This window comes from Arvicola amphibius, chromosome 2, assembly GCF_903992535.2.
Source record: "Arvicola amphibius chromosome 2, mArvAmp1.2, whole genome shotgun sequence".
Lineage (NCBI taxonomy): Eukaryota > Metazoa > Chordata > Mammalia > Rodentia > Cricetidae > Arvicola > Arvicola amphibius.
The window spans coordinates 18,929,043-19,001,131 of NC_052048.2; the positions used below are offsets into that span (position 1 = coordinate 18,929,043).

Genomic DNA, 72,089 nt, shown 5'->3' on the forward strand with positions numbered 1-72,089 from the left:
TTTCAGGTGGAAGAACAGCAACCTTTATTCTGCCTCAGCCAAAGGCTTTTGTACCTCTACTGCTTTTGTGGAAAAACACATGTCAGAAAGAACACAAACATCCTTGTCAATTACAGACCACAAGGAAGTTCCACTGTTGGTCAGGAGGAGTGAGGCAGCTGGATTACAACAACTCCACCTGTTTTGTTTTATAAAATAAACGGTGCCTGTCTTGTTATTTTGGGTGGAATACCTTTCTGGTCATGGGGAATAGCCCTCTAATATTCTCTGTCTTAGGTAGTATCCTGCTCCCAAAGTATTGCCCGTTGGTGGCTATGGAGACACATAGTCCTAAACTGAGTATCCCCAGGACTGACAGTGTCAATGAGCCAGACCAGTGCTGCAATCTTCTAGCATGCACTAACTGGGTGGTAAAATTAACAAAAGCAGTATTCCAAACCCCTCTCATATGATGGTTGAGTTACATAACAGTAGCAGAAGCATGCAATACAGTGCCATGAGTAATACATATAACATGATTAACTGTTGAAAAGTCCAAAGATTGTCCACTTGCTGTGAACCAGAGCCACTTTTTGGTTCAAGGTCAGGATGCCCAATTGAGTATGTCCATTAAGATCATTTTCAGTGTCCAAAGCATTGCTGACTCTGTCATCCAGGTGGTTGACAGTCTCAGCCGTCTGCACAGTCTGGGAGCCTCTGCCGATCTTCTATGGTCCAGCACTTTTGCTGATACTCCTGACACCACCGAGGTATCTCCCAGGCTGGGCACTGACTGGGCCAGGGTAACGTGCCTTTCACCACAACCGCCTAGCAAAGCTCTGCTCCAGCTGCCTTCTGGCCCCAGAAACACTCTCTCTGGGTCCAAACTGCTGGGAACCATTGAAGGGGCCCCACTCTAACAATCTTTTAATGAATTTGACCATTGTCAACCTGTCTTGCTATTTCCTGCTGAGCGGGGGTGGGGGGGCTGCATTTTTGGGGGTACTTTACATCAACATTCCAGGGGGTCTTGGTGAATCAAACCACATAAATTTGCAATGAATCCACAGGTTCTCATCCTTTGTGGAGACAAAAGCAAAACTTCTTTTCCAAAGCATCAAATCCTTAGGCCCATATTTTAAAATCAAAATACCTTTTTTAGCAGTTTCTAGAATCAAATGTCTTTCTCCAGTCCAGAACACAAAAGACAATATAATCAACACAATAACATGCATCTGTACACATTCTGTCTTTTTGAGGCCCTCAATTCACCCCTGCCTCCTCTTTATTACTTCCCTACTTGCCAGTCTTCCAGAGGGCATCCCTCAGAGCGTCTCTGGAGATGAGGAAACACATACTCCTTTTAATCTGACTTGGCTTTTTCTCAGTCTGGAACACTTAAACCTTCTCCTGTACAAAATCTTTGGCTGTCTTCCTTGTTACTTCAGTGCCTTGTTGCTTTAAGAGTTTCACTTACTTTTTGAGGCCTTTCAATTCACCCTCCTGCCTCTTTATACTTGATAATCTTTTGGAGGATATCCCTCAGAGTATCTCTGGGGATTTAAAAATAAAGACACATTACCTTTCCCAGTATGTTTCTTAGACTGGGTGACCCTGTTCACGAATCCCCACTTTCCAGATCTTGGTGGAACCTCCACTTGCTGCAGCTCAGCACAACCTGGATGCCGAGATTGGTGGGGGGTGCCAGGATTGAGACAGGGAGGCTTCTTTTCAGGTGGAAGAACAGTAACCTTTATTCTGCCCCAGCCAAAGCCTTTTATACCTCTACTGCTTTTATGGGAAAACACAGGTCAGAAAGAACACAAACATCCTTGTCAATTACTGACCACAAGGAAGTTCCACTGTTGGTCAGGGGGAGTGAGGCAGCTGGATCACAACAGTAAGAGAGACTTACAGTATCTTAGAGTCATTGTTGTTTGCATTTTTTCTAATGAATAAGGCTGTTGAACAATTTTTAAGTGTTTCTCAACCATTAGAGATTACTCTGTTGAGAATTTTCTGTTTAAATCTTGGTTGTATGAGGCTGCTTGTTCATTTCCTGGCTGCCCAGACTCCCAAAATAACCACAAAGAAAATATATTATTTAAATCACTGCTTGGCCAATGACTTAAGTGTATTGCTAGCTAGCTCTTACATCTAGAATTAACCCATTTTCAGTGTTTTATATTTTATCATGAGACTCATGGCCTACTGGCAATGTTCCAGCTGGCAGCTCCATCTTTCCCCTCTACATGGTATCTCTTGACTCTGCCTTCTTTCTTCTAGCATTCAATTTAGTTTTCCCCAACTAGTTCTGTTCTCTCATGTTATAGACCCAAAGCAGTTTTTTATTCATTAACCAATAAAAGAAACACATAGACAGAAGGTCCACAACAAATCTTTACCCTACTTTTAATTGTATTATTTTGTATTATGATGTCTAATTTCTTAACTTCTTTACATATTTTGGAGGTCATTCCCCCGTCACATGTGGTGTTGGTAAAGATCATTTCCCATCTGTAGGCTCCAATTTTGTCATATTTACAGTGTCCTTTGCCTGGGAATGCAAATTGAAATGACTCTGAAATACTATTTTACACTTATCAAAATGGCTATGATCAAAAACATTAATGGTAGCCTATGTTGGATAGGTTGAGGACTAAGGGAAACACTCCTCCACTGCTGGTGGGAGTACAAACTCTTACAGCCACTTTGAAAATTGGTATGGCAGTTTCTCAGAAAATTGGGACTCAATCTACCTCAAAACTCAGCCATAACAATTTTGAGCATATACCCAAAGGATGTTCAGTCATACCACAAAACACTTGCTCAACTATGTTTATATCATTATTTGTAATAGTCAGAACCTGGAAACAAACTAGATGTCCCTCAACCAAAGAATGGATAGAGAAAATGTCATAAATTAAAAAATGTAGTATATTACTCAGTGGTGAAAAAAAAATGACATGATGAAATTTGCAGGCAAATTGATGGAACTAGAAAAAATTATCCTGAGTGAAGTACCTCAGACCAAGAATGACAAAGATGGTATGTACTCACTCATATGTGGATATTACCCATAAATTAAAGAATTATCAGGCTACAATCCACAGTCCCAGACAAGCTATCTAACAAGGCAGGCCTAAAGAGAGAGGCATGGGTTTTATTGAGAAAGGAAAATAGATAATATCTTCTGGGTAAATTGGGGGAGGGGGGAGATGTGGGAATAGGAACATGAGGAATCGTGGTTGGCAGGTTGGGGGCAGGAAGAAGATAGAGAGTAATTAAAGAGATATCCTGATAGGGTTGGGTATTTGGGAAAACTGGTGCCAGGGAACTCCCAGGAATCCACAAGGATGACTCAAGATAAGACTCCTAGAAATATTGTAGAGGGTGCCTAAACTGGCCGTCTCCCTTAATTGGATTGGTGACTACACTAATTGCCATAAGAGAGCATTCATCTAGTAGCCTATGAAATCAGATGCAGAGATTTGCAGCCAAACCTTGGGATAAGCTCTGGGAATCCTGTTTGAGAGAGGGTGAGGGATGGTACTAGCGAGGAGGGTCAAGTGACTGAGGAACCCATAGAGACAGCTGATCTGAGGTCATGGGAGTTCACAAACTCTGGATCAACAGCTAGGAACCCTGTATGAGACTGACTTAGGCCCTCTGCATGTGGATGACAGTTGTGTAGCTTGGTTGGTGTGTGAGGCTCCTGAAAGTGGAATCAGGACCCATCTCTGGTACTTGAGCTGACTTTTGGGAAGCTCTTCCCCATGCTGGAATGCCTCATTCAGTCTTGATGCAAAGAAAGAAGTTTGTCCTACCTCAAACTTGATATGCCATGTTTTATGACACCCATGGGAGGCCTGCCCATTTCTGAAGATATTGTCCTAGCCCTTTCTGAGATAGAGAAAGAATGGAAAGGCTAAGCTGTTAGGCCATCCACCCGTTAGGAGTAGAGTTTGAATCAACATGGGTGCCAAATGTAAAATGGACTCTTAAAAAAATCGCACACTAGCTCAAAATTAAAACAAAAAAAGATGGTTATTTATTTGGGGCTAAACTCACAAATCAAAATTTTCTTCTTAGACAAAAAACAAAGATCAAATCCAACAATCCAAAAAAGCAGCCAAAAAAAGGGAGGGGCAGACACAGGTTCTACATCAACATATATAGTCTCAGATCCCACACCCCAGTAGGTGGGTAACCACAAGCTGTAAGACTTCTTACAGCAATAGATAGGAGAGTAAAAGGGAGATGGGAGGACAGAATGTGGGAGAGGATGGAGGAGAAACTGTGGTCAGTATGAAAAATAAGTAAAATAATTTAATAAAAATATTGAAAGATATCAATGACAAAAAGTATGGTTTTTGTGCCCAGTGAGATTCTGTCAGAGAAAAGTAATTTTTCTTTTACAAGTGGTTATCAATTGGAGAGAACTTCTATACTAGGGATATGAGTTGTGTTCACTTTCTCTCTTGGTACAGGGATCCCTGCATCTCAGACCTGTGTAGGTCCTGGGTCTGCTGTCATATTCTCAGTGAGTTCATCTATGCATCTGTTCCCCTGTGTGTGGAAGACCTGTTTCCTTTGTGTCTTCCATTATCTGTGGCTCTTATACTCTTTCTGCCTTTTCTTTCATAAGGTTCCCTGAGCCTTGAGGAGAGGGATTTTTTGAGACATCCGATATAGAATTGAGTGTCCCAAGATCTGTCACTCTCTACATATTGTCTGGATGTTCCATCTACTTCAGAATGAGATTTCTCTTAACAGATCTTGTGTCCTGACACTAAGCCAGGATAAGGAAGGAGTAGCCAAGGATACTCTTAGTGCACAGCTTTTGCTCAAATTACAAGCAAACTAAATACAACACTTCAAGGTCTCTCTTTCAATAAACCTGCCTGCACTCAATATCTCACTATCCAAGGGTTTGAGAAGGAATCTTAGAATAAAAGATCATGTAAGAGTCTATGGTACCATTTCAACATCATCATCTATCTTCCAAAAGGATAAGTTTCAGTCCTGGAAGATTTGATTATATCTACTCTATTATTGTCATTGTGAACTATTAATATTTTATACCACAGCAAAACTAGTGTCCTTCAACATTGTGCCTACAATAGACAAGGTAAATGGTGGAAATTCTTATTTTCTAGTATTCTGTTATTGAAGCAATGTTATGATTAAACATCTCTAAGTAAAATCTCACAGCTATAAGAAATTGATGTTTTAGAATGGCAAGAGACCCCTATACACCCATGCTTTATGCAGCATTGTTTATAATAGTAGATACATAGAAATAGCTGATGCATCCATTGTGAATAAATCAGTAGGAAAAAATGCAGTACATGCACACAAAGCAGTACTATTTGTCCTTAAAAGGAAGTAAATTGTCTTGGCATGATGGCTTATGACTATAACCTGAGCATTCCACAGAGTGAGTCAGAAAGCTCACCACCAGTTTGAGGTACTCTTAGGCAAAGTAGTGACTTCCATGACAGCCTTGGCTATAAAGTAGGCTTTAAGACAGCCTGGGCTACAGAATTAAACTGTGTCTCACACCTCAACACCCTAAAAGTGAGATGCTCAACTAACTGACAAACATGATTTAAGTCTAGGATGTTGTACAAAGTAAAACAAGAGCAGTTCAGGACTGAATTCTTTGACTTAGCTCACATGAGGGTTCTAACATAGCCCAGCTGTAAAAAGCAAAGGTTTGTGAGATACCAGAGTTGGTGTGCAGGGAACAAACACTTGCTGCACAAAGGCAGTTACAAGGATGATGAAATTCTCGACATGCAATAGTGCACTGTGTCCCCAGTTTTTCCACACATATTCTGCACTTAAGGTTGTGCTATAGTTTATGTTAGGTGCTCTTACTTTAAGAGAAATAAGAGACACAGGAGGGAACTTTGGAATGTGGTAGTCTATTCTCCTGTTTATGTTGATGCCTCCAGGAGTATGCCCACATATCCAAACATGTCAAGTTGAATATATTAAAATATGTATAGTTTGTGTAGCAATAATTGCTCAATATGATTATTTTGTTTAGTGAGGAGCTGAGGATGGCCATGCTCTATTAACAAACTTTATCTCAACCTTTGTTTTCTTGTGAAGCAGAATCATTGTGCATTTCAGGATGACCTGGAATTTGGTGAGCTGTCCAGGTCATCCTCAAATTTCTAATCCTCTGTCTCAGCCTCCTAAGGAGAGAGACTACAGAAATATTCTTCCATTTACAGATGTTAAATTATTTTAAAATAATGACACAAAACTTTTTCATTGGTCTGCAAGATTTCATAACATTTTTGGCTCTTTTTCTTTTTGTATTACAGATTTGTTAATGTAGAAATTTTAAAGATATTATTAATCCTTTCATAATAATGATTGTCAACCCATATCATGGCATGTAAGCAAGGGAGGTCAAGATCATAATGGAGAAATCTACAAAGACACCTAAAACACACCTTGTGGAAACTCCTGAACTCTAGACTGACAGCTGTGGAGCCTCCAAGGGACAGAACTAGGCCCTCCATATGTGTGAGATAGTGGCAAAGCTTAGACTATCTGAGGAGCCCCTGGCAGTAGGACCAGGTTTTATCCCTGGTTCATGAGCTAGCCTCTGAGAGCCCTTTCCCCATGCTGGAATGCCATACTCAGCCTTAATGCAGGAAGTGGGGGTTTAATCCTGCCCCAACTTAATATGCCAGACTTTGTTGACACCCATGGGAGCCCAAACCCTTTTAGAGGAGTGGATGAGAGTTAGCTGGAGGTAGAGGCAAGAGGGTATGGGAGGAGAGGTCAGAGGGGAAATTGTGGTTGGAATGTAAATTGAAATTTAAAACATAAATAGAAAAAATCAAAAAAGAAAAGAAAACTTATAACAAATCCCCCAGTTCTACATGAACAAAAGCGCATCCTTCAGAAAGCACTGAAGGCACAGACACAGTTCAAGTAGAAAAACACAAACTGCAGTGTGCAGTCTACCAAGGGACCATAACTTAGGACAAGGAGGGGGGATAGATGTTGTCAAGAACTGATAGGGAACTGTGGGTGTTCTAAAACTAACGTGTATGCATGTCCATCCTTTCTGGGTCCTATAAGTCTACTCTCAGAAAAGAATTTTGGTCATAAACTTTGTTTCTAATGACCCTACCCAAAGCATTGGCCAGAAGAATCAATTGTATTCTCATTTTTGTCTGTCTCACCCATGGGAAAGTCATGCTCCATTAATTATATCTGTAGAACTTTATACATTAATTATTCTAGTTTCCATTACAAATTCTTGCCTCTTATTATAATAATTGTGGTTATCCTGCTTCCCATAGATAAGCAAAACAACTTGACTGCTGTTATTTCAGAATCTTATGATACCCCACTCTTTACATCAGACTCAATGCTTCTACAATAGCTCTTATCAAAAAGATAAGCCTACCAGGTAAATGATTGTTGTATTTCCAATAGTGATGGTACTTGTCTCATCAACACTGCTTCTCACCTTTTTAAATAAACTTTGGTCTAGACCATAGATGCTGTTACATGTTTTGCTATATATAACATATCTAATATTGGGCGTGCCTTTCAATATATTCTGAGTTGGCCTACCAATGACTTCTCTAGCATGAGATGGATAATTTTGGTTGTCAGCTTGATTGAATCTGCTAGCAACTATCATACAAGCTATTGACCACATGTCTGAGGGGTATTCTTTATTGAAGGGAAAAGACCTACTCTTGGTTGGGGTCATTAGAAACAAAGCTTATGACCAAAATTCTTATCTAAGAACTTTATTGATGCATGAATCTCAAGTAAGAGCCAAAAGGCCTAGGCAGGGAAGTCACTAAAAAAACATACATAGTTTTAGTTGCAGAATATGTAGATTTTTGATATACAAAGAACATTTATGGAGTATGAGTTAATCAGATTCCTACAACAGTTCTCTTTGAAACATTGTACATATTTTCTAATATCAACTAACAGTAAACATATGCAGTCCTGAAAAAAATATTGATGTCTGTTTAAATGGTTCAACTTGGTACCATGATAATAACCATAGTGAGAGAATTTATATTACAAAAAAATCAGAAAACACTGCTCTGATAGTATGATAAAATATATCAACATTTATTTGTGAATATGTAGAAAATATTAGACACCATCTCTTGGTTCCTACCATAAAACTTTAAAATGCTTGTTGAAAAAACAAAAAAAGAGTCTACTCTCTCCCAGCCTCCCACTCTTGGGAATTTACCCAAGAGATGCCCAATCATATTACAAAAGCATTTGTTCAACTATGTTCATAGCAGCATTATTTGTAATAGCCAGAACCTGAAAACAAGCTAGATGCCCTTCAGTGGAAGAATGGATGAAGAAACTGTGGAATATATACATATTAGAGTACTACTCAGCGGTAAAAAACAATGACATCTCGAATTTTGCATGCAAATGGATGGAAATAGAAAACACCATTCTGAGTGAGGTAACCCAGACCCAAAAAGATGAACATGGGATGTACCCACTCATAATTGGTTTCTAGCCATAAATAAAGGACATTGAGCCTATAATTCGTGATCTTAGAGAAGCTAAATAAGAAGGTGAATCCAAAGAAAAACATATAGTTATCCTCCTGGATATTGGAAGTAGACAAGATTGCCAGGCAAAAAGATTGCCACCCACTAGGGGTGGGGTGGGATGGGGTGATGGGGAGAGAAAAGTGTGAAGTGGAGAATGGGGAGAGCTTGGGGGAATAGGATGGTTGGGATATAGGAAGGGTGGATATGGGAACAAGGAATTATATATCTTAATTAAGGGAGCCATTCTAGGGTTGGCAGAGACTTGACTCTCTCTTTTTTTTCAATAAGATCAAATTTTCTCTGTAAAGGGCATTACTGATCGGTGGTTAAAATTAACCAGACTAGCTTTAATAAAAAATATTCAGCTTTAATAAAGGGAAGAAGGGAACTTACAAAACCAGGGTTCCAGCAATTTAGGAGCACAGGAAAACAAAGAGAAGGAAACAAACGCACATGGGGAACATGCCCAAAACTGAATATGATTGGCTGAGGTTCCCCATCATCTCCCCCTTTTTACTAAATAAGACAGAACCAAACAAAATACAACTATATACAATAGGAACAAATAATAAATAAAAATTACAAACAATAAACAATATTAAACAAGAAACATATAACAAAAGTTTTACTAAGCATTCTATTTCAAGGAGTCTAAATAATGTAGAGGGTAACTACGATTATCTAATCTTCTACTCCATCAAAGATCTGAGAAGGGAAGTAATATTACTAGAGCAACCAGGAAGTACAAATGAGAAACTTCCAAAATGTGCAACAAATGACAGAGACAACTGACTACCTGGGAAATCACCCAAAGTCTCGTTTGCAATGTTGAGTCAACCAACTTTGGCTAAGGCCTAACATAACTGACATACCATTATCAAAGGCAAGGAACTTTTTTTAGAACTATCCTACCCTGTCTTGGCAAGATAAGACAATCCTGTTTTTATCCATTTATGGATACTCTGAAACTCTGTCAGTGGTCAAGGTATGAGCTTTTTCTTTGCACAAAGGCCAGTTCTGCCAAGGAGAAGACAAGCTCCCAGTGGAGTGTCTTTGGTGCTCAAAGTTTTCTCGGGAGTAGAGCTGTGTTGCAAGGAGTGATTGTGTCTCTTTAGTTCAAAACTCTAGGTTAGATTAAAGGCCATTTTCTTCAGCTCTTTGAAGAGGTTGAAGATTATACCATCTATACTAAGTATAATTTCTATGTATCTATGTAGAAGGAATGGCGGGCTATGTCCCACCACCTGGCTAGCTTTACCCAAAATAATTACACGGAAACTGTATTCATTTAAATACTGCCTGGCCCCTGGCCCATTATCTGTAGCTTCTTATTGATTGATTCTCATATCTTGCTTTAACCCATATTTAGTAGTTTATATAGCACCACGAGGGGTGGCTTACCAGGAGAGGTCTTAACCTGCATCCATCTCAGAGAGGAGAAGCATGGTGACTGCATATGGCGACTGCCTGAAGCGTCTCCCCAACTCTGCTTCCTTTGTCCCACAATTCTGTTCTGTCTACTCCGCCTACCTAATTTTCTGTCTCTTAAAGGGCCAAGGCAGTTTTTTATTCATAAAAGTAACACATAGACACTCCTCCATCATTCTAAAGAACCTAATTATCCTAAATATAAATATGACAAACATATATCGATACCTATCTAACTTGAAGACTAAGAGAATAAACAACTCTGCAACAAATGAGGACAATGACCTCCAAAAGTACACAATGTCATTACATAAATAATATCAGAGGTAGAAATGTACACTGAAATATGGTAAATATATCTATATATATAATGTTTTAAACGGAGGTAGAAGCATACTCACATACAATATATAGAGGTAGAAGCATACTCACATACAATATATAGAGGTAGAAGCATACATACAATATAGAATATATCAATATACAAGAATCAACACCAATTCATTTTTTTAAAAACAATAACTCACATATACCAATTATCCCATCAAACCATCTAATCCCCCCCTTTTTTCACACCTGAGCCCATAAAATACCTCCCCCATCCCCTCAACCCCATACCAACCCCTAAATGATGTTCCTAAACCTGAGGGCAACTCTGTTGGGAGAGGGGACATCATCCTCTAAGATTGCTTCCAGCTGACATTGGGACGACGTTCTTCTTAGGGGGTCCTGTGTTTTGACCCAGAAGCAATTTTGGTGGAGGGAGCTGATCTTCCACTTGGGGAACAAATTGAATTTCCCTGTATTGATACTCTCAGAACTCTAAGAGAAAAGACAGAACTGAATCATCTCTGACTGATACACCAGATAAGGATTTTCAGGCCCTCCTCTTGATGACAGAAACTGTAAAGAGGAAACTGATGCTGACAGAGAGGAAAGAATAAATGTATCATGACAGATGCTGCAAATCAAGTCCATTTCTAAGGCTTGTAACTTACCAGTCAAAAGAGTATTATTTTCTTCAGTAATTAGTTTAGGGCTTGCATATTATCAGTTGTAAACTTTTCTTTTTTTTTTTTTTGTTTTGTTTTGTTTTGTTTTTCGAGACAGGGTTTCCCTGTAGTTTCTAGAGCCTGTCCTGGAACTAGCTCTTGTAAACCAGGCTGGCCTCAAACTCAGAGATCCGCCTGCCTCTGCCTCCCGAGTGCTGGGATTAAAGGCGTGCGCCACCACCGCCCGGCAGTTGTAAACTTTTCTAAAGCTGTTTCTTATCAGCAAATTTCTCATATTTAGCACTGATATCAACCAACTTTTTTAGGGATAAAGTAACTACCAAACTGATAATGAATATAATTGACATTATGTAAATTCCAGCTAAGGTAATTATCCCCTCATTTAATTGTTTCATTTTTCAAGCCATCCATTGTCAAATCATATACAGACCTAACTCACTCCACTGTAATATTGTTTCCCATTTTTTGAAAAAAATATTTATTTTTATTTTATATGCATTGGTGTTTTGTCTGCACATTTGTTTGCAAGATTATGTCAGATCTTGCAGTTATAGGCAATTGTTAGCTGTTTTGTTTGTTTGTTTGTTTGTTTTTGACGCCTAAGACTTTGAAAATGATTGGACTTACCTGAAGTCACAGGATCTTGGTGTTTCCACTCATGTCTCTCTAGATTCCACACTCATGCTTTGAGGCAAGCTAAAACCCAGGCCCTTCTTCAATGAGTCCACATTAGATTCAAATTCTGTGTGTTGTTAGGCTTTGTTTATAGGTCCAGAGTTAGTCTTAAGGTGTCCCTAAGTAAATCAATTGTCTTCTTTACAGTGTTTCCTTTTGGAATGTTGAGACAACACACGCATCTTCCTGCATTGGGACACAGTGTCTGCCACTTTCTCCAGCACTGCTGCTCTTCCACCCCCACTCACTGTTTTCTTCAAGCACAACTTTACTAAGTCTCTCCTTTCATCCCTTGTATGTATGTGTGTGTGTATATGTGTGTATGTGCTAACACTAGAGATAGAGGTTCCCCATGATGAAGGGATACAGACAAAAGTGACTGGATGAAGGTATTCCAGAAGTATTTAAACTCTGCACCCAGTGAACTTAGTTTACACTGTTGAGATGAGTTAATGTTTGTGGGTGATGACTCAGAGATATCAGGGTTTAGGAACATAAAGGGTACATGAGGGATGATTCAGTGGGTAAAATCTCTCTGGGCAGGCAAAGCAAACCTGAACACATCCCTAAATTTGATCCACAGAACCCTCAGGAGAAGAAAAGAACCAACTCCCCAAAGTTGTCCTCTGACAATCTTGCACACTATATGGCTTGCATGCACTCGACCTCTCTCAAAAGCACACACACACAGACATACACACACACACACACGACACAATAATAATAAATATAAAAGTTGTTTTAAGTCTACAAAAGGAACAAGGTAAGGAGATAGAATCTAGTCATGTAAGATACAGGCAGCATAGCCAAGTGGTGAGGACATGCGTAGATTGGGAAGCAGGAGGAAACTTTGGAAGTGGGAGCAATTAAAGGCTAGGAGAGATGATTAAGGGCTGACTAGAAGTTAGTAAAGGAAGAGAAAAGCAGGAAGTTCACCTCTACCTCTGTCCAGTCTGATAAGAACCAGACTTGTCTGTCATTACATCATCAGTTCCTCTTCCTGTTTTCCAGCCCGTTCCTCACTACCCATCCCCCAGTGCCCATTAACCACTGTCACTTGATTTGAAGAACAATTTAAATTGCTTTCATTAAAAAAAAACAAGTTCTCAGGTTGGAAAATCTCCAATCAACTGAAAGAACAGTTTAGTGAGAAATTAGAACATATTCTGGCACAGATTAGCACATGTTGACAGACAAGAAATCAATGTCATTTACTTCCTCTCTTTGCTCTCTTATTATTGTTGCTGTGTTGTTACTATCAGCTGTGCAACTAAGGTTATTGTTTTTTATTATCATTAGAATAATAGTATAATTACATTTTTAAGTCTACAAAGGGAACAATTCCAGGAGATATTTGTGGTCAAGCCTGGACCTTTGCACATGCCCAGCAAGGACCCTCTCTGAATTGTACCTCTAATTCCAGTGAAATTTCTAAAATCTTTAGCATTCAGCATTAGAACATGAGGCCTCCCTGGGAATGTGAACAGCAAGAGTTTTGAATGAAGACCTATAGATGCAAAAACAGCTTTCATTTTAAAGAGAATAATGATAGCTTATTCTGGACTTATTTTAAGTGACCCTAACCCCATGTTCAGGTGGAAGCAGTTTCATAAAGTTTTGTAGTCTTACAGGTCTGAGAAAGTTATAAATCCGGCAAATTTAAGATATATATGTGGAGCCGGGCGGTGGTGGCGCACGCCTTTAATCCTAGCACTCGGGAGGCAGAGGCAGGCGGATCTCTGTGAGTTCGAGGCCAGCCTGGTCTACAAGAGCTAGTTCCAGGCCAGGCTCTAAAAAAGTTGCAGAGAAACCCTGTCTCGAAAAACCAAAAAAAAAAAAAAAAAAAAAAAGATATATATGTGGGTACATCAGAGAGGCAGTTACAGTCAGATGGAGATTTTGTATAGGTCCTCAAATGATGTTCTTAGCATTCAGGTCGGTGAAAGTCAGTGGCCTCTGAATAGGTTTCATGAAGATTTTATGTAGTGGTCATGGGACACCATTGGCAAGAAATGTCTGTTTAAGAGGCTAGAGCTATATTGTGGTAAGGTAATTAGGCCCTTGACCTACAACCTCTTCATCCCATTTTATCTTTTACTCAGCAAATCAGTCTTTGATGACAGTTTCTTTCCAAGAATTCTCATTTGCAAACCTATGGGCAAAACTCACAAGAAGAAAAATTCACCTTATCTCATCTTTAAAAAAAAGTCAATTGTGAATATTCTCACATGCAATGGTTACACTATAAATGAACTAAAGAACTAGTGATAATCTATATTAGAGCTCCTTAAATGTGTATCTACTTTAATTCCATGATTTTATATCTAAAACATCATTCGAAGTATATTGTAATGTATATCCCATGAATTTTAATCTATTAACACCAAAATGCTGTAAAACAACTTTTTTCAGCAGTAGAGAATTATTTGATTTATACTGTATACAAGTGATTAATAATTATATTTGGCTTAAAATATCTCATAGATCAACATTTATAAAACATAGAAATGCTTTTTATTTATTAGCAAATATCAAGAAATGTGTTGTAAATCAATGTGGTGGTATGTAGTTGTAATCCCAGCAGTGAAGAAATTGAGTCAAAAGGACTATGAGATTGAGACCAGCCTGGGCTACATAGTAATTGATGTAACAACTGTATCAAAACAAATGGACAAACAAACAAAAATAAAACAAACACACAAACAAAGTAAAAAAAAAAACAGAACAAAAAGAACCAAAGATTATATATGTAGCTCAAAGGTAGAATATTTGCTGAGCATGTTCAATGTCTTATAGTTGATAAATCACACCATGAAAATAGCAATCAGACTACTCTATATGGAAGGCCATCAATGTTCACAGTAAATCTATAAATTTATAAAATTTATAAAATTTATTATATAAATTTATAGTAAAAATCTATAAATGTTTGCAGCAAGTTTCACAGTGGAAATGTGAGTGCTGCAAAGGCTTCTGAAAACATATTTAGCTGCAATAAGCACGATTCAAAAACAAGAAGTAACTTTTTTCTTCAAATAGTAACATAAGGGAAAATGTCTATTATTACAAAATTAGGAATGGAGGAACATCAGTCATCTCTTTTGATTTGTGGCTTTGCTAAAACACTGATTTTACTTACCTGAAGGTATGCTCCTCTTGGTCTTCAAATATCGATTGTGAACATGATTTGCAGCAGCTGTCATAATATGTTGATTCTTCCTTTTCTGTCATTATCAGCTTCTTCATGCAATATCCTCTTTTCAGTTTCTGTCAGGAGGAGGGGCTGAAAATCATGAGCTGGAATATCACTCAGAGGCGATTCAGTTCTGCCTTTTCTCTTGGAGCTCTGAGAAGATTAGTACAGAGAAGTTCAAGTTGTTCCCCAGCTGGAAATCAATTTCCTCCACCAAAATAATTTCCGGGTTGAGACACAGGTAACAGTTTCTTTTACTATTTTTCTATCATGTAATTCAATGTTCTCTAGAGAATTTTAGATGGTCTGACTTGATAGTGGGGTAGATGGGGAAGCCCTGTTGCCTGTGTTGGATCTGGTAAACTGTGGCAGCTTCTGGAAACAAGGGAACAGCACTGATACTTTTCTTTCTGAGTGCTGTGACTCCTGCTGTGTGCTGAGAAAATAGGGTAGATGGATCTATAGAGTTCATTACTCTTTATTTGGGTCAAATATTTATATATTATCCATCTTGAAGAAGTCATAGTAGGAACCGTGTAAGATGGCTCATTGTGTAAAGATACTTACTACACAAGTCTGATTGACCACCAGAGTTTTATCCCTGAAACCTACTTAAAAGATGAATGAGAGGACTCACTCAGTTAAGTTATCCTCTGGACAACTGCTCCATGGCTCAGATAACTCCAACCCCCCAAATTTTCAATAATAATAAATATTTTTTAAAATATTCTTAAATAAGTTTCCCTTTTTTCAGTAAATAAGGGAAAACTTGAAAACTTTTAGAAAACTTCATAAATTAGAAAATTAGAGAAGAATCAACCCAGTTGGATACCATCTTATTTATGAATATAAGGGGCAAAGGGAGTTCGCAATATTTAGTATTTAATGATATATTGATATCTATGATCAGAAGGAATCCTTCATGGGTATTTGCTAATGATTGTTTTATATGGATGAAAGTCATTTTCAAATAGATTCCTCTGGCAATATAAACTAGAATATACTGTGTGAAATAATCATGAACTTGGAATGATTTGAGATTAAAACTTCACGTTGTTGTTCCTCTCTCTAGTGTTCCTACATCCCACCCATACAATACCCCTTTCTGCTTTCTTGGTTGATGCAGTTACTCCAGGTTATGTAGAATGTCTAAAAACTTGGAGTCAGGAGCTTCAAATGAAAGAGAAGATGCAGTGTTAGTCTTTCTGTGTCTAGGTTGCCCCACTCAGTAGGATTTTCCTAGAACCATGCATTTGCCAGGCCTCTCCTTGGAGAAGAATGTATAGGCTAAGGCTGAGTGGAGAGGGTGGACATCTCAGGTGTTTGGACTTTAACCAAAGAAATATTTATGTATCTTGGAGTCCAAACTGTTAACCACCTGGACTATTAAGCATCATATATTGTTTTGAAGATGGTGTCTGGGAAACATTGAGAGTCATATATAATTGAAAAGACTGCAAGAACAGTTTTTATATTTTTGTATTTATCAAAATATGTAAATAATTTTAAAACAAAATTTTATTCATATAGAAAACTTTGACTGTTATTTGAATTGTTAGTTTGAAAGTTTTAATGATTTGCAGTAGTTCCAACTTTGCCTAACAATTTATATATGCTATGCCAATATTACAATAGCTTATTAGTAAATTTTTCATTCTTTCTATATTTCCTAATAATAAGTGATGCAAATAATAGAGGTATAAATGACAGAAATCTTCTTACTTTCAGTGGAAATCAGGGACAGTTCATGTGATTTAGGGTGTCTTAAGATGCTATCCCTTCCCACTCCACTGCAGCATCAGATCCAGGTAGCTTTCTAAAGGTGCATATTTTAAGTTTTTCTTTAGAAATCACTCAAGGTCAGGTTTTAACACAGACAGCAGTCTACTTACTCTCAAGATGACTGATGAAGAGATCACTTATGCAACTGTGAGATTCCATAAGTCTTCTTCAGGGTTGCAGAAGGAAGGAAAGTCTGATGAGACTCAAGGGCCCAGAAAAGCTGGCCACAAAGGTAAGTGTTTTATGTTTCTAATTTTTTTCTGTTATTTAGGCATCTTAACTTTTGACATTTAAAAACAATATTCTATTGGATTCTATTGAAAACTATAGTTCTCCAATTTAGTTGGACGTGGTGATACACAGGAATAGGAGAAATATAAGTGAGTATAAGGGAGAGAGCAATCATGGAGGAAATTGTTTAAACATAAGATAAAAATAAAGTAGTCAATTTTTAAAAGTAAAAAGAAAAAGAAAAAAAATATTATATTTGACTGTTACTAGTAACATAGAAAGTCAGATTGGTAGAGGAGATTAATAAAAGTCTATAAGAAAAGAGTTCTTGAGAATTGACAAGTGAGAAGTAAATACATCCCATCACAAATGAGAAACTCTTAGGAGGTTTTTACTATTTAATCTAGTCACAGAGAATTCTGAAACCTTGAAAAGTGACAAAGTAGAGTCTGAAGTGGTGTAGGAGGTTCTTCTGTCCATGTGTTGCTTTCATTGGTTGAAAAAAGAAACTGCCTTGGCCTTTTTATAGGGCAGACTTAGGTAGGCAGAGTAGACAGAACTGAATGCTGGGAAGAAGGGAGACAGAGAGCCGCCATGGAGATGCCAGGGCAGAGACACTAAATCTTCCCCAGTAAGCCATGACCTTGTGGTAAATGCAGATTATTAAAAATGGGTTAAATCAAGATGTGAGAGTTAGACAATAAGAGGCTAGAGATAATGGGCCAGGCAGTGATTTAATTAATACAATGTCTGTGTGATTATTTCGGGTATAAGCTAGCAGGATGGCCAGGACCAAAAGCAAGCCTTCTCTCCTTATAATACCGAAGAAACACCAAAAGTGCTAGATGAATAAAATCTTATTGAAATTCAATGTATGCATTAAAAACAATACTTCTACTCTAGCAGAAGGTGTTTTAATTGTCTTAAGTACTTCCAACATCAAATGCAATGAAACTGCAGGAGCAGTCCAACTGATGAGAAAGTCTCTTCCCAGAAAGAAGGCTGCAGAGGAAGAGAGGGATGAGAGAGGGTAGTGGGGATGGGCATGACTAAACCACATTATGCATTTTATGAAATGTCAAAGATAATTAAATTTATTAATAAAAAAGAGGAAATCTCACTTTTCTATTCTTTATTTCTGCTTACTCTACATTAGCTATAACAGTTGAACTCCAAGCTGAGAACTTTTAACTTCTTTGACATAGTGATAATCAGAGGCTTGACTTTCAGACTTTAAAATACACAAAGATGTTTAGTATTTTTAGAGAAAAATAGAACTTATTGGAAAAGAAAGAGAGTTAACTTCTAGGCCCGAGAATGGATGGATTTGTATACAGGTCAGCTCCATAACAACCATGGTTTCCTACAGTTTTCAAGAATATCCATCCCTCTTTCCTTCCTCTTCATCCTCAGTTATGCCTACTTGGTTGACTGCATGCTCCAGTTTGGCATCTTCTGTGTCTGTGCCTCCAGTGCTTTCAGAAGGACACATTTTGATCGTGTAGAAATGGATAAGGGGTATGTGCCTCTCATCCAGCTACTTCTTGGCTGAAGTGGGAGGCTTGAGAATACAAGGTCAAAAGTGAAAAACAAATTGAAATCCTGTGAAACTTCCCACATGTAGGATTTCTAAAGTGGTAGATACCTAAAAATTTTAGGTAGATACCTACAAAAGTAGAAAACATATGTTCATTCATGTTGTATGATAGACTTTATAAAACTTTAAGAGACCCATATCTTCTTGTTTCCATGCTACAAAAATTATAATTAGAATTGGTACATGGTCTTTTTTATTGTAATTATTTTCTTGCTTTATTTGTTTGTTTGTTTAAGAGTGCTCAGTCCCATGGCACCTCATTGCAATACCTGTGGGAATTCTTTGTTCCATTCTTCTGGTGGCTCTTGCAGTGTTGGTGACATACAGTGAGTAACTTGTCTAAAACTTTTTTGCCTTTCTGACTAAGCAATAACTTTAGACACAAATTAGGCTGTTAACACACTCTATCCCTTGTGTTGCCTATAATCAGGGGATGTGCCAGTTAGCTCTGGAATTTGTTTTTGCTTTTTAGGTTTTTGTTTTGTTTTGTTTTGTTTTACTTGATACTCTACAGTGTTCTGTTCTCATACATACATATTTTATGTTGGGATTTGCCTAGTTCTGTCATACTTTTCATATTCTTCCTTTTATAGACTTGGTGGTAGCATGCTTTCTGAGCTTAGATGATTGTGAACCTTATGTAAACATTCTGTGAGAAACAGTTGTGCAAATGAGATGCTGTTCTTCTATTCATTTTCCTCTGTGTATATTGAGGACATGGTTAATTGAATAGACTTCATCTCTACAGAGACATTAAAGCTTAAGTTTTATTAGATTCCTTCACATTTTATTATCAGGCTGTGCTAACAAAAAACAAAATATCTTAATATTTTGCTGTCCCTCTGGTCCAATGAGAATTGTGCCATTTCTTAATTTGTCTTAGTTCACATTGTCATGCTGTGTTAAGTATTCAATAACTATTTTATTTAGGTATTTACTTGAAAGTTTTGTGCCATGAAAACTTAATTGGAAGTTGTGGTTCACCCACCAGAGTTTTATTCAGCTGTATTGTTTGCTTTACATTAAAGTTACCATGATAGAGCGAAGTTCCTGTTCCCATTCCTATAGGTAGTTAATTGAGGTGATACTTTCTAAATGTCAAAGCACCACTTAAAGTAATGATATGTGTTGGTTGTCAACATGGACTTTCTCTGGTATCATAAATTTCAATATTTACTTCTTATGAGCATTTTTGATGTTATATCTGCTATTAATTTTAGTTTTTCAGTATAAACAAGAAAAACATGAATTGCAGAAAACTCTAAATAATATTGATCAAGAGTACAGAACCATGAAATATAACTACTACTTATGGAAAGAAATGTTGAGAAATAAGTCTGTAGAGTATGATGCCCTCAAAGACCATCTGAACTCCCTCGAAAGAAAACAGAACATATGCTACGGGGAAGCTAAGCTTGTTTTAGATTGTGAACAGCGCACAGGTACAGAGGAGATTTTTAATATAAAGTTACATTAATTTGGTGCTGTTTCTTCTCCAGAAGATTTGAAGTCCAATTAGCAGCTTACAATACTGGTGATCTATGGGTTAATGACTTGGTGTTTCTTTATCCACGGATGGACCTGTAACCAACTTTGTTGTTGAGAGAATATAGAAATTTCCAGTAAGAGCATATTTAACAAATTCTTAATCTGAAATGTATTGAAGCATTTATATGGATACAGTCATAAAAATAATTGTGTGTGTATGTGTGTGTGCGTTTTCCTTCTGCTTTGGTATAAGAGAACTGGCCCATTTAAAGCCATGATGAAGTTCCCTTAAGCACATTTTGGAGCTTCAAAATGGTATCCACACTGTGTTACTCTGGCAGTGACACAGTGAATGAGGCCAGAGAGATGAAAATGGCAAGCATTACAATGATCCCTTCTTACCTTGCGTTGTGACTTGTTAACTTTATTTGACAAAGTTTTATCATTCATTATTAAACATTTTTTCAGAATTTAAAATTTACAAACAGCTTTTGCATAGGATCTTTATGCCATGATAGGAGTTGATAATTTTTATTATGCAAAGGCTAACAATATCTTTAAAACTATTACATTATAAAATATATGTTGGAAACAAAAAAGTGTCAAAATTTTAAATATTTCAGACCCATGAAACATGTTTTTTGCAATTATTTTAAAATAACCTTAGCATCAGTAAATGGTAGTATATTGCTATAGTCCCTTCTTTAGGAGGCTGAGACAGAAGGATTATAAATTTGAGGACATTCTGGACAGCTCAGAAAATTCCAGGCCAACCTGTGTTACACAATGATTAATCTTTACATAAAAACAAAGGTTGGAGATAATCTTTGTTAACAATATTGATGTGTTATTGCTACACAAACTGCACACATTTTAATGTTTTCAACTTAATATATTTGAGCATTTGAAATACCATGAAAAGCATCAACATAATCAAGAGAACAGACTATCACCTTCAAAACCCCCTCATGTGTCTCTTAAGGCAAGAACATCTAACACAGATCACAGCACAATCTTATGTGCACAGACAGTATGTATAGATGAACTAGGGACACAGTACATTACAAGTCTAGAATTCCATCACTTTGTAACTGCCTCTGTGCAGCAAGTGTTTGTTCCATGTACTCCAGCTCTGGTATCTCACAAGCCTTTGCTTCTTAGAGTTGAGCTGTATTAGAACCCTCAGCAGTTGAGTCATAAAATTTTGTCCTGGTTTATTTAACTTTTCACACCACCTTCAACTTCAACCATGTTTGTCACTTAGTTCAACATCTCTCTTTTGGGATGTTGAGGTGTGAGATATAGTTTAATTCTGTAGCCCAGGATGTCTTAAATGTCTTAGACTGGCAAGGAAGTCACTACTTAGCCTAGCCTGACCTCAGGCTGGTGGTGGTCCCCTTGTCTCACTCTGTGGAGTGCTGAGGCATAAGCCATGGTGCCCAGACAATTTACTTCCTTTTAAAGGGAAAAAGTATGCTTTTGTGTACATGTGCTGCACTTTTTTTCCTACTGATTTCTCCACAATGGACACATAAACTCTTTCCATAGCTCTGCTGTTATAAACAATGCTTCAAAGAGCATGGCATACAGGGATCTTAATTTCTGGGAGCTCTGAAATTTTGCTTAGTTATAGATGTTTAATTAAAACAGTACTCTAAAGCTGGGCAGTGATGACAAATGCCTTTAATTCCAGCACTCAGGTGGCAGAGGCAGGTGGATCTCTGTGAGTTTGAGGCCAGTCTGGTCTGCAGAGTATGCTCCAAAACAGGCTTCAAATTTACAGAGAAACCCTGTCTTGAAAAAACCAAAACCAAAGCCAAACCAAGCCAGTGCTCTGAGAACAAAATACTAAAATGTAAAAATTTTCACCATTCTCTTTTCTATTGTAGGCAAACCTTTTAAAGGACACTGGTTCTGCTGTGGCATAAAATGTTATTATTTCATCATGGACAAAAAAAAATGGAGAGGATGTAATCAGACCTGCCAGGATTGCAGATTATCCCTTTTGAAGATAGATGATGATGATGAACTGGTACCACAGACTTTTACATGCTTCTTTATTCTTAGACTCCTACTCTAATCCTTGGATAGTGAGATACTGAGCCCAGGCAGGCTTATTGAAAGAGAAACCTCAAAGTGTTGTATTTGGTTTCCCTGTAATGTGATCAAAAGCTGTGCAGCAAGAGTATCCCTACTGCTCCTAGCTTAACATGGAGGCTCAGGGTCTGTTATGAGAAGACTCATTAATAAAGTGATAATCGTGTCTTTCTCAGGATTCTGCAAGACAATGCCTCAGAGAAGAATGCTTTTCCTGAGTAAGTTTAACACTGTTTCTCCACATAGGTGTACTGTCAACTATACGTAAAGGTGCTGAAGTCTAATACTTGCTGTTTGGCACCCATAAATGGGACTGTCTAAGATGAATGATTGGTTGACAGTAGAGAAAGTAACTGATCTCTGAACCTATTTGCAAAATGGAGATAAGATGAGAACGATGGATTTAAATGGTTTTACCTCTTAGCTCCATGTGGATTTTCAAGGAAACTGTCCAAAATTTTTAGTTCATACTATTTTTATGTTTTTAAAAGTATATCTATTTTTAGGAATTAGTCATTAAAAGAAAACAAAGATGCCAAGATGCTGACATTTTTTGTTTGAATTATTACTAACAAAATCTCTTCTAATATGAAGACTATAATTTTCTAGAGAAATGCTTGAAATATCAGCTTGAAAGCTTGTCATTTATAACATGGTATAGAATTTATACACCAATTTAATACAGGTATAAAAATTGCAATATAAAATTACCTTAATGTCAAATAATAATATAAATTGTCATTTGCTACAGTAATCATAATTAATATGTGCCCATATTTTAGAATATATTCAGTAATTTAATTAGACATCATGCCACTTGGATGTCACATGTAAGTCACTAACAGTCCAAATATCTGTTCTTTTCCTCCTCAATTTCTGTCACTCTCAGGTCTGAACTTTAGAACGGCTTCCTCTCTGGAGCATGGGGCTTAATGCACAGCTTTTCACACAGGATTTTTCGTGTTAATGAATTTGCTTTAAAGACAGGACATTGCTTGCCACATGCCTCTGTAGTGTTTGGAAATGCACATTTGAATAATTTTACAGTGTCAGAAATTATTAAATGAATTATATATGCGGTGTGCTTGTTTTAAGGAGTCACAAACAGGAATATTGAAGTTCATGGTCCGCCTTGGTCACATATTATGACTTCCTTTGAGAAACACAGTCAACAAATCATTCCATGAATTCAGCATCTCTAGAGACCTAAAATTTTCATTTTAAATAAGTTACATAACTGAGATCAGTTTTGACATAAATGAGCTACTAGTGGGAAATGAACTTGGAGAGACTGAAGCACTGGCGGGCAGGACAGCAGAGAACTGACATAAGAATAGCTGGGACCTGTTATACTTGTTCTCTTCTCACCAAACAGAGGAAAGTTTTATCATCAAATATGTTTTTCCCTTTACAGAAATTTCTTCAGCTCCAAATTAATCAAAACAATTACTGGATTGGGTTATCATATAATGAAAAAGGAAAAAAATGGCAATGGATTGACAATGGCCCATCTAACCTGTGAGTTTCCTGAATCCTCACACTGTATCAAGACTTTTCTTTCATTTCACAAGACTTTTCTCACTTTCTATGGAGCTCACAGGTTAGGACAAGTTGCCTATGGCAGTGTTTGAGCAACTGTTAGACAGGGAAGCTGACTGCTAGTGATGTAATACTGAACGTAGTTCAAGATTTTATGTTCTAAGATGCAGAGGGCACAAGCAAATCAACAGTTTAAGATTATTTGAAGTAACTGGTCCATCCTGACAGATACTATCAGTGTGAATATCTGAAACATTCACTTCACTTTTTTCTCTAGCTAGTTTATATAACTTGGTACATATATATATATATATAGAGAGAGAGAGAGAGAGAGAACAAATTTACATATGCATACATATATATTTACCTTCAATTTTGAGATGTTATATTGTGTAAACTCCAAGTTTTATGTTAATTTGTAATCTGGTAGAAAACTATTTATTGCTTATCTTTATTAATAGTATTTATTTTTTGAATATATTGTATATACATAAAATACAATATGATTATACCCTTCCCTCTCACTGCAAGCTTTCTATGCTTCTGTCCTAACATGTTCCACTCTAACTCTTGTGTACTTAATTGATGTTGTCCCTAGGTACATGGTAGTATAACCACTGGAGCTAGGTTAGCCATCAGTGGCTACACTCCCCCAAAAGCATGAATCTCTGTTTTCCAGCAGCTGTCTCCTAACAATAGTGATTCCTTGAGTGGTAATGGACATCTATCCCATCTATGTGGGAGATTTGTCGTGTCTAGAAGGCTATTTTCTCAAGTTTTTTCCCGTCTGTGGTTCTTACATTCTTTCTCTTTCCTCTTCCCTCCTATTTCCTGAGTCTTGGAAGTGAAGTTGAGGAAATGGGTTTATGAAGATGTTCTCATTATGGTTGAGCATGTATTCGCTTCCCTAAGCATTTTGACCATTTCTGCTTGCCTGCACTGCCCACTGTAAAAAGAAGTTTTTCTGATGTTGGTTGAAAGCAGGCCAGGTCTAGGCCATAAATATAATTGGTAAGAGCACAATTTGACCACATGTCCATTTGGCAAAATGATAGTAGCAGGTTCCATACTCAGGTCGATGACCTCAACAATAATGGGTTTTTTATTTGGATTACAAGAGTAAACCTGGCATCCTTCAACTCCAATAAGAAAGCAGTTACTTATCCCATAGAAAGGGTTTCACTGGGCACATTTTGCCTAGCAGATCAGTATTTTGACACATAGGTTCCAGTGCTGGGCAAGACCATTCATAGGTTTGAATGTAATTGGCCTCCATAATCTCATAGGGAGTGGTACTTAGGAGGCATGGATTTATTGGAGTGGGTAGTCTTGGAAGAAATGTGTCACTGTGGGGGTGAGCTTTGAGTTTTCCTATGTTCCAGGTACCACTGAGTGTGTGTGTGTGTCAATCAACTTCCTGCTGCCTGCATATCAGGATACAGTCAGAATCAAGTCTGCATGTATGCTGTCATACTCCCCACCATTACGTTAATGCACTGAACCTCTGAAACTGTAAGAAAGGTGCACCAATTAAATGTTTTTTATAAGAGTTGCCAAGGTCATGTATCTCTTCACAGCAATGAAAATCCTAAGACACCCCTCTAACACACTGCAAATGACTTTTAGACCCATTTAAAGCTAGCCCAAGGGAAGATGTCTCCTGATTGGTTTAAGATTGATTTATCTATGTCCTGACACCAAATGTATGGTGTCTTCAGCAATAGGGTATTACTGTGTAGTTACTGTGGAAAACCAAGGTCATGACAACAGATTGTTATTTGAAGACCTCTGTGGTCTTCTGACCAGTAATTCCTTTGCATGTGTCCTTTGCCTTGCACTTTTATTTCCATTTAATAATTCACATCTTCTGTGGATATAACTCTTTTTAAAATTATAGCTTGATATTTTTAAATTAAAGTTTTACCATAGAATCTATTTTGATCAGGTTTTCTTCCCCGCTTAATACCCACTTCTTTCCCACCTCCCTCCCTTCTCACTCAATTTCATGTTATTTCTCTCTCCCCCCCCAAAAAAAACAAAAAAGGAATATAAAATCAAACTAAAACAACAAAAAAATAAAATAATAAAACTGTCCCAAACAAAGACACTCACAAAGGAAAAGTCTGTTTTGTGTTAGTCAACTATGAACTTATTAACTAGTGGGTGTCCACAAGGCCTTTTATAAATCCTTAGTTTTGGTTGATCCTTTACTCTTTCCTATTCATTCTTTTGCAGTATTCATACACATTTTATCCCTTCATTCTCAGAAGCCCTTGTGCCTTCATATCACATCTTTATCATTTTCTTGATAATTGATTTTTTTAGAAATGCAGACTTTTTTAAAAAAGATCTCCTAATAATTCTGTGCTTGTCTTCAATAATTTTGTTAGCTAGTTACATTTTAAGTTGCTTTTTATATCATTTAAAAATGTTTTAATTTTTACTGTTTTGTTGTTGTTCTTCTTTGGAGATAGGGATTTGTATCACCCAGTCTGGTCTTGAACTCCTGATCCTTTCATCTTCATCTCTCAAGTGTTGATACTACAGGCAGGTGTAACTGTTATTTATCCATTTAAAGATATTACCATAATTAATTTACATGTATTAGTTGATAGTATTATTGTCTGTACATTTGTGGATTTTCTGCTGGATTATGTTCATGATGATATATTTTTATGGTATTCAGTGAATTTCTTCTTCAGCAGCTGGAGAAACAGTCTCAGCTAACAACAGCAGTAACTTTCTCAGGAATATTTCATTCAGTACCCAAGATCATGGCAGGTCTGGCTCTCTTCTATTTAAACATGGTTCTGCCAATGTGGACACCTAGGCTCCAAATCTGCAGGAAAATAACTTCCGCTCTCTCCTCCAAGGACACTGGCAAGCAGGCTGTCACATAGGTGACAAGAAGACAGAAGGCCTTATAAGATGCATTATTATGTTAAAGTCATACAGATTAACACCATTGTTTTGTTATCAACTGATTAATTTTTTTCTATATGAGATATCATTTCATACAGGCTAGCTCTGTTTTTTGTTTGTTTGTTTGTTTGTTTGCATCTACCTCCCAAGCACTAGAATTTTTGGTTCTTGCCACTGTGAAGCCAGAGTTAATAAATTTTTTGTATCCTACAGCACCTGAAATGGACACGTGGTGACTTGTAAAATGAAGTGCCAAGGGCTAAGAGGATGCCTGTATCCAGGTTAAATGATCTTTATAGTCCTTGACTATGCTGCAGAAATGTTCCCTGATGATGGTGTTATAACTACGGCCAAATATGAGGCTTCAACAAGGAAGCCTAGTGGTCAAAATGTTTCTGTGGCTTCCATATTATTTTCACCAGTGGAAAGACACAGAAACTTGTACTCAGTGTCAGCTTCTAAATGAACCTCATGAGCAGCTGTGAGCTGTGCTTCTTGGGTAGAGGTCCATGCAGTATCACGATGGAGTAAAGCAAAGAGGTCATGGTACAGAATATGTGTTCCATGTGTATCTTGTGAATACTTAGTGTCTGCTGGGTCTTTTCTTCTTTGCTCGTGTTCAACACACATGCTTTATTGATTGGACCCATAATCACATCTCATGGCTAACTAATGTGTATAATCATTCCTGATGTATCATCTCTACCTATGTTCTGTCTATAATCCATGGGACACTTAATTTTATTTATCTCCTTTTCTGTTCCTATTGTAAAAAATCTAAACTTTCTGCTTCCACCTGTCTTAGATCCAATGTTAAATGAAGGCAATCTTTTGTTAAAGTTTTACCCTTTTGTCCTTTCAGCCCCATGGAATTTGGTAAATTTCTTTCTCTGTCTGGTGCTCTTTGACATAGATTATCTTTAGACTAGCCTCATTCAAATGCAGTGTATTTCTCAAACCAACTTTGAACTCCTGGTACTCCTGGATTAGTTATTTGGTATTTGATTGACCATTTTCCAAAGATTCACTATTTATTTTAGCCTACTATTAGTATCAAGATGGCTGCCATGCTTTGCTGATGCTTTGGGACTCTCAGCTTTACTGAAACCTCAATCTGTATAGAAATTTGCTTTCTGCCTGTTCATATAACTGAATTAAGTTAAATTATTAGTTAATATTTAATCAGTGTCTTGCTCCATAGGCCAGTCTGACTAGGTTTATAATCCTCCTATAACAGGCTTCCCAATGCTAGGTTAGAGTAATGTATCATCTTTCTTTGTGTTTTAGTTTTTATTTATTATTTTGAGTTATTTTTTTCATGATAAGGTAGCTGTGGATTTAGTATTAATCATCCATCAGAGTTGTGTTGCTCATAGGGAAGTCACTTGATTACCATATTTCAGTAAAGTCCCAATAGCTCTGAGAAGTGGAAGAAAAAAAGATAAACAAGCAAAACAGCAGTCACAAACCTTCTTCTGTGACTGTACTACAAATGTCTCTTTACTCCTTAGAGCAAAGTCATATAAGAGCTTTTTATTTGTGCCACATGCATTGATTTCTTCTTTTCTTCTTTTAAAACTGTCTTTATTGCCGGGCGGTGGTGGCGCACGCCTTTAATCCCAGCACTCGGGAGGCAGAGGCAGGCGGATCTCTGTGAGTTCGAGACCAGCCTGGTCTACAAGAGCTAGTTCCAGGACAGGCTCCAAAGCCACAGAGAAACCCTGTCTCGAAAAACCAAAAAAAAAAAGAAAAAACTGTCTTTATTGCAAAAAGTATCAGAGTTAAACAATTTCATTGTAAAATTGTTCCAAGGAAATATTGAAAATTTATTTAACTTGCTCACAAAAAAATTGACAGTAGGAATCAGACAAAAAGTTATTTGTGATCAAAGACCACTTTTATTTTTCATTTTATTCCATTTACTTATTCTTTTGTATATAGTCATATGTACTGAGATATACAGGCCACAGCACAGATGTAGTTAGAGGAGCATTGAAGGAGTCATTTCTCTCATGTTGTATGGGGTCTGAGATTTTAGCTATGGTTGACTGGTCTTGAAGCCAATGACCTCCACCCACTGAGCCATTTCACTGGCCCAAGTCCATTTTTTATGAATGTAGAGAAAATGGAAATCTTCTATTAATGTACTTAAGATTAATTCCATATTCTGTACATTTTGGTTGGCAAACTTTGTTTTAGAAACCTTGGCCTGAATTAATATAAGCTTTGAATCTAAATAACTGCCCATTATATTTTTCATTTTATGGTGATCTGACAGTAATGGAATCACTGCATAAGACAGGAGACCGCATTTTTCAGGTCAGCGGGTGTAGATAATGATGACTATGTTAGAACTCACTCCTGTATCTTGGAAAAGAAAGTGGATAAATTGTTTCAGTGTACAGTGGGAAGGAAAGGAAAGGTGAAAATGGAATGTGGTCTTATTTGTTGGTTTCCTGTGATGAATTGTGACTACTTAACAGCCAGGTGTTTGAAACACAGGTCTTAGTCTGCCATGAAAATAGAGAGACGAGCTGGAAAGGAAAGAAAAGAAATGTTCTTGTGAAATCTGACTTAACAGAGAGCAAAAGTCATTTTTCTCCCTTATACACACAGCAGCTGTGTCTGAGGAATGGATACCTTTGGTCCAAGGCCCTGAGGAATCAGTCTCTTGTTTTCCTGAATGACACATAGAAGTTAATACAGAACCCTAATAAAAGTCCATTTCTCCTGGCTGGCTAATGTATATTTCATTCATAATGTATCTAACCTGTCTGTCTGTGTCCTACAATCCACTGAGTTTCATTTATCTTTATTTCTCTTAAATTTCTATGGTAAATTTGAATATTCCATTTCTCCCCACCTAATTTCCAAGATTCAAAAAAGTAATTTATTTTGCTAAAAACTGATCCCTTTGAATTCTCAGTTCCATGTAGTATGTGTGGGTTTCATTCTCTCTCTCTGTTTTCTTTGTCAGAGTCTCATTAGCTAAGACTAGACTCAAACTCCCTACATCTTGAACTGTGATCCTCCCGTCTTCATTACTAAAATACTACTAGGACTTGAATTGTGCCCCATTATGCCTGGTTGGATTTATTATTGAGGATATGCATTTGAGTGCGTTTATAGTCAATTTCCTTTAACTATTAAGGCAAAAATTGACTAAAGTGCTTCCATGATCATTTATTTTTTTTCAAACTCCTGCTAACACCTCAGCCTGAGTAGGAATCTGATTTCTGCCAGTTTTTTACAGGATTATATTAATTATTAATTAATTACTTTTTGACTTCTGGTTTTGCTACATAACCCAGGTTGAACTGGAACTCACACTCTTTTTTTTTTTTTTTTTTTTTTTGGTTTTTCGAGACAGGGTTTCTCTGTAGCTTTGAAGCCTATCCTGGAACTAGCTCTTGTAGACCAGGCTGGTCTCGAACTCACAGAGATCCGCCTGCCTCTGCCTCCCGAGTGCTGGGATTAAAGGCGTGCGCCACCACTGCCTGGCTACACTCTTTCTGTTTTAGCACATTTACTAATTACTATGTCTTCTAATTTTTAATAATTTTTTTATTTTGCAGCATTTTTTTCTTTTTTACAAAAGGGGAGTTATGGCTTCTAATCTAGCATCCCTGCAGAAATCAGGGTTGCTATGCGTGGAAGGAATTCAGTAGATTACTATGCTTCATTGAAGATTCATTAACTGTGAAGTGGTGGGAGGTGGGGGAAAGCGAAAGAGAAAACAGCCCAAATCATTAGTTACAAGCCCTCATCTGTGATTGTACTACAAATCTTACCTTTCTCCTTAAGGCAAGAATCAAATGAGAATTTGTTGTATGTGCTACACACTTTTGTCTCTGCATAGCCCATGAACTTACAAAATGTAAGTGAGAAAGCAAGATTAGCATAAAATAATTCCTTGGAAATATTGAAAATCAGTTTTATGTCATGACCAAAAACTCTTGAGAGTGGAATATTATAGGGATTTCGGTATGACCAAGAAAGCATTTCTTATTAATGAGCTTAGAGCAAAAAAAAAAAAAAACATTTTAGTGATGAAATTGTTAGCAATAGTTCCCATATTCTTCATATAGAATAGTATAGCAATAGTTCCCATATAGAATAGTATAGCAATAGTTCCCATATAGAATAGTATAGTAATGTTGACCAAGGTTTCTGTCCCACCAGGTCCTACGATAGTTCAAAGAAATCACACAGAGGTCTACATTAATTATAATCTGATTGGCCTATTATCTCAGGCTTCTTATTAACTCTTATAACTTATATTAGCCCATAATTGTTGTCTATGTTAGCCACACGGCCTGGTACTTTTTTCAGCCAGGCTGTCACATCTTACTTCCTCTGTGTCTGGATGATGACTTCAGACTGACTCTATCTTCGTCCCAGAATTCTTGGTGCCCCACTTCTGCTTCCTGCCTCGTTGCCCAGCCTATACTTCCTGCCTGACTATTAGCCAAACAGCATTTATTTAAAATACAAGAGATAGGGTACAGACCATTGTCCCATATAGTAATAGTTCCCATATTTTTCATATGTACTTCATATAGAAGTTTCAAAACCATGATATTTCAGTGACTGCTCAAAATTAAACAATTGCCTATTGTTTTTGTTCTTTAGTGACTCAAAAATAGCAAATTTCAGTCGTAAAACCAGAAGATGTGCATTTTTATCTAGAACAAGACTAGAAAATACTAAGTGTGAAAGTTTTTATTCCTGTATCTGTGAGATGAGAATGGATAAAGATCCTGATTCACCCTCCAGCAAGAGTTAAAGGTAAAATGGGAAGTGTTGAACCTTATTTGCTTCCTGTAATAATCTGTGACTCCTTATGAAAAAGTGTTTTGATCCCAGGATTTTGTCCTCTGTGCAAATGGAGAGATGTGCTGGAAGAGGTTGAAAACATTCTCCCGAATATGACTTGACAGAGCAGAGGTCATCTTCCTTCCTGGAGGAGTACATCTTCTCAGATACATGGACACCCCATTACCCCAAGCTTTGAAGAATCTATACTTTCTATTTTCTTACATACCCATAGAACTAAATAAAGAACCCTAACAAACAGTCTGAGTTTTCATTATCAATAGGATAAATCATCTTAATTGAAAGTGCAATTAAGAACTACAATGTAGTTTTGGTCTTCAGTTTCATATTTGTTAGTTGATTTCTGTTCTATTTTATTTGTGTATTTGTTTCGTGTAAAAGATTTCTTCATTGTTATAAACATTTCTTATGGCCATCAAATATAAGTTCAAATTTGGTGAACAATTACAAGGATAGTTCAAGGAACTGCTTACTATAGTATATCTATGACATCAGTTGTCCTACCCACCCTTCTTTAATCCATCTATCACTAGTTGAGATTTTATAGAGATGATGGTAATAATTGAAGATGGCTAGATGTAGTGGCTTACACTTGTAATCTTAGCAATTAGGAGGTTAAGACAAGATTGCTGGGGGGCAAAATAAATACAGTGAAAGCCTATGTCATAGAACCAAACAAACAAAACAAAATTGAGTTCCAAATGTTCCTAAATATTTTCAAGGGACAATAATTTATCTTATAGAGCCATACCCAAATGATCAAACTCAGGACATCTAACATTGATACAGTAATTTATTCTAATCTAGGATCCGTATACTAATTCACTGATTGTATAATGTCACTCTGGGTATTTCCTCTATGTTCAGGTTCACAAACATTCAGTGCCAATGTCATTTTAGTATCCTTTAGTCCTGCATAGTTTTGTTTGTTTGTTTTATGTTTTCTGGTGGTTTGTTACTGCTGGTGGTTTTTGTTTGCTTGCTTGTTTTTTCATGAAAGTGTTTCTCTGTGTTTCTCTATCTGTCCTAGAAACTCTCCGTAGAACAGACTGATCTGGAACTCAGAAATTTGCTTGCCTCTGATTTCTGAGTGCTGAGATTAAAGACATGTGCATAAATATCTTGATCAACATGAATCTTGCTATATAGACAAGGTTGGCCTCAAACTCATAGAAATTCACTTGCCTTTGTCACTCAAGTGCTGGGATAAAAGACATGCAATGCCAAGTCCAGCTCAGAAATGTGGAACTTAATAAGTATACTTCTTATTCTCCATTAAATCCAAACAGAACATTTCCATCTCCTGTCTATTCCTTTCTTGTCCCAGCTGTACTTTCTTATACTGGAAATTAGTTCTATTCCCATTACACCTTTGTATCTGCCTTCTTTGTGCGCATCAAGTTTTTAACATTAGCCTATGATTTCTCCTTCATAAAAATAATATTTTTATTAATTCTTTGATAATTTAATACCATGTATTTTAATCATATTCACTTCCCCTCATTCAATTCCATCCAATTCACTCCCACCTCCCTACCCACTAAACCCTGCTTTTGTTCTCTTTTTCTTTTTCAAAGCACATTAAGTCCAGTTGTGTTGCCCAGCTACTTTTGGATATGGGGCCAGCCCTGGAGTTGGTTCATTAAAAATATTAACAAAATTGACAAACCTTTGGCTAAATTAACTTAAATATACAAATATACTAAAATATCAAATTAATAAAATAGATGAAAAGGGAGACATTACAACAAACACTGAGGAAATTTAGGAAATCATAAGGACATACTTTTTTCAAAAACTTGTATTTCATTCAAGTGAAAACTGGCTGCCCCAAAACTTAGAGCACAAAGTGGGAACTCTTCCAATTTTTTTTATGAAGCCAGCAAATGTTTTTTGGAGTAACCTGGTGGAATGTTCCTCTAATGAGTATGAAATGACCTCCCTGGTTACTTCTCACTAGTTTTGGTTTGACATCTCTTTTGTCAGATAATAGAATATGTTCATCTGCTTGTTTCATAGTTCCATTTGTTTAGAAAACCTTTTCCATTCATTCCCCCAAAATTAGTATTAGAACTACCACTCAATGTTTGAGAAAACACTATGATCAAGACAAATTATGGAAAGAAGGGTTTGTTTTAGGCTTATGGTTCTTAAGAGTTAGGGTCCTTAATGGCTGAACAGAGCCATGGTAGAAGAAATAACAGAAAACTTCTATCTCAGATCACACACAGGAAGCAGAATGAGCTAACTCCAAATATAATGAAATATTTTGAAACTACATAGCCTGTCCCGAGTGACATACTTCCTTCAGGAAGACCACACCTCTGAATCTTCTCCAAACAGCCATCAACTTGAGACCAAGTATTTAAATGCCTGAAACTTATGGGGTATATCTGATTTAAACCATAGAGGATGTTATCCACCAAGTAGTCATATTTCTTGGATGCTCAAAAAGACAAGTATAGTGAAAAGCAGAGAAAAGAGATGAATTCTGTAGTCAGGTATTTCTTGTACTGACTGCCTGTTGCTCGTCCCAGTGAGTGCTTCCAAATTACTACACAGAGGTTTATTATTCTTATAAATGCTTCGTCAATAGCTCAGGCTTCTTATTAGCTAACTCTTACATTTAAATCAATCCATTTTTCTTATTTCTGTCTTGCCACATGGCTTGGTACCATTTCTCAGTACAGCATTCTCATCTTGCTTCTCTGTATTTGCTACTGACTCTCTGACTCAACCCTTCTCCTTCCCATCATTCTTAGTTTGGTTGCTCTGCCTAAACTTCCTGCCTGGCTACTGGCTAATAAGCATATCTTATTACCAATTCAAGTGACAAATCTTTACAGTGTACAAGAAGTTTATTCCACAGTAGTATTCCATGTGACTATCATTGAGAACAGAAAAAAAAAAAACAGTTCAGTGAACTCCAAGTCCATTTTTGCTAGTCCTTGCATGAGGCTTAGGTTCAAATTGCACTCAGAGATGTGCATAAATAAGCAGTAATGTTAATAGTGTGGTTCCAATTATAACTACTTTCTTTGTTTCAGTCCCTTTTGAAGAAGTCTATAGAACCCTTTGCCATAGTTGTAATCTGCATAAATAAAGTGTAGGCATAAACTGAGTCAAACCATCACTTCCCATATGGTGACTTCTGGTCACCCATAACCACTGGGTCCCTGGGAAATTAGTGATTTAGATAATAGCTGCAAGAATTCACTTTATGGAGAGATTAAAACAAGTAAACAAAAAAGTAATGATTCTGTTGTTTGTTGGTCCAAACTATGCTTTTAATCTCTTTGTTTGGGTCCCAGAAACTTAGCCTTCCTTCATTCCCACATGAAGCTGTCAGACACCAAGGAATCCCCTACTGACACATCTGTGATAGGATTTTTTAAAAGACTCTCTTTACTTTGCTTTGTTTCCCTTTCTTTTCCCTTTCTTTAAGCTAATACTTACAATAGGAAAACAAATAGATAATATGATTACTACAGTATAAAGTTTCTCTTTTTCATGTTCTAGAAGGGCATCAAATTTTTAATGGTGTTTAGATGAATCTTACACAATCATTAACTTATGTTGGTAGCAACTGTTAGCTACAACCATCCAAAGTACATTTTCTTTTGCCAACCATACCAGCTACTCGCTCCTCCAGCTGCTTGGTTCCTCTAATGGCCCCTCTGTGAAAACCTATGATAAAGTTGGCTGTGGATTTTATGGATGCCTTGCATTCTCTCTATTTAAATTTTAGCTATTTTGACCTGCACTATGGCAGGTGTGCTATAGCCACACATTCCCAGTAGAACAAGTACCAAAGATTAGGGAGATTTAGAAAGTCAGTTGCCTTGAAAATGCTTTTGGCAACTCAACAAAATAGATTTTTTATTATATGAAGGGGAAGCCCAGCCAATCACCTTGTTTGTAAGACATGTCCCCCTTAGGCTAATATTTACTTATAAAATCTTGCAGGCATGTGGCCTACCTTCTCTTTGTTTTCCTGCGCTCCTCGCTGGAACCTTGGATTTGTAAGTTCCCTTTTCTTTCCTTTATTAAAGCTGAATATTATATATTAAAGCTAGTCTGGTTAATCATAAATGCCGATCAACCACGCTCCTTCAATTATACATGTGCAAATACATGATAAAGAACTACATAGTTATAGTTGCTATACACGTCAGTGGGCTTCTTATCACATAGAAGAATTTAAGAGTACTTGTGGTTTCCAGAAGTAGGAATGGCCTCATAGGCAAGGTAAAGCATATGGATTCATCATAACCATGCAGGATTTATTATCCCTGTGGCTATGAACTTTGGTCTTACAACCTGGCAGTGCAGTATGTAGAGAAGATGCCACAGTGAAAAATAAGATGATCTAAGATGAAAAACAGCACACAGAATATGTCAATTGAAACATAAATTTTTGTGGTTTATGGTTGAAGAATTAAGAGGACCCTAGGTCTCTCAGGCAATCAAAGCTGTAGAACCCTGGTCTTTTTCTGAGACTTTTGTTTTATGTGCATTGGTCTGTTATTTTGCATTTTTTCCACCCACAAAATAATTTATAATTTATAATTATCTTCAAAATAAAGATAATTTATTTTGAAGGGATAACACCTTAAAACTTTGTTCCTTTGACGAAAAAGTGTTTTTCATCCATCACTAAGAGACAGCATTGCTCAGGCCTGCAGGCACATAGGGATGCCAAAGCAATTTGCACTTAAGAAAGTCCCTCAGAAGAATTCAGATGGAGAATAAAATCTATGGAACAATGATTTATACTAGCCACTTTATGTGACTAATAGTGTGGGTGTTTGTGCTCTGTGCTATGACATTTATTAGAAATACTATGTGACATAAAGTGTGGATGTGTGTGCTGTGCTGTTTTCCTGCATGTCTGTAGAGAAAGCATGCTGTGGGACAATGGTTTTACACTGTAAAGATTTGTTTCTTGTATTTGTTTAACAAAATTCTGATTGGCTAGTAGCCAAACAGAAAGTAGAGGTGGGGCAATGAGAACAGGAAAATTCAGGGAGAGACACAGTCTACAGTCATCACCCAGCCACAGAAGAAGCAAGATAGCAAGATGTGACTGCCTCACTAAAAAAGTTACCAAGCCACAAGGCTAACACAGACAAGAATTATGGGCTAATATAAGTTATAAGAGTTAATGAGGACCTGGTTGGACAGAAACCTCAGTCAACAAATGGTACCTATGTGGATAACTGCATCCACATAAAACCTGAGAGAGCTTGAGAAATAATTCTAGACATAAAAGAATAGAGTTGAGCAAAGCTTATTGATAATAGCACTCTCTTGGGTAGTCCCTGCTTGCTAGAGGCAAGCACTCTCATTTAAGAAAGGTTGCCTGACTCAGCTTTATCTGCAAAACTTTGAAGCTCTTTTAAGAGGCCCTGCCACAAAACACTTAAATGATGTTGATGAAAAGCTGACTGCATACTTTTTGGTGGTAGCAGGGACCTTAAAATGCCATAGAGTTGTGGCAATAAATATGGCTCTGGCCATCACCTCTGCCATGAGGGCAAAATCTCCTAAAGCTAAGGAATGGGTTGGATCTAGCCATCAAAGCCAAAACTTTAATCCTACCCATATTGCTTAGCAAATTAAAGACTCATGTGGTCAGAAAAAGGGAGATATACAGTAAAGATAGACACAAAGATGAAAAAAACCTCTAAGTGGTTTACTGCATGTTTACAATTATATGTAGGCTTGAGAGGAAAAAATGATAAGATCCTTAAAAGAATAAAAGAAAAAGAAAAAAGAGTATTTGGGTATGGTAGCCCACACCTTTAATCCCAACATTTGGAGGAGACAAAGGCAGATGGATCTCTGTGAGTTCAAGGTGTGATGGCACACACCTTTAATCCTAACACTTGGGAGGCAGAGGCAACTGGATCTCTGTAAAGTTCAAGGACAGCCTGATCTACAGACTGAGACTAGAGACAGAGGCAGGTGGATCTTTGTGAGTTCAAGGTGTGGTGGCACACAGCCTTTAATCCCAAAACTTGGGAGGCAGAGACAGATGGATCTCTGAGTGTTCAAGGACAGCCTGGCCTACAGACTGAATTCCAGAACAGCCAATGATATACAGAGAAACCCTCTCTCAAAAAGTCAAAATTAAAAATAAAAATAAAATAGAGGCTAAAATAAAGCCCTGTAAAGATGAAAAATAAACAGAGGGTCTGGATACTGTATGTTATTTTGTTGACTTTAAATTGTTTGATGCCTGAGGAAGGAGCAAAAGCTGCTAAAAGATATCTGAATATAAATGCTTTGAGATTAATCAAACATAAATATTTTTAAATGCCTTGATTTTAAATTGAAGCTAAAAGATATGTTACTTTGGAGAAGAGGTTTTGTTTTTGTTTCTACAGGAAATGAGAGGCTGTGGATTCAATCTTGGCTAAGAAAAATAAGGTTTGATCAAGGAAGACCCCCTGGAAGACTCCCTGAGAAATCTCCAATAGGAGCAGATGGCCTGAATGTCTGATTTCTCCATCCAGAATAGCCACAAGACTGCTGACTGAGATGATCAAACCTCAAAAACCTCTAATCAGGATTTAATCATAATTCTAAATTTTCTTGATGTCCCCATAAGATAGTCAGCACACTCAGTCAGCAGGAAGTTGCCTGGAAAACTGCACCCACATTCCCCCCAAAAATGGACTATGGATATTTTTCTTTGTTTAGAGTGTTGTTACAAGTTGTATGGATAATGGTCAGGAAGAAAGCTAAACAAAGAAGATTTGATTCAGTTTTCTTATATTGAAAATGGTGGGAGGGTAAGTGATGTGGGACAATGGTTTTACCCTGTAAAGATTTGTTTCTTGTACTTGTTTAATAAAATGCTGATTGTTCAGTAGCCAGGCAGGAAGTATAGGCAGGGCAATGAGAATAGGAGAATTCAGGGAAAGACTCAGTCTTCAGTTGTCACCTAGCCACAGAGGAAGCAATAGCAAGATGTGACTGCTTCTCCAAAAAAGGTACCAAGTCTCATGGCTAACATAGGAAAGAATTATGGGCTAATATAAATTATAAAAGTTAATAATGACCTGGTGGGACAAAACCTCAGTCAACAGAAGCAACTTTTCATTTTTTCTATCTTGTCATTTTTCTCTCTACTCAAGAAATGATCAACAAGGGGTTTTCACAGTGGTAAAAATCTCATGACAATAGATAAAAACTAATGTAACTCCCAAATTCTGAGAGTTGATCCTATTATGATAAATATCATGCTTTCAGAATCATTAGCTTAGAACAGGAACTCACAAGTCCAACAACCCAAGAAAGTATGTATTTCTCTTTACAGCTTAACTGCTAACTATCTATCAACTATGCTTCCTCCTGCTTTTGATACACACAAATGCTATTTAGAACCTTAAGTGGTGAAGATGTGATATTCCAAACACCCATAGTGATTTTCAAAACTGAGTCCAACAATTCCAAATAAGAGGATCTTCTCTTTCATCTGTCAACTGCTACCATGTATCACATAAAAAAACACAAGAAAGATCTGTCTTATTGAACATAGATTTCAATAGAATCAGGTGAAATCCTGGTTGTTATGAAGACAATAATATTGTCAGCTTTATTCAGTTACAAATGGACCCATATTGACATTCAAAAATGATGTAAGAGAGTCTTCTGTTTGTGTTAATTTCATTGGTTAATAAAGAAACTGCCTTGGCCCTTTAATAGGACAGAAAATTAGGTAGGTGGAGTAAACAGAATGGAGTGCTTGGTAGAAGGCAGTAAAGCAGACGCTTCAGGCAGTCTCCATATGCAGTCACCATGCCTCTCCTCTCCAAGATGGACGCAGGTTAAGATTTCTCCTGGTAAGCAACCACCTCGTGGTGCTACAGAGATTATTAAATATGGGTTAATTAGCCAATAAGAGGCTAAAACTAATGGGCTAGGCAGCGTTTAAAAGAACACAGTTTACGTGTAATTATTTTGGGTGTAAAGCTAGCCGGCTGGTGGGACACAGCCTGCAGCTCCATCTACAGATTGACGCCCAATGTGGTGCTAAATCCACTTAAAAACCTGAGAGGGCTTTAAATAGAAGAGAGAGAATTTAACACAGCTTTTTGCTGTTTGCTAGGACGTGCCACCTTAGAGAGATTTCCTGTTTCGGCAATAGTGACAGAGAAAAAGCTGAGTCATTTTAAAACTTGGCTTCCTGGGGCTGTGCCGCCAGTGCAAACTCTGGCTTTAAAGCATTTCAATGGCTTTTATGGGACTGGTTGTTTGTGTTCCCGCTCGGGATCAGAAGGAAAAGGCTCTGAGATGGGGCCAACGGCTCAGCGCTCCCCACCTGCATCCCGGCAGATGGCAGAATCAGGCTTAGGCAGGCAGAAGAGCATGGCGGATTCCTGCTGCCATACAGAGAGATGTTTTCAGACTGCGCAGTGCTCTGTGCATCAGATTTGGCTGTAACTTGGATGAAAAGAGTTTCTATGCTGCACGCTCAGTCTCAGAATTAAACTGCTGAGTGTGGTTCCAATGTGGAATGCTGGAACTGTGTGTGGCTCAAGGGCACCAAATAACTGAGGCAGGAGCAGCTCGGCAGGAGTGGCTCTGGCTCTGCTCTGCCATGCTGAACTGTGCTGATCTCAGGCAGGATCTATTATAATTACCATAATAACAGCACAGTTAAGGTTTAGACTGGGCAAGCCACAGGCAGTACCATATTACTTCTACATGGTGCGACTTAAGTTTTTAAAAAGTGCTTAGCATTTTAAGAAATGCTCCTGGATAGTAAAAAAATTATGGATTCATAATAGGACAGATTCAGACATAAAAGACTTTTAAATGACTCACAATGTTGGATGAATGTACGTAGGCTTAAGAGAAAAACATATAGAGAATAAAGTTAATGCCTTAAAAAAGGGTAAAGTCTTTAAAGAGACAGAATAAAATAAAATGATAGAATAAATATAAGCCACATAAAAGTGGAAAATTCACAGAGTCTGGATTATGTATTTTATTATGTTTTCTTTAAAATTTTTGACTGTAAAGGAGCTAAATACAGAGAGACATTTCATTATATGGGCTGCCAGCCTAGACCAGAATGGACATCTTAACAATATGACTTCAGAATTTAGATCTAAGAAAATGATACTTTGAAAAAAGAGGGTCTTCTTTTGTTTTGACAGAGGATGACACCCTGTGGATTGCTTCTATCCCAATATGGTATGATAGACTACGCCCTCCTAAAAGGTTGCTGTGAATACCCTCAAAAAGTTACTTCACTCAACTGCTGACTGAGATGAACCTGGCACAGAGGTTACACCACAAAAGATCTGATTAACAGCGTCCCCATGCAGCAGGAAGCAGTTTGGAGAGATAACTACATCCATATTCCCAAATATTGTTTATAAATGTTCTTTTACATTTAAAGGAGGATATGATATAGATATTAATGATTTACATTGGTATGGATTTTAAGGTCAATTTGTTATATGTATATGTATTTCTGATATTGATTAAGGTATTGTGATTGTGTAGTTCATTTAAAAATGTAATATAAAATTAGGAAATATAGGTTGTTAATGGATGGATAATCATTGATAATAGTCAAGCTTGTAGTCATGTTAGTTAGATTTTCTAGATATGCATAGATATATTTCAGATAGGCATTCTTCATATCTTTCAAAGACTAAAGAACATGGCATTTAATGTTTTAATAACTTAGAGCTTTTCATGACAATGAGATGACAATGAGACACGTCTGCTCCTGGCAGCACCAATCTACTTCAAGAAGAAGATGGGCATCGAAGAGGCTCCTTATGGAGTTTGATAGTCATTTGGGCAAGAAACTGCTCTTGCCTGGACTGTTGCATAAACTGGACACAAAGAACCCGCAGAGAGAGGACTGCTGAACTTGTCTAAAGGTGAGATGGTCTTTCGGGGTTCCTGATTTGTGAAAGAGTCTGTGAGACATTCTGCAGGACACAGCAGAAAATGACTGAACTGTCTTTGGAATTTCATGCTTCATGCAAATGTCTGCTGGATACTATGGGCCTGAAGGCTGAAGATGGGTGCCCCAACGATATAGAGGAACTTTGGGTGACTGTCCAGGCAGCGAGTTGTCTCTGTCATTTCTAAAGTTTGAAAGTTGCATATTTCTTGTTTACTTAGGTAGTATTATATCCTTCTGGAGTCTTTGATGGAGTTAAAGAATAAATAGATAGTTATAGCTTTCCTTAGTTGTGATAAAAGATAAAATAGATCTAAGTATTATAACTATAATTCTTGCTTGATAACTGTTTTGTTATATGTAATTTTGCTATGTTAAAGTTAAAGCCTTCTTTTTTTGTTTAAACAGAAAAAGGGGGAATGATGTGGGAGGGTCTTCTGTTTGTGTTAACTTCATTGGTTAATAAAGAAACTGCCTTGGCCCTTTAATAGGACAGAAAATTAGGTAGGCAGAGTAAACAGAATAGAATGCTGCGTAGAAGGCAGTAAGGCAGATGCTTTAGGAAGTCTCCATATGCAGTTGCCATGCCTCTTCTTTCCGAGATGGATGCAGGTTTAGACCTCTACTGGTAAGCGACCTCTTTGTGGTGCTACACGGATTATTAAATATGGGTTAATTAGCCAATAAGAGGCTGAAACTAACTGGCCAGACAATGTTTAAAAGAATACAGTTTCCGTGTAATTATTTCAGGTATAAAGCTAGCCAGGTGGTGGGACACAGCCCAGAGCTCCATCTACACAAAAGAAATTGCCTTATCTTTTACGGAAAACTTCAAAACAACTTGTATATGAAAATTATTATTTGTGATTATTTTACTAACATAAACCTAGAGGGTTTTAAAATATCAACATAAAAATATGTGCTTTTGGTGAAGAAAACTTAGAAGTTTGATTTAATGTAAACTTGAGCTAAATCATTCTACTTCAATGATTGATTAAATGTTAAAATTCAGCACAGTACCAATTTACTACTAAGTAATTGGTAGAAGTTTGTCTTAAATCCATGTGCATGGATATTCTATACACAGACATAGCATGTGGTTATGAAAAGACTTTTTGTTTTTGTTGGTTTCTTTGTTGAGACAGGACTTTGCTATGTGGCTCTGCTTGTATTCAAACTCTTAATCCTTCTGCCACTATCTTCTGAGTGGAAAAACTCACTAATGGGCCACCACAGGTAGCATGAAAACTCACACAAGAAACACAGTGGCATAAATGACAAGGGGTGCTGTAATGATGATTAGTGATGACTATTTTAAAGTCTGCCAACAAAAACTAAATATTGTACATTTTATAAAGGAGCATAATTACACATATGAGAAAAAGCCTTTGGCCAAGTCTTTTAATGATACATTTACTTATACATACCCTCAGTAAACTGTTAAGCCAATGAGTAGAAAGCTCACCATATGGAATGTGCTTCATGGATCCAGGTAGAATGGATAAATTAATGACTACTGTAGTGGGAACTGCAGGCAGGTCTGCTTTTCATACTGCCTGGCTTCCGCATGGCTAGCTTGTGCCCTGAAATACCAACACACAAACTGTATTCATTTAAACACTGCCTGGCCCATTAGTTCCAGCCTCTTATTGTCTAATTCTCACATCTTGATTAACCCATTTCTAATAATCTGTGTAGCACCATGAAGTGGTGTCTTACCGAGAAAGATTCAGCATGTCTGACCTGGTGGCTGGCTTCATGGCGACTGTCTCAGGTAGAAGAATGATGGCGACTGCCCAGAGAGGAGAGGCATGACGATTGACTAACTTCCCTCCTTCCCAGCATACTGTTCTATCTACTCCACCCACCTTAGGGCTGACCTATCAAATGGGCCAAGGCAGTTTCTTTATTAACCAATGAAATCAACTCAAACAGAAGACCCTCCCACATTAGATTACCATGTGATTGTAACATGGCTTTAAATGGTTTTGAGGAATTTTTTTAATTCAAATAGGAAGTATGTTTTTTGAACCTTTAAGACCCGTGTTTGTCCACTTTTATGTTAAATTTGCCCAAGAGCACACCAGATTGTGTGACTTTTCCACCGTGACTACTAAAGGGCATCTTCAATGAACTATAAAAATTTGAGGCTCAAAAATTTGAAAATAAATCTTTCTGATGAGAATTAATAAATTTACTCTCAGATGCTGCAATTTGGAATATTACTAGGTCATCATTGCAATAAACTTAGGCAAATATATTAGTATTTTGAAAATATAAAGTAAAATTTGAAATCCATTTCCAGAATACAACGTGTATTACAAAATACTCATAATTCTTGCCATTAGCATCTGTTATATTGGCAATACCAGATAAAGCATTAGAATAAAGGTTAAGAATATTTTATAGAGCCCATCACAGTATTTATGCCCATAATTCCAGCACTTGGGAAGCTGAGGCAGCAGGATCATCAGGAGTTTAAGACAAGCTTGGGCTACAGAGAGATATCTTTTCACAGAAAGTCAAAATCAAGCTGAGTGTGCTTTTACATATCTTTAATTCCAGCATTGGAGGGCAGAGACATGTGGATTTCTGAGTTTGAGACATTCTAGTTGAGAGAAAAAAGTTCCAGTTCCAGGACAATCTGGTACCTACAATGAAATTGTGTGTTGAAAAACAAAAAATGACCAAACAAAATCAAAACTAAGAAAACAGCAATGATGGCAATAACAACAGCAAAACTAAAATTAAAAACTAAAAACTCAACCAAATAAACAAAAAAGAACATTTGATAACTGTAAACAAACAGTTGATAAGGATGAAAATTTAAAATAAGTAGTCAATGCTTTGGTAGATGCTTATGATGCAATGTTAACTAGAAAACAAGGTCACAAAATAATGTGAGACTCTTGTTGTGTTCTGTAGAAGAAAGGAAGACAATATAGTGGTATAATTTTGTAGCAAGATTCCAAAAGCTTTTCTGTCTTTTTTCTTCATTGTTCCTATTTTCTTTTCTTTTATTTTTTATTGTTTCAGTGTTCACTATTGGCCTCATTCCTTGTCTACAAATAACCAACAAACAGGTTTGCAACACAATGTATAGGTTTGTATTTACCCATTGAGGATGCTTTTGTGAGCCACCTAAGAGCCTACATTTCAAATTTTTCTCACTAAGAAATTATAATAACACCTCTATTATCCAATTTGTGAGGTCAAACAGCAACAATAGAAAGATAATCCTCCCCTAAACCAAACTATTTGAACTTGGAAGTTGATTCAGACCTTTTTGACTGAGCTCACAGAGGATGAAATGGGGGTACCAGCACCGACAATGACCCAAGGCTAATTTCTAAAGAGCAAATAGTGATGAAAGGAGTTGATTATTTTCTTTCAGTAAAATAGATGATAAGACCACTAACTAACATAATATAAAATATAAACTACAACTTTTGTCAAAAATTATTTTAAAAACACTGGGCCTTGCACTGGAGAGAGGGCTCATCAGTTAAAAACACTGGTTGCTCTTACAGAGGACCAGGGTTCCATTACCAGGAATCACATGACATCTCACACCTATTGGTAACTCCAGTCCAGGACTTCTGACAGACTCACACAGGAATATATATAGGCAAAACACCAACAAACATAAAATAAAATATATTGAATACCCTTTGTGAAATGATTTTTTAAGCCAAACAACTCTTGAATTATATTGATCAATTAATTAATTTGTTTGTATATAGATAATTTGCCTGCCTACATTTTTGTGCATCACATTTATTCAGTGTCTATGGAGGCCAAAAGAGGGTGTCAGGACCCTAGAATTGGAGTTCTTAGCTGGCATGTGGGTGTTGAAAACCCAGCTCAGGTTTTCTGGAAGAGTCATCAGTGATTTTACCTGCTGTAGTAGTTTAAATTAGATTGACCTGTAGACTCATATATTTGACTGCTTAGTCACAGGTTTTGAAACTATTTGGGATGAATTAAGAGGTAAGGGCTTGTTCAAGGAAGTGTGTCAATGGGGGGGGGGGGGACTTAAAACTTTCAAAAGTAGTGTAGGTTTCCAGGGAGATGCCTTGGGCAGCTGAGGAGAGGGAGCCTGAAAAGGCCAGTTCCTATAGCCATACTGATGAATTTCTTGCATATCACCATAGAACCTCCACCTGACGATAGATGAAGAAAATGACAGAGCCCCACATTGGAGCACCGGACTGAGCTCCCAAGGTCCTGATGAGGAGCAGAAGGAGAGAGCACATGAGAAAGAAAGTCAGGACCGTGAGGGAACCTCCAGCTGGCGACAGATGGGGAAGGTGACTGAGCCCCACATTGGAGCACTGGACTGAGCTCCCAAGGTCCTGATGAGGAGCAGAAGGAGCGAGAACATGAGGGAGAAAGTCAGGAATGTGAGGGGTGCGTTCACTCATGGAGACGGTGGGACAGAACTAAAGGGAGATCACCAACTCCAGTTGGAATGGGACTGATGGATCATGCGACCAAACCCATCTCTCTGAATGTGGCCAACAGCGGGGGCTGACTGAGAAGCAAAGGACAATGGCGCTGGGCTCTGATTCTTCTGCATGGACGGGCACTGTGGGAGCCTTCTCAGCTTGGTCGATCACCTTCCTGGACCTGGGGGGAGTTGGGAGGACCTTGGACTTAGCATAGAGTGGGGAACCCTGATGGCTCCTTGGCCTTGAGAGGGAGGGAGGGGAGGTATGGGTGGAGGGAAGGGGAGGGAAGGGGGAGAAGGAGGGGAGGGAAGGGGGAGGAGGAGCGGAAGGAGGGGGGAGGAGGAGGGAAGGAGATGGAAATTTTTAAATATAAAAAAAAATAAACCATGAGAAAAAAAAAAGTAGTGTTATTTCCAGTTAGCTTTTGTTGTCTTGTACTTGTAGATGTAAATTCTCAGATACTGCTCTAGCATCATGTCCCTTGCCTTGCTCCCCACCATGATGGTCATGGACTTTAACACTCTGGAATCATAAACCCTCAACTTTAATGGCTTCTTTTATAAATTCCCTTAGGCATGGTGTCTTGTCACAACAACTGAAACTTTAGTGCAATACCATATTCTTTCATGAATGTTATAATGAATATGTGTGGGAATCTACACCCAAAGAACCCAAGTTTGAATCATTCCAAGAATTCAATGCAAGATTTGAATAAATATTAATCATAAGTTATATACTACTTCTAAAAATTTTATACCTTTGCTGCTGTGTGGATGAAAGGAAGAAAAGAGATGGCACTGTGAAAGTCATCTTGTCCATTCTGTTAAAGTTCTCTGCCCTGGATGTGGAGTGTAAGCTACTGAGGCTGTGGCTTCCTGTGTGGTTTAGCACAAATGCCTTAAGTTACTCCAGATACTTCTTTTCCTCTGTTGAGCTAGGCTCTCAGGAAACACCTGGTCTATTTTTATGTCTTATTTTTTTTAGAATCAATACCTACAATGTTTTATAATGGCCTTTTAATTCTTGCAATGGTGGGGAGTTAGCATAGAAAAGTCATAGGCTTTCTAAAACCCATCAGTTATTTAACTATATGTCATATTTTCCTACTGGTTTGAATAAACTTTGAGGAAGTAATTGTCCAGTTGTTACTGGAATTGCACTCCCAGCTATACTTATCTCTCTAGTCTTTGTGATCTCTCTTGAGTGGATTCTAATGAGACAAGGTGTAAGGTAGAAACAGGCAGTGCTTAACACAAAATAATGCAGGGGACTTTTAAGGGTAGGAAGAGCCATTAACCAAGGAGGTTTTACAGAACACACTCTGGCTGTTCATTAAATCGTGGTCTACCACCCAGAGACACTCACCTAAAGAAAAGCATGTGGAGGTCAGAGGACACCTTTCAGAGGTCAGTTTTCTCCTGCCACCATGGGGTTCAAGTATCACCACCAAGTCTTTAGGCCAATGGTTCTCATGCTTCCTAATTCTTTGACCTTTTAAAATAATTCTTCATATTGTGGGGACCCCCAACCATAAATGATTTGTTATTTCATAACTATAATTTTGTTACCATTATGAATTATAATATAAATAAATATATGCTATCCAGAAATCTGTCTGATATGCAACTGCCAAATGGGTTACAACCTACAGATTGAGAACTACTGTTTTAGGATGAGCCATCCTGCCCTCCATGAAGAAATGAGCTTTCCATAGGAGATTTCCATTTAGTTCCATCTTGACATTGTCAAAAGAACAGAGAGAATAATTCTTAGAATCCTTATAGAAATACACCCGACAGACAGTGCTTACCCCCTGTCCAGATGTGTCAATTACAGAAAAGCATTGGCAGGTTTTCAAATGAGCTGTTATCTGATAAAGTGTGACTCACAGGAGGATATAGATTAAAAATGAAACTACAGAATGAATAGTATTGCTATTAGATAGATGCCAAAACCCACCACTCAGGATATTTTGGTATTTTGTTTATAGGAAACTTACCACTCATGAAGAGTGTTGGCCACTACATGTGAAATCATTGGTGCTATTACATTAAAGACTATGTTGTGGTATAGAGGAGTTATGCAGCAGACTAAAATTGTCTTATATATTTTCAAAAATTCCATTCTTAAAAAAACTGATATTGTACATTATTTATTCTAAGCACTGACATCTTTAGTTTGCATACATTCACTGTAAATATTGTTGAGATAGTTTGCATACTTTTTTTAAAATCAAATCTTCAATTTCAAATATTACATGTTTATGACATCTCTAAATCTAGACCAGGCACATCCCAGGTACCCAGAGGCTGTGGGTGACCAAAAGTCATCATATTGAATAGACAATTCTGAGTGATAGTCAACTCAGTTTATGCCTACACTAATTTATGCAGATTACAATTGTGGCAAAGGATTTTATAAACATCTCACAGAGGCCTATAATTTCTCCTGTTTTTCACCCTGTAACTATTTTTTTTATAACTCCACCTTTAAAACCATGCAATCTTACATGCAATCTTATATATTTTTCGAGACAGTGTCTTTCTATGTAGCTCTGGATGTCCTGGAACTCACTGTGAAATCCAGGTTGGCTTCAGAGTAATAGAGATCTATCTGACTCTGCCTCCCTAATGCTGGAATTAAAGGTGTGAGCCGCACCCAACTCCAAATCATATTTTTCATTATAATTAGATTCCGCGGATTGTGTATGAGCACAGTTTCCTTCTTACAGTTATCATCTATCTATTCATGTTCTGAATTGCTTGCAAGTTTTTTTAACAGTTTCCTTCTTCAGAATGACTAAATTTTTCTCACTGTATGAAAGAGAAACACCAACTGTAGAAGCTGTTGATGTTAAGGTTCAGAGAGCTGAACACATATCCCTGGACAGGTGAGGCTACACCTTAGAGAAAGACTATAGTAACAGACACCATCCCTTGACAAGATGCAACCAAAGTCTTCAGGCAGAACTTGGACTATGACAAAACAAGTTCTTCATGAACTGAACAAAGGGAATGGTAAAGTTCCTTTTAAAAAGTATTCAATTATTTTTATTTTATGTGTATGAACAATATGGTCAGCATGTGTTTATGTGCACCACATGTATGCCTACTCTCCTCAGAGGTCAGAAAACGGTCCCAGACCATGCAACTGGAGTTAAAGACAGTCATAACACTATGTGGGTGCTGTGAGCTGAACCAAGTCCTCTGCAGGAGCAACAGATACCCTGTACTAATTTTCATGCCCTTCTCTTGTTCCTTTCTGTCTGTTCTATAATTATTTTTCTTCATTGTCAAGTCCTATCTGAGTCCTATTTCTTTCCTATCTCTAGCCCGGAGTAGAAGTATGACTTTTGGAACTGCCAGGAATATTACCAAATTTCTGTCTAACAGGAAAATTCTGGTAAACAACAAACACTTCAGTTTTTACTCCATCAAGAACCAATTCAATGGGACTGTTAATCACCTGAACAGGAAAATATTCTTCAGGAAAGCCAATAGGCATTAGAAAAGCACACAGCCTGCCCAAGGATGAAGGGTGGCATAGACTTACTAGGTCATTTAAAATAAAGAAAGGAAGACCAAACAGAACAGGAAGTTGAGCAAGAGATGGCGGTGGGACAAGAAGGAACTGGAGGGAGAAGTGAGGCATGAATAGGACCAAAATAAATTACATATATTTCCCTCTAAGAATAAACAAAAATATATTTTAAAACTCTGCAAGTATCTATAAAGTAATTTAACCCAAATTTATCTTCTTTGTAGAACCAAAATAAACCTCAAACTATGTAAATTATACTAAAATTACATCATTATGACTACAGAGAAATGATGAGATAGAAAGTAATACTATGCTGATTTAAAGGTCAAGTGGAGTCACAAGCATAAGGTTTTTAAAGGTTAAAATTATAAAAAGTTATTTTTCCTGATAATATAATTTCTTTATTTTGTAAACAAAAATGGGATTTCATTCTAACAGTATTTTATCTTTTTTGGTTTTTCAAGAGGTTTTATATATTTTATTTATTATATTTTATCTTTTAATCTAATAAGTTTGTACATATGAATTTCAGAATTTTAAGCTTGCAATTATCATAAAGCACTGGAAAACAACTATATTGGTTAAGTTTCTTATTGCTGTGACAAAGTACCTGAGACAAGCAGTTTAACCATGGAGGACTTATTCTGGCTCACAGTGCAACCAGGGAGGATTTATTCTGGCTCACAGTGTGACCTGGGAGGACTTACTCTGGCTCACAATGTGAGAAAGAGAGAAGGTCCGGCAACAGGAGAATAATATGATTGGAGCTCAGGTCTCTGTCTTTTCTATTCAGTGCAGAAAGAACCTCACTGAAAGAAATAGCGATGCCCAAATTCTTGGTGGGCCTTCTCTCCTTTGTTGAACCTCTGTGGAAACCTCAGGGATGTGCCCAGAAATTTGTCTCCTAGATGACTTTAAATTTCACCAAGTTGATAGATAGTTCATTACCATTGTGGTGAATATAGAAAATAAATGCTTTTTGAAACATTGCTTAAATTCACATCCAAAAATATCAATAACCTCATAACTTGCTTGGAATAACCTATTATCAGCTTTAAATAATGTGAAGGCAATGTGTATTCCTTAGAATTCCCACTTCAAATTTTGAATTTTGACTCCTTCCTTGTCCAAAATCACATGATAGTATTACTGGAGATTCACCTCAGTCCATGGGTGAGGTGTTCTAAAGTTAGAAAACTCTGCTCCTGAGCACTTCCCCAAAGAATGAAGCACAAAACAAGAATAGAAGAGATTAAAATATGGTGGATGTAAGAAGAAGTATCTTGAAAGGTCAAGGTGGATACAGCAGAGAACACAAATAGCAGGGTGGCTGAACCTTTCTCTTCTGGGTATTTTACAAAGGTGTGAATGGAAACTCTTCTGCCCAGGATCATGCAAGTCATGCGTGTGAAAACTGACCTCCACTTCTGTGAGCTAATGGAGACATAAATAATTAACCACATTCCATCATCATGGTTTAACTAAGAGGTCACTTAAAGGCTATTCTGTGTGGCCAACCACATTTGCTCCCACAAGTACCCCTTGTAGTTTTTGTTTGCCGGGGGCCAGGAAGGCACAGCTTGTCTATTTACGCTATTAGTTTAAAAGTCAGCTTTGCGGGCAGTTCAGGGACCCAAGCTACTGTTCTGGTTCATTTTGAGCTAAGGTGTTTGAGAATTGCTTGACTCTTAATAACTGAAAGTTTGAAGCTGCCTCTTTGATAACTGCTTGGGCTGAATCTTTTTCTCTTATAGCCATTATTTGCCTTAGTTCTGAAAATTACACCTTCACCTTAACTTAGCTGTATCCTGCTGTCACTCTTCCATGTTCTGATACATGTTCTATCATGAGTATCTCTGCCTTCCTTATTTATTCATTCATGTCTCATGTATCTTTTCACTGGTTTTCATCTAGAAATTGACTTTAACAACCTTATCATTATTTCATTCAATTTCATTTACATTTTTATTTGAATTTGGACTAAAATTTTGATAGATGTAAAATAGTCAAACATACATGACTTTATAAGAAAAATGAAAGTTCATATACAGGAGAGTTTATTAATGAAAACATTCTAAGAAGCACAGAAATGCACAGATATTTTGGGTACGTGTGTGTGTGTGTGTGTGTGTGTGTGTGTGTGTGTGTGTGTATGTGGGTGTATGTTTGTTTTAAGGAAAGGAAATAGTTTTAGTTAACATGAGTTTATAATCAATATATGCTCTGGTGATAATATTGTGTTTTACTCACAGTAAATATTATTAGTAAAAAGTTTAGTTCCATAATTTGCTAGATGTTTTAAAATACTTTATGTTTATTTTAATTTAATAAACAGTAGCTTATTATTAAAACCCTAAGAAATAAAAATTGAATGTATTTATACATAATACATACATACATATATATATATAATCACGTACAAGGTACATATTCTATGCATCAGATGATTTGATAATGCTAAAAATCATAAAGATAAGACTAGCTAACTTTAAGAAACATAGAAACGGTGTATTGTTGCAATTATTTATATGATAAATTTAAAATCAATTCTCTCTTTGCTATTAAGGGGCTTGAGAGGTGGCTCAGCAGGTAAGAATTCCTGCTGCTCTTGCAGAAGATCCAAATTTAATTCTCAGTAATTAAACCAGATGACTCAAAATCTCCTATAACTCTAGCTCAGAGAATCCAATGTCCTCTTCTGGCCTCTTTATAAATTGCATGTATGTAGTATACATTCTCAAAACATAATATATATATATATATATATATTTCTAAAAAAGAATGCTATTAAATATGCATCTGTTCAATGACACATCTTGGCAGTCACAGACTGAGTTTGCCATCATTCACAGAGTAATCAATACCTGTGAGCACAGAGTATGGCTCTTAACAGCGTCTAGAGACCCGTGCCCACCTTTAAGAGACACTGCACCTGCTTAGAAAATTCTACTGTGCTTCTTTATCATTGTTACATTATTGGAAATCCACTGCCTGAAAAGAATCAGTTAGTTTTTATACAAGGGGAAGGGGACAACATAAACAAACAAAAATAGACTAAGTCAAACAGAAGTCTACCTTAGAAGCTGGAAATCTCTAAAGCATTTTTCCTAGTTAATTCAAAGTAACGTTAGTGTTCAGCACTCATTCAGTTCTGTCTGCTCTGATATTTACTACAGTTGATTAGATAATCTGGCATGCTCAGCATGGTGGAAAGTACTGGCTAGAGCTTACACACTCTTTGGTGTTTATGTTTTTACTGAAATGAGAAGCTTTTGCAGAGTTTTTCAGTTTTATAAAAATACATAAACCACTCCAGGCAGAAAACAGGTTTGTACCACTATTTTTAGTTTTAATCATTTGTAAAATTCTGGTTGTTAACTATTTCCTAAATTCATCGAATTCTATGACTATACCTTTCTCAAACTCAATAAATTCAAGTTTTCAGGAAATAAATGTTTCCTGATATTTACAGGTTTATCTTTTTTACCCAAGACTGACGTAGAAATTGGTGGAAAATGTGATCCTGACTTCAGTGAGATGTTTTCATATGGGAACGGAGTGACATCATATACAGTCCTCCACTATCAGCCCCTAGAGTCAGTGATACCTAATAGCAGGCCCCTCCCCATGTCACTGTGGAGGTAAAAAGCTAGTAGAGCCAGGTCTTCAAAGGTCTCAGCTAGCAGCCAGATCACCCTGCTCTCCAGCTACTGAAAACCAAAGAAAATTGACCCAGGTGACATCAGAGTCTGTGAGTGTGGGGCTGGGGCTGTGCTCACACGCTGTCTGGAACAGAGGGATAAAGAAGAATGCCATAGGAAGCTGGGTAGAAAGTCCAGAGGGCTTTGAGTTGTTGCAGGAAGAGAACTGACCTGAGCTGCCCATTCAAATCTGGTGTTAACTTCATCCCAGAGGTGAAGGCCAGTCTGGACCAAAATGAGAGTGTATTTAAAAATTATTCACTGTGTAACATGAAGATTATTTTCAATTTATCGAATATTTTGGAAAATACTCATGCACTTTGTAGAAATTCTAAATAGGCATTGTTTTCTCCACAGAATACTACCTAGCTGATCTGCAGTGACTTATCCAAAAGGTTATTTCTATAAACTGAAATTAATTATAATAGGAAGCATTTGAGTAGCTTGCTGATCCACTTATATGTTTATAGATTGTCTGCTAGCTAACTAATATAAAACAATAACCAGAAAATTAGATGTAATTAAATAATATACGTTTTATAATTTAACAAAAAAGCAATGCATTTTACTACTTTTGGTAATCATTTAAATCAATTTACTTGAAATTCTAAAAAAAATCACAAAGTTAGCTAGTAATATATTTTAAGAATTCAAGAGTCATGTTTTCTCATGAACAGTTTGCTGACTCTGTCCTCAGAATCATCAGAAGCTTTTGTATGGGGAAAGAAGCTTTACCTGCTTAAATCACTAATTATCCCTTTTTTCTCAGTGAGTTATTTTGAATCAGTTATGTCAAAATGCACCTAAATATTTTGAGACCATATGTGAAAATTCATTAAATATAGCAAAATAACATTGTATCTATTTAAGTAAAAAGCTCTAGAAATCAAGCACATAGATAAAATCAACATTTCTCCAAAGTGTACATTTTATAAATCAACAATTTGGCTATTTTCTGCTTCTTTTACTTTGTTTTATGAATTTATTTCCATATATATATATATATGGTTTAATTTAATACTCTTTCTATCCAAAAAGAATATTTCTCCATTACAAAAAGTATTCTAAATATGACGTTTTTGAGGTACATTAAAAGATATTAAAATGAATGCAGCATTTCTTAGGAGATTTAAAAATTTTTTTCTGGGGATCAAACCCAGATTTCAAACGCTAGCCAAATTCTTACCACCAAGCCAAATCCCCAGCACCTCTTATTCTTAACCTGCAATTTGCTTATTATTTTAGTAGATAAGGTTTTAAAGAAATTAAAGTTCAAAAGATTGGCACATCCCTGTTTCTCTTGACCTATTTTGTTTTCTAGAAGCATTAGGGCTCTGCCTCTAGAGCTCTGAGTTTTCAGGCCTGTACCTCTAGTTCTGATAACCTGGTTTTAGAGTCATCTGTCAATATTTTTTGAATACATTCTTCTATCTGGGAAGAAGGGGTATTTTTTTCTTATTAGTAGTAATTAACTCAGAAGAAATGTTTCCTATTAATTTAGATTCTTTTCTTGCTTTCTAGGGAATGAAGCTTATTTTATACCTTTCTAGACATTAAATACATAATAAACGAGTTCATTAAATACAGAAGAAGAATATTTGTGGATTTAGGTATATCTATAAAAACTAAGTAATGTCAATAATTGGCTGTCTGATACAGGCAATACCATTTGGATTTCTTGATGCTCAGTTTCCCCATTTATAAAACAAGACAAGAATTGTCATCACTGTGCTTGTTGTTAGAGCTACAGTTGGAGCTGTTCTCTTGGCTGCTTTGTCTCTGTGGCATGGTTGCTTATTTTTCTCACACTGTATGACAAGGACCATGAAGCCCAGTGACTACAAAATTAACTAGATAGGAAAATGAAAGGTGGTTTGGTATAATGCAGTAGTAGAGTTTATATGAGCGTGCCTTTGATAAAAATGACTCCATACAAGGTCTACTGTAGTTGCCATTGTCTAATTCAGGCATTCAGTGGTCAGATATAATTTTTCAACAAAATTCTTAACTCAGTATTTGTTGTCAGTTTAAGATAACATATTTGATAATTGTTAGATACCACTAATTTATGATCTAAGGTATCATAGAGAAAATGTTTTAAAATCATTTACTATTGTAAGGAGACCACTTGTTTGTCCCGGCTGCCCAGACCAGAAATTATCACACAGAAACTGTATTTATTAAATAACTGCTTGACCCATTAGCTCTAACTTTTTATTGACTAACTCTTACATCATAATTTAACCCATTTTCTATTAATCTGTATATCACCCCGAGGTCATTGTCTACCAGCAAAGTTTCAGCACATCTACCTCCAGCTATGGATCTGTGGCATCTTTGTCTCCACCCTTCTTTCTCCCCACATTCCATTTAGCTTTCCCAGCCTACCTAACTTCTGTCCAGACCAAGCAGTTTCTTTATTCATTAATGACAATCACAGCACACAGAGGGGATCCCACATCAATTTATGTTCATGAAGAAATTCACTTTTTCCAGATCATTCTTCTTGTTATTCAATTCTCTATTACTAATAATGGGATTCATGTTCCCATTATTAATTGGATTAATTCTACTTCTACCTTGTGAAACACTGGTAAGAGTGTTTGCTGTGCTCCTGCTTGCAGCCATCAGAAATGAGTGAGGAAAGAAGGACACATGCAGAGCTGACATTATCCCTTAGGAGTAAGAAAGACAAAAAACAGCCAGTTAAGAAAAATGAAGGTAACATTTCTCTGCTTTTGTGTGTGTCCTGAAAATACAATACCAAATATAAAAAAAACATGAATTCATATTAATTACGTGAATTGATATTTGATGTTATATATGTCACATGTCTGGCTCTTTTTATTATTTTAAAATCTACTACTGGGTAAATAGCCAATAAGTGGACTGTTCTAAATTTTAATCTCAAGCATAAATATCCATCTGCTCTAATTATAAGGTTTCCTAAACTTGTTATGTATCTTGCCTTTTGATCTTATGTAGACAATCAATGGCGCAAGTCTGTTGCAATCCTGGGAACAGTATGTATTTGTCTAACAATGTCAAATGCAGTCTTAGGATATGCATGTGAGTATATTTTATACATACATATATGTGTGTGTATGTGTAACTATGAGATAAGAAACAATGTTACAACTGCTGAACCTTTGCAAATTTTGACATTCTATAAACATCCTAGTGATTATGTGTATTAATGATAATGAGGATGGAGATAAAGACTTTATTAGTATTTTATATTTCTACTTTTATAACATGTAAAACACTACACTGCTGTAGTTACACAGAAATACCATGTGTAAGTATAAAGCAGTTTAATACATACAATAACTTTTGTATGAACTAGTTTGCTTACAATCAGTGAGTTGGGAATACTTGTATTTACTTACTAAACTCTTTTTAATGAAAATAAGTTTTAATACATTATTTAGTAAACACAAATATGCATGTAGTCAAATTCTTCCAGATGTATTGATCAACTTACAATGAGCACAAAACTGAAATCTGTATGTAGTTTCAGTATGTAAAATTTCAGTGGGCTTCTTGGATTGGGGAAATTGCTATTTTTTTTATTTATAATATGGACGGTTTTTAGATTGACTTCCGAACACTCAAGTGTCATACAAGGGTCTGAAGAGATGGCTCAGTGGTTAAAATCACTATTCTTGGCATTCTCGTAATGGAAAAGAGCACAAGAATTGCAGGACCTGGATTCAGTTAACAGAACCCAATGGTAGCTCACAACCATCTATAATTTTAGTTTCAGTGGGCAGAGTCTACACCTTCTTCTGGCCTCCAAGGTCAGTTAATGCACATGCATTCAGGCAAGACACTCATACACACAAAATAAAATAAAATGAAATAAAACAGTTATTAAAGAGTCATACAAATGTTTAACAAACATCTCCATTAAGCAGGATAGACACTGTATGGCAAATGGGCAAGCTAGTTAATAAATGTACTATTTATGTGCACTTCAAGTACTCAATTTGCTGAAATACTTTTGTAAGCACAAAGGAGAATAAACCTGACCTCTTTGCTCCATGAATATGCAATTTTTTCAGTTTTGATACATTTAAAATCAGTTAGTTTTATTATTTAGTTGATTTGGCTGTTGTTTAAGACAGGGTCCTGTTCTGTAAGCCTAGCTAGACTAGAACTCACTGAGATCCACTTGCTTCTGTCACTTTTACCCTCAGTTCCAGGATTAAAGCTTGGCTGTTACACCTGACAGAAGTTGTTTTTTAACTCCTCAATCTCCTGCCTTTAGCTCCCAGTGCTGAAATTACAGAGTTACAGTGATACACCTGACTCTAACAGATTTTAAAAATTACACTCTATGATTTCTTTCAGCATCTTTTTTTCTGTTTGTTTAAAAACATTTTGGTTTAAAATAAATTGTTTGGTTCATTGATTCAATAAACAATTTTGGTTATCTCCCATTTGTAAAAACTATGTATAGCATCAAGATCACAGAAATTTAAAGGATAAAAAGCCTTTAATGAGTTTACTTGAAAACATACATACATATATACATACCTATATATGTATGTATGTATTTTTTAAACTACTCATATATAAAATGAATGCAATGATAAAGATATGATGCTATTTTATATGGATGACATATGACATCCTGATGTCAAGAAGCCTTCCTTGCTGAAGCAGTAATTGAGGTTAAATAAGAGACAAACAAGAATTTGGACAGTGATAGAAAACACACTGAGCTATGGTGTGTGTGTGTGTGTGTGTGTGTGTGTGTGTGTGTGTGTGTGTGTATGTGTGTGTGTAAGAGAGAAAGATGGGGAGAAAGAGTAATGGTAAAGAAGCAGAGGCATGTGACACAACAATGGACAAAGTTCATATTGGGTTATTTCTTCATGGTTAGCTGTTGGCAGTAGGTTCAGAGTATCAGCACACACATGACATCAAGACAGATATCTAGATTAGAGATATCAAATCTGTTGAATTGTGTCCAATTGATTCAGAAAATTACTTCAGAACATGCCAAATGGAGATGGAAGGAAGATCATGCAGAAACTTTTCAAAACCAGGTCGCAATGTTGCAATGTTAGAAGACAAAAGGTCAGGATGATGATATTTGGGATAAATAAAAACCAAAAAACAGGTGAAAATGATTGAGGAAAAAAACAGGAAAATCTGATTAGTAGATAGGCAGAAACACACTATCTGGCACCAGGCACCGTGTAATAAGGATAGCCAATGCTGAAGTGATATGGCAATCTAAACAGACAGAACTTTTATCAAGAGGGAGATCACTAAAGCTTCTTGCTGGTCTGGATTTGGTAGAACAAAGACTTGACCCAAACCAAGTTGCAAAACCTGGAAGTTTTAAGATTAGAAATCATTAAACATAGAAAATTGTATTTTTTAAAGTATAGAGAAGCAAATGTTGAAAGCATGTAGATGTACATGATCTCTTATGGCTTCACAAAATGGAATTTTTGCAGTAGTCAAAAAATAACTACAGAGACATGTAACAATGTGGATAAATATTAACCTGATAATACAAAGTGAAAAAGCAGCCATTTTTGCATGTCATGATGCATTTTTATAAGATCATAGCCTTAAATCAGCAATGTAAGAACAATTTTAAGGAATAAGAGACTAAAAGTAGCTGTAAACCAAATCATAGGAAAAATATATAAATAAATACATGTAATTATTAAGGTTCTAGTGCTAGTTTGGACAAACACTGAATAGAATATCTAAATGAACAGAATGGAGCAATGATGATAACACCCTATCTACAAAGAATTGCAAACAATATTTTTTCTAAATAATCATGAAAAAAAACAATTGTAAATGAGAAAACAGAGTTGCATGCTTCATGATCTTACATTCCTAGTTCTTGAGTTTTTGTAAGACGTATTACTTCCTTCTTTAAAAGACTTATTACTTATTTTAAGTCATAGGTGTATGTGTGTGGAGGGGGCAAATGCATAGCAGTGCAAATCCTGTCAAAGCTAGGAGAGGGCCTCAGCTCTGCCATAACTGGAGTTTTAGTGAGTTGTTAGCTATCTGATGTGAGTGCTGGGAAACAAAACTAGGTCCTTTGCGAGAGCAGTACATGCTCTTAACCACTGAACTCTCTCATCACATCTGAAATAATGATTGCTTACAGAGACTTGGTCTTCTGTTTGCACTTAAAAATTTGTTTGATTTTCTCCATCCATCTTCAAAGAGGCCATTATAAATTGAAATATAAAGCCAGATCCTTTAAATTACATATGTAAACATTAAATGGAATAATAAACTTCAAAACATTATTTGAAGATACAAGGCATGGATTCTGTTTAAACAAATTTTACTTTTCAGTTGAAATTTTGTTTTAGAAATATGTTAAAAACTTTAAAAGTAGTATGTTGCAGGTTATAAACAGCTGTGTTTAAAAATCTATTTTATTTTATATTCTAGCATTTCAAATATTTTATACTTTTCTTACTGCTTTTTAATGAACACCATCTACTATTTAAAATTACAATTGAATGATTGAATTGTGGCGAGTTATCACCATTTGTAGTAGTAATCTCATAGCATGGACTTAGTTTTTCAGTGCACTTCTAACTTCAAATTTCAACATGGAAAAGATGCAACTAAAGCTGCTGTCTCTTCAGTAGACGAAGCAGGTCCTTCAACTCTACCGTCAACTACAGGTATGCATCAAAACCTGAACTGAAAACTGACATACTTTTAAAGACATTTATGTTTCTGTCTCATTTCAGATTGTAATTTTAAAATTTCACATTGAACTTTGACAGAATTTGAGCTTTATTTACTTCTTACCAAGCCCGTCTGTTTTCTTACAGTTAATTAAACTATTGGCCTTCATAGAAGGAGTTGCTATTGGTTTTCACTTTGAATTTATTGAGCATTTTATACTTTTCTTTACTGTGGGCATATATTGTGGGTATATTTACCTAATGGAGTGTCTTTTATATCAGTGCCACTCCCATTATTCATTTTGATTAATCTCTCCTTGCAGATAGAAATGCTTAATGCTGGTGTCTTTTTCCTTGAAAAGTCAGGATTTGTCAGTGCAACTATAATAAAGCCCTGTATCTGTCAGAGACAGTTTCTGTGTTCACAATATTTTTTCCTATAAAATTGGGCACTATTTTTAGTGAAAGCAATTGCTCTTTAGAGTTCAGTTAGTCTTTGGAGCCAAAAATGAAGCACCATGAGTCCATGTCTTGAAAGGAGTCTGAGGATAATAGCTGCTTTTATTTTCAGAAAAAGGGTATTACACATGTCAAGGAAGATGGTCATGTTGTGGAGAAAACTGTTACTACTTTTCAGAAGAAGAAAAGACATGGAGTGAGAGTGAGGCCTCCTGCAGACTCCTGGGTTCTCACCTGGCTAAGATTGACAACAGAGAGGAGCAGGTGTGGGGAGTGAGTTCCTTGAGTGTTTCTGGGGAAGTTCGTATGTCTTGAGCTGGAAAAATTATGTTCCTCCTACTGTTTTTTGCCTACTGAACAGAAGCACTTGAATATATTGGCCCATATTTACCTGCAATGAAAAGGGCAGAGACATAAAAAGTACCTAGAAGAAGATTTTTATGTCATGAGAAATAGCCCTGTTTTGGGTGACATGGGATAATTCTGAGCCATGTCATTTGCATTGCATCTTCAGAACTTAGCCAGAGCAGACCATTTATTGTTAATGAAAAGCTAGTGAGAAAAGCTGTCTTTGTTGATATGAGCAGTCCAAAAGAAGCAATTATTTTTGAGTTCTGTTCTTCTATCATCAGTATCTGGAAAAATAATTTACTTCTAGGATGGAACATGAGTCCTTATCATTGGACATTGGAGAAACAAAATTTAAAATAAAGACAGAATATATAAGAGGATGATGATAGAATTAATCCTCTAAAATATTTTTATTTTATTCATAACTCAGAATGACATAAGTTTCTCTGTTGTTTGTATATGACACTTCCCATTATTCCCAAAATTTAAAAAGAAAATGGCTACTCTAGCATATTTTGTAGCTTTATTTTGAACAATTCAGTTAGGCACTAAATTCCATTTTAATATTTACTTTTAAAAATGCTGTTTCTAATAGATTTTATGCAGGATGTATACTATACCACTGTATTTACTAATATATATTTTATTAAAGTAGATATTTCATAAAGAAGTAAAAGTTGGAGACAAATCAATACAAAGACCAATTTATAATTTATATACATCTTTGAACCTCTCGTAAATGAGTTTGTTAGAAATTGGAATATTGTTTTACTATGAAGACATTTACACAATTTTACATAATTTACATATAACTTTAATTTTCAATAAATTTATTTCAAAGATTTACTTTAGGGGTATGTGTGTGTCTATGTGTGTGTGTGTGTGTGTGTGTGTGTGTGTGTGTGTGTATGTGTGAGTGCATGTGTGTATGTGAGAGAGAGATACAAACATAGATACAGACACATAGAAAGACAGAGAAAGACAGAAGTACAGAGAGGAAAAGAAGATAAATAAAAGTGATTAACTGTCATACATGTATAAGAAAAAACTTAAAGTGAACAATATATATGACTTGGATAGAGAATTAAGAATATAAAATCATTATTTTAGCACATAAAATCTTCAGACAGATTCTATGATCTACATTTAGCCAATTCTATGATCTACATTTACACATAAGGAAAATGCACGATAATTAATTTTCTTATTATAAATGAATTCTAGTTTAAGACTTCCTAAAGTTTCTTGTTTCACATGACATAGACATCATTACATGGATGGATGCAGGGTTTTTTTTCTTTAACTAGTCATAGTCATTTGCTTTTGCATCAACACCCTTAGACTTCCCTTCTGTGAAATATTGTTCAACATGTCTTCTTTTTTTCATACATAACTGTAGGAGTACAACTTGAATAATAGAGCATGTAAATTTTTCATATTCTCTAGTATTCTTCAATATGATATCAATAACAGTAGTAAATATAATCTTCTGATCTCATTACCCACAGAACTTCTCTTCTCATTATTCCCATAACAAATGAAGCGATTTATTGGAAATTGTTACAGCTTTAACAAGAATGTTTGAACTGCCATTAACATGTCTGTGTGTACTGCCCTATATAAGCTTTCTTTACATGAAATATTTCTACTTAGGTTTTTCTTTTTCTTTTTTTTTTTTTGAGCAGCAAGCATTTAATATGTTTTTTTTCCAAGATAATAATCATTTTTTTTTAATTTTTTTCCCCTCATGGTTTATTTTTTTCACATTTAAAAATTTCCATCTCCTTCCCTCCTCCTCCCCCTTCCCTCCCCTCCTCCTCACCCTTCCCTCCCCCCCCTTCTCCCCCTTCCCTCCCCTCCCCTCCACCCATACCTCCCCTCCCTCCCTCTCAAGGCCAAGGAGCCATCAGAGTTCCCCACTCTATGCTAAGACCAAGGTCCTCCCAACTCCCCCCCCAGTCCAGGAAGGTGATCGACCAAGCTGAGAAGGCTCCCACAGAGCCCGTCCATGCAGAAGAACCAGAGCCCAGCACCATTGTCTTTTGCTTCTCAGTCAGCCCCCATTGTTGGCCACATTCAGAGAGACGGGTTTGGTCACATGATCCATCAGTCCCATTCCAACTGGGGTTGGTGATCTTCCATTAGTTCTGTCCCACCGTCTCCATGAGTGAACGCACCCCTCTAGTTCCTGACTTTCTCCTTCATGTTCTCGCTCCTTCTGCTGCTCATCAGGTCCTTGGGAGCTCAGTCCAGTGCTCCAATGTGGGGCTCAGTCACCTTCCCCATCTGTCGCCAGATGGAGGTTCCCTCACGGTCCTGACTTTCTTTCTCATGTTCTCTCTCCTTCTGCTCCTCATCAGGACCTTGGGAGCTCAATCCGGTGCTCCAATGTGGGGCTCTGTCATTTTCTTCATCTATCGTCAGGTGGAGGTTCTATGGTGATATGCAAGAAATTCATCAGTATGGCTATAGGAACTGGCCTTTTCAGGCTCCCTCTCCTCAGCTGCCCAAGGAACTACCTGGGGGCGTCTCCCTGAAAACCTGGGAACCCCTCTAGGGTCAAGTCTCTTGACAACCCTCAGGTAGCTCCTTAAATTAAGATATATGCTTCCCTGCTCCCATATCCACCCTTCCTATATCCCAAGCACCCCATTCTTCCGAGCTCCCCCCATTCTCCCCTTCACACTTTTCTCTCCCCATCTTCCCTTGGCCCAGTCTCGCCCAACCCTCAAGTTCCCAATTTTGCCTGGCGATCGTGTCTACTTCCAATATCCAGGAGGATTACTATATCTTTTTTTGGGTGTTCACCTTCTTATTATCTTCTCAAGGATCCCAAATTTATAGGTTCGATGTTCTTTAATTATGGCTAGAAACCGATTATGAGTGAGTACATCCCATGTTCATCTTTTTGGGTCTGGGTTATCTCACTCAGAATAGTGTTTTCTATTTCCATCCATTTGCCTGCAAAATTCAAGATGTCATTGTTTTTTACCGCTGAGTAGTATTCTAGCATGTATATATTCCACAGTTTCTTCATCCATTCTTCCACTGAAGGGCATCTAGGTTGTTTCCAGGATCTGGCTATTACAAATAATGCTGCTATGAACATAGATGAGCATATGCTTTTGTAGTATGATTGGGCATCTCTTGGGTAGATTCCCAATAGTGGAATTGCTGGGTCCTGGGGTAGGTTGATCCCGAATTTCCTGAGAAACCGCCACACTGCTTTCCAAAGTGGTGGCACAAGTGTGCATTCCCACCAGCAATGGATGAGTGTACCCCTTACCCCACAACCTCTCCAGCAAAGGTTATTATTGGTGTTTTGGATTTTAGCCAATCTGACAGGTGTAAGATGATATCTCAAAGTTGTTTTGATTTGCATTTCCCTGATAGCTAGGGAGGTTGAGCATGACCTTAAGTGTCTTTTGGCCATTCGAACTTCTTCTGTTGAGAATTCTCTGTTCAGTTCAGCGCCCCATTTTTTAATTGGGTTAATTGGCATTTTACCGTCTAGTCTCTTGAGTTCCTTATATATTTTAGAGATCAGACCTTTGTCAGTTGCAGGGTTGGTAAAGATCTTTTCCCAGTCAGTAGGCTGCCTTTGTGTCTTAGTGACAATGTCCTTTGCTTTACAGAAGCTGCTCAACTTCAGGAGGTCCCATTTATTCAATGATGCCCTTAATGTCTGTGCAGCTGGGGTTATGCGCAGGAAACGGTTCCCTGTGCCCATTTGTTGTAGAGTACTTCCCACTTTCTCCTCTATCAAGCTCAATGTATTCAAATTAATATTGAGGTCTTTAATCCATTTGGACTTGAGTTTTGTGCATGGTGATAGATATGGATCCACTTTCATTCTTCTACATGTTGACATCCAGTTATGCCAGCACCATTTGTTGAAGATGCCCTCTTTCTTCCATTGTGTACTTTTGGCTCCTTTATCAAAGATCAGGTGTTCATAGGTTTGTGGTTTAAGATCCGGGTCTTCTATACGATTCCATTGGTCAACTTCTCTGTTTTTATGCCAGTACCAAGCTGTTTTCAATACTGTAGCTTTGTAATAGAGTTTGAAGTCAGGGATGGTAATGCCTCCAGAAGAACCTTTATTGTATAAGATTTTTTTGGCTATCCTGGGTTTCTTGTTTTTCCATATAAAGTTGATTATTGTCCTCTCAATCTCTGTGAAGAATTTTAATGGGACCTTGATTGGGATTGCATTGAATCTATAGATTGCTTTTGGTAGAATTGCCATTTTTACTATGTTGATCCTCCCAATCCACGAGCAGGGGAGATCCTTCCATTTCCTGGTATCCTCTTCAATTTCTTTCTTCAAAGACTTAAAGTTCTTGTCAAATAAATCCTTCACTTCCTTGGTTAGCGATACTCCCAGATATCTTATGCTATTTGTGGCTATTGTGAAAGGTGATACTTCTCTGATTTCCCTCTCTGCTTCCTTATCCTTTGTGTATAGGAGGGCGACTGATTTTTTGGAGTTGATCTTGTATCCTGCCACGTTACTCAAGGAGTTTATCAGCTGTAGGAGTTCTTTGGTGGAGTTTTTGGGGTCGCTTATGTATACTATCATATCATCTGCAAATAAAGAAAGTTTAACTTCTTCCTTTCCAAATTGAATCCCCTTGATTCCCTTATGTTGTCTTATTGCTATTGCTAGAACTTCAAGCACTATATTGAAGAGATAAGGAGAGAGTGGACAGCCTTGTCGTGTTCCTGAATTTAGTGGGATAGCCTTGAGTTTCTCTCCGTTTAATTTGATGTTAGCTGTCGGCTTGCTGTAAATAGCTTTTATTATATTTAGGAATGACCCTTGTATCCCTAATCTCTCCAAGACCTTTATCATAAAAGGGTGCTGAATTTTGTCAAATGCTTTTTCAGCATCTAATGAGATGACCATATGGTTTTTTTCCTTCAGTTTATTTATATGATGGATTACATTGATAGATTTTCGTATGTTGAACCAGCCCTGCATCTCTGGGATGAAGCCTACTTGATCGTAATGGATAATTTTTCTAATGTGTTCTTGGATTCGGTTTGCCAGTATTTTATTGAGAATTTTTGCGTCAATGTTCATGAGTGAGATTGGCCTGTAATTCTCTTTCTTGGTTGAGTCTTTGTGTGGTTTAGGTATCAGGGTAACTGTAGCTTCATAGAAGGAATTTGGCAGTGACTCTTGTGTTTCTATATTATGAAATACCTTAAGTAGTATAGGTATTAGGTCTTCTTGGAAGTTCTGGTAGAATTCCGCATTGAAACCATCTGGTCCTGGGCTCTTTTTGGTAGGGAGGTTTCTGATAACAGTTTCTAATTCTTCGCGACTAACAGGACGATTTAGAGCATTTACCTGGTCCTGGTTTAACTTTGGTATATGGTATTTATCTAAAAAATTGTCCATTTCTTTTACATTTTCCAATTTTGTGGCATACAGGCTTTTGTAGTAAGATCTAATGATTCTCTGAATTTCCTCTGTGTCTGTGGTTATGTCCCCCTTTTCATTTCTGATCTTATTAATTTGCATGTTCTCCCTCTGCCGTTTGATTAGTTTGGCTAAGGGTTTGTCAATCTTGTTGATTTTCTCCAAGAACCAGCTTCTTGTTTCATTGATTCTTTGGATTGTTTTCTGTGTTTCTATTTTGTTGATTTCTGCCCTCAGTTTGATTATTTCCAGTCTTCTACTTCTCCTAGGTGAGTCTGCTTCTTTTTTTTCCAGAGCTTTCAGGTGTGCTGTTAAGTCACCAATGAGCGCTTTCTCCGTTTTCTTTAAGTGGGCACTTAGTGCTATGAACTTTCCTCTTAGCACTGTTTTCATTGTGTCCCATAGGTTTGAGTATGTTGTGTCTTTGTTTTCATTAAATTCAAGAAAGACTTTAATTTCTTTCTTTATTTCTTCCTTGACCCAGGTGTGGGTCAGTAGTTGACTGTTCAGTTTCCATGAGTTTGTGGGCTTTCTGGGGGTAGCATTGTTGTTGAATTCTAATTTTAATCCATGATGATCCGATAAGACACAGGTGGTTACTAATATTTTTTTGTAACTGTGGAAGTTTGCTTTGTTACCAAGTATATGGTCAATTTTCGAAAAGGTTCCATGAGCCGCAGAGAAGAAGGTATATTCTTTCCTATTTGGGTGGAATGTTCTATAGATGTCTGTAAAGTCCATTTGGTTCATTACCTCCAATAAGTCTTTCAATTCTCTGTTAGGTTTCTGTCTGATTGACCTGTCCATTGGTGAGAGAGGAGTGTTGAAGTCTCCAACTATTAGTGTGTGTGGTTTGATGGCTGCCTTGAGTTCTAGAAGTGTTTCTTTTACATAAGTGGGAGCTTTTATATTAGGGGCATAGATATTCAGGATTGAGACTTCATTCTGATGGATTTTCCCTGTTATGAGTATAAAGTGTCCCTTTCCATCTCTTCTGATTGATTTCAGTTTGAAGTCAACTTTGTTGGAAATTAGTATGGCCACACCCGCTTGTTTCTTAGGGCCATTTGCTTGATAAACCTTTTCCCAACCCTTTACTCTGAGTAGGTGTCTGTCTTTGTGGTTGAGGTGTGTTTCTTGTAAACAGCAAAATGTTGGATTCTGTTTTCGTATCCAGTCTCTTAGCCTATGCCTTTTTATAGGTGAATTGAGTCCATTGATATTAAGTGATATTAATGACCAGTGCTTGTTAACTTCAGTCATTTTTAGTAGTAGAGTTTGTGTGTTTACCTTCTTCTAGTTGTGCTGGTGAAGGGTCGCTAGATGCCTGAGTTATTGTGGGCATTGTTGGACTCCTTGGTTTGTGATTTTCCTTCTATTACTTTCTGCAAGGCTGGATTTGTGGCTGCGTATTGTTTAAATCTGTTTTTGTCCTGGAATATCTTGTTTTCTCCATCAATGGTGAATGCAAGCTTTGCTGGGTATAATAGTCTAGGCTTGCATCCATGTTCTCTTAGTGTCTGTAGCACATCTATCCAAGCTCTTCTGGCTTTCATGGTTTCCATTGAGAAATCAGGTGTAATTCTGATAGGTTTCCCTTTATATGTTACTTGACCTTTTTCCTTTGCAGCTCTTAATATCTGTTCTTTATTCTGTATGTTTTGTGTTTTGATTATTATATGGCGTGGGGATGCTTTCTTTTGATCCAGTCTATTTGGTGTTCTGTAGGCTTCTTGTACCTTCATAGGAACATCCTTCTTTAGGTTGGGGAAGTTTTCTTCTATAATTTTGTTGAATATGTTTTCTGGGCCTTTGAGATGTAATTCTTCTCCTTCTTCTACCCCAATTATTCTTAGGTTTGGTCTTTTCATGGTGTCCCAGATTTCCTGATTGTTTTGTGTTAAGAATTTGTTAGATTTGTTTAGTTCTTTAATCTGTGAGTTTATTTCCTCTATAGTATCTTCAGAGTCCGAGATTCTTTCTTCCATCTCTTGTATTCGGTTGGAAATACTTGTCTCTGAAGTTTCTGTTCGTTTACTCAGAGTTTCCATTTCCAGTCGTCCCTCAGATTGTGTTTTCTTCAATACCTCCATTTCATTTATCAGGTCTTGTACTGTTTCCCTTACCTGTTTGATTGCTTTTTCTTGTTTTTCTTGTTTTTCTTGAGTGTCCTTGAGTGATTTATTTATTTCGTCTACCTTTTTGTTTGTTATCTCCATTTCTTTATGGCAGTTTTTTACCTCCTGTTTAAGGTCCTCTATTATTTTCATAAAGTATTGTTTAAGGTCGGTTTCTTCTATATCTTCTGGGGTAGGGTGTTCAAATCTTGTTGTTTCGGGATGTCTGGCTTGTGGTGATGTCATGTTGCCTTTCATGTTGTTGGAGGAGCTCCTGCATTGACGCCTGCCCATCTCTCCCTTCAAAAGGAGCCCGGAGGCGTTTGGTGTCCTAGACCAATCTTTGCTGTGACTGAAACTGGTTGGATCTCCCCAGTGCCAGAGGAGGACCTATTCTTTGCGTCACAATCTGAAGGAGCCTGCACTCCCTTTGGGTGGGTGGCCTTAGAACAGGAGCAGGACACCTGAGAACACTAGGGAAAACTTGGGAGAGACAGGAACGGGAGAAGCAGAAGCGAGCCTGCAGAGGGAGCTGGGGGGAGGGGGTCTGTGCTCTCTTCCAGGGCAGGTTGCCCCAGGGTCCGCATTCACTCACCAGTTCAGATGGAATGTCAGGGCACAGGATCAGGGATTCCAGGCAGGCCAGGGTCGCAGCCCAGACAAAAGGGCCAAGGTGGGGGCAGGGCGGGATGGAATACCACACAGCGAACCTGGCAGCACAATCTGAAGGAGCCTGCACCCCTCCGCAGGGATCCTCAGACCTGCCTGGAGGCCAGAGTCTGACCCCTTTGGGTGGGTGGCCTTAGAACAGGAGCAGGACACCTGAGAACACTAGGGAAAACTTGGGAGAGACAGGAGTGGGAGAAGCAGAAGCAAGCCTGCAGAGGGAGCTGGGGGGAGGGGGTCTGTGCTCTCTTCCAGGGCAGGTTGCCCCAGGGTCCGCATTCACTCACCAGTTCAGATGGAATGTCAGGGCACAGGATCAGGGATTCCAGGCAGGCCAGGGTCGCAGCCCAGACAAAAGGGCCAAGGTGGGGGCAGGGCGGGATGGAATACCACACAGCGAACCTGGCAGCACAATCTCTCTACTTAGGTTTTTACACTTTTTCCTATGCAATTTATTCCTTCATTGACTTACAAGATGTCTTTATTTGTCCTTTAAATAACTACAAACATCTCCAAATCTGAGACTTGTTTTAACATGTTTTTTTAAAGTGTCTTTTGATACTGAGAAATTCTAAATGAAGTGTAGCTGAACTTTGAACCTTATGTATAATATCTTAAATGGTATTGATACTATAAGGAATACTAAAATTCTAATTTTTCCACAGAACTTTATTCAGTCACGATTGAATTACAACTATTGGGTTGGATTACATAAAACTGAAAGACAATTCCAGTGGGTGAACCAGAAGGATGATAAACTTTCTTCAGACTTGTGAGTTTTTATTTCATATACTTTCTTAACAAATGTTTCATTATAAGGGAAGACCCTGGTAAAATAGATCATGTTTGTTCACTACTATAGCTTTTTATGCATGGAACTTCATGGAAAGCTGAAGACCTAATTAATCAGAGTAAAGGATTTTTCCAGGTTTCTTATTTTTCTATTTGTTATCTTATTTTTTTCAAAATGTACATGCATGATTCACATATGTCTGTGTACCATGTGCATGTCTGATGCAAGCAGAGTCCAGAAGGTAATATTGGATTCTCTGGAACTGGAGAATTACAGATTGCTGTAAGCAGCCAAGTGGGTGCTGGGAATTGAGACAGTTCTTTGAAAGAGCAGTAAGTGGTCTTATCTGCTGGGCCATCTCTCTAACGCTTCCATTAAGAAAATGTCGTTAAATCCCCATATGAGGCCTTATCACTTAGCAGTTTTATCTAAGGAGGTTGTGATGCACACTGGAATAATCACACATGAGTATTTTTATATTGTGATAATAAAAGTTATGCTTAATGAATGACTGGTCTTAAAAATGTTTTTGACTTAGGTATGTTCTCAGAACACATTCAACATCTGAAGAATGTGGATACCTCAAGCCCATGTCCCTCAACTCCAGTGTGTGTAGTCGATATTTCCGTTACATTTGTGAAAAGAACTTTTCGTGCCTTGTTACTTCAAAGAATTGATAAAGTCATATATTTCTGTTTTTTCCTTAACTGCTATTAGTAAAATAAAATCAAAGAGCTTAGAATATTGACCCAAATCAGTAAACTCTTCACGATTTAGAAAGCCTTATTTTCTTGAAATGATAAAGCAAAGATTTTTAGGCAGTAAATGAAATAAACTCAAGAAGTATATATATATATATATATATATATATATATATATATATATATATATATATATGTGTGTGTGTGTGTGTGTGTGTGTGTGTGTGTGTGTGTGTGTACAAATGTATATGTGTGTTATATACACAATATATATTCACAATATATATTATATACACAATATTATATATATATATGGCAAAATGGCAAAAATCAATAAACTGAAACTAGAAAACACTTTTTGGGGGTGAAAGACATTTTATTTATTTCTCCTAATCATCTAGGCAAATTTAAATCAGTGGATGAGTGGTAGATTTGCATTGTTTAAAATAAAAAAGAAAGCAAAATTGAACTGTAAAATCACTTATTCTTTACTTGGTTTCCAATAACTGTCTAACTCAAACAACTAGATTTTGGATATCATTTCAAGGATATCATTTGGAAATGCTTTCTACCTATAAAGCAAATGTTACAAATGCTTTAAGTGTGGTCTAGGATTTTTCACTTATGGGGAGTTTGGTTTTCATGTGATGCCTCACTATGCAGCTGTCGTTGGCATGGAACTCATATAGAACAGAATAATGAAGTTGGTGGTGATTCTCTCTCACTCTGGGCCTCCTGAAGGCTGGACTGCAGGTTTGCTTTTTAATATCTAGACATTGAAGACTGGTTTTTTTTGTCAAGACATAAGGGAGATGTTGACTTTTTGGAAGCATCTTTGAATATTGTACAAGAAAGAGATGTACGTAAATGTACTTAACAACTGGTATTTCAGCTTACTCTAGGATTACCATTACATAAGACCTGAAGTGAGTGAAGCTTTACACAGTTTTTTGTAGCATGGAGAATATTTCCATTATAAACCTCTGCTACTGTAATTTCTGTGTCAATTTTATTTATTTATTTATTATTTACTAAAAATTTCCACCTCCTCCCAACCTCCCTTTTCCCTCCCAATTCTCCCACTTCCCCTCGCTCTCCAGTCCTAAGAGAAGTTAGGGTGTCCTGCCCTGTGGGAAGTCCAAGCCCTCCCCTCCATCCAGGTCTAGGAAGGTGTGCATCTATACAGAGTAGGCTCCCAAAAAGGCATGCAGTAGAATCAAAATCTGGTGTCATTATCATTGGCTTCTCAGTCAGCCCTCATTGTCAGCCACATTCAGAGAGTTCAGTTTAATCACATGCTCATTCAGTCCCAGTCCAGCTGGCCTTGGTGAGCTCACATTAGATCATTCCCACCGTCTCCGTGGGTGGACACACCCCTCGCAGTCCTGACTTCCTTGCTCATCTTCTACCTCCTTCTGCTCTTCATCTGGGCCTTGGGAGCTCAGTTCAGTGCTCCAATGTGGTTCTCTGACTCTATCTCCATCCATTACCAGATGAAGGTTCTATATGATATGCAAGATATTCATCAGTGTGGCTATCAGCGAAGACCTGTTCAGGTACCTTTCCTCTGCTGCCCTAGGACCTAGCTGGGAAAATCCCCTTGGACACCTGGGAACCCCTCTAGAGCCAAGTCTCTTGAAAAACCTAAAATGTCTGCCTTAGTTAAGATATCTTCTTCCTTGCTCCCATATCCACACTTCCTCCATCTCAATCATCCCATTCCCCCAAGTTCTCCCTGATGTGGGAAAGTCTTCTGTTTGTGTTGATTTCATTCATTAATAAACTGCCTTGGCCAGCCCTTAGGTGGGTGGAGTAGACAAAACAGGAAGAAGGAAGTGAGGTAGATGGCTCAGTCAGATGCCACACCTCTCCTAAGTGAGATAAATCACCATGCCTCTGCTCTCTGAGC

The 72,089-nt window shown here is 37.2% G+C and overlaps 2 protein-coding genes across 4 annotated transcripts; both read left to right on the forward strand.

Annotated features, from left to right (window-relative positions):
* The first annotated feature begins 14,998 nt into the window (after window positions 1-14,998).
* On the forward strand, window positions 14,999-32,404 carry LOC119807504 (killer cell lectin-like receptor 3). 3 transcript variants are annotated; one of them, XM_038319496.1, is made up of 8 exons: window positions 14,999-15,105; window positions 16,741-16,878; window positions 18,711-18,800; window positions 19,695-19,916; window positions 21,852-21,994; window positions 23,474-23,577; window positions 31,153-31,308; window positions 32,387-32,404. In XM_038319496.1, exons 2-7 carry the CDS (start codon window positions 16,764-16,766, stop codon window positions 31,304-31,306), a joined length of 828 nt encoding a protein of 275 aa, XP_038175424.1. In that variant the 5' UTR covers window positions 14,999-15,105; window positions 16,741-16,763; the 3' UTR covers window positions 31,307-31,308; window positions 32,387-32,404. The 3 variants fall into 3 exon arrangements, with proteins under 3 accessions (XP_038175424.1, XP_038175423.1, XP_038175425.1); XM_038319495.1 differs by lacking the exon at window positions 32,387-32,404 and adding an exon at window positions 31,387-31,506; XM_038319497.1 differs by lacking the exons at window positions 19,695-19,916; window positions 32,387-32,404 and adding an exon at window positions 31,387-31,506.
* Window positions 32,405-55,606: 23,202 nt separating this feature from the next.
* LOC119806255 (natural killer cells antigen CD94-like) lies at window positions 55,607-70,156 on the forward strand. Its single transcript, XM_038317852.1, has 6 exons — window positions 55,607-55,703; window positions 55,968-56,051; window positions 59,552-59,659; window positions 60,237-60,388; window positions 69,352-69,458; window positions 70,018-70,156. The coding sequence occupies exons 1-6, from the start codon at window positions 55,616-55,618 to the stop codon at window positions 70,154-70,156; spliced, it is 678 nt and encodes a 225-aa protein (XP_038173780.1). The 5' UTR covers window positions 55,607-55,615.
* Window positions 70,157-72,089: the final 1,933 nt, after the last annotated feature.

What these genes read in the sequence shown, in the direction of transcription:
- LOC119806255 (XM_038317852.1), top strand. Translation starts at nt 55,616, where the DNA reads ATGAGTGAGGAAAGAAGGACACATGCAGAGCTGACATTATCCCTTAGG. An exon ending in TGCAGTCTTAGGATATGCAT is followed by an intron (nt 56,052 to 59,551) that starts GTGAGTATATTT and finishes GCATGGACTTAG; the next exon opens with TTTTTCAGTGCACTTCTAAC. An exon ending in AACTCTACCGTCAACTACAG is followed by an intron (nt 59,660 to 60,236) that starts GTATGCATCAAA and finishes TTTTATTTTCAG; the next exon opens with AAAAAGGGTATTACACATGT.
- LOC119807504 (XM_038319496.1), top strand. Translation starts at nt 16,764, where the DNA reads ATGACTGATGAAGAGATCACTTATGCAACTGTGAGATTCCATAAGTCT. An exon ending in CAGAAAAGCTGGCCACAAAG is followed by an intron (nt 16,879 to 18,710) that starts GTAAGTGTTTTA and finishes TGTTTGTTTAAG; the next exon opens with AGTGCTCAGTCCCATGGCAC. An exon ending in TAGATGATGATGATGAACTG is followed by an intron (nt 21,995 to 23,473) that starts GTACCACAGACT and finishes TTCCCTTTACAG; the next exon opens with AAATTTCTTCAGCTCCAAAT.